This window comes from Cricetulus griseus, chromosome 7, assembly GCF_003668045.3.
Source record: "Cricetulus griseus strain 17A/GY chromosome 7, alternate assembly CriGri-PICRH-1.0, whole genome shotgun sequence".
In the NCBI taxonomy this organism is placed as follows: domain Eukaryota; kingdom Metazoa; phylum Chordata; class Mammalia; order Rodentia; family Cricetidae; genus Cricetulus; species Cricetulus griseus.
The window spans coordinates 29,183,053-29,255,141 of record NC_048600.1 but is presented as its reverse complement, the minus strand read 5'-3'; the positions used below and the strand labels follow the sequence as shown (position 1 = coordinate 29,255,141).

The 72,089-nt window shown below is 43.8% G+C and overlaps 2 protein-coding genes across 2 annotated transcripts; one reads left to right on the top strand and one right to left on the bottom strand.

Annotated features, from left to right (window-relative positions):
- Positions 1-33,437: 33,437 nt before the first annotated feature.
- Positions 33,438-41,710, bottom strand: Cmpk2 (cytidine/uridine monophosphate kinase 2). Its single transcript, XM_027424712.2, has 5 exons — positions 41,002-41,710; positions 39,502-39,616; positions 36,777-36,978; positions 34,865-35,098; positions 33,438-33,651 (listed from the first exon to the last, which is right to left on the bottom strand). Exons 1-5 carry the CDS (start codon positions 41,674-41,676, stop codon positions 33,534-33,536), a joined length of 1,344 nt encoding a protein of 447 aa, XP_027280513.1. The 5' UTR covers positions 41,677-41,710; the 3' UTR covers positions 33,438-33,533.
- Positions 41,711-50,108: 8,398 nt separating this feature from the next.
- Positions 50,109-64,664, top strand: Rsad2 (radical S-adenosyl methionine domain containing 2). Its single transcript, XM_027424711.2, has 6 exons — positions 50,109-50,470; positions 52,845-53,006; positions 56,363-56,592; positions 58,373-58,522; positions 60,100-60,132; positions 61,774-64,664. The coding sequence occupies exons 1-6, from the start codon at positions 50,125-50,127 to the stop codon at positions 61,936-61,938; spliced, it is 1,086 nt and encodes a 361-aa protein (XP_027280512.1). The 5' UTR covers positions 50,109-50,124; the 3' UTR covers positions 61,939-64,664.
- The last annotated feature ends 7,425 nt before the right edge of the window (positions 64,665-72,089 follow it).

Genomic DNA, 72,089 nt, shown 5'->3' with positions numbered 1-72,089 from the left:
CCTTTGAAACCCTCAGGGTCTTAGCATTCGTATACAGAGAAGTTGTCCAGGCTACTTTTCTCATCACCGTGACAAAATACCTGACAGAAACTTAGGGGAGGAAAATTTTACTGTGACTCATTATTCTGGAAGGTATTAGTCTATGACAGTAGGGAAAGCTGCAGTGTTCATGGTGGTAGAAATTCCTGGTGACTGCTCCTCACATGTGGGTCCAGGAGGCAGAGAACCAGATGGGTTCAAACAGCTGGGATATGGCCTTCAAAAGTCATCCCCTAGTGCCCTACTCCCTCCAGGCAGACTCCACTGCCTTAAAGGGCCACAGTCTATTATCCAGATGATGAGCACTCAACAGGTGAGCCTGCAGGGAATACTTAAGATTCAAGCCATAACAAGGACCTGGCCAAGCCAACAGCAAGAGAATATGCAGAAGATGTCAGTTTTTTCTGCCAGGTTTTTTAAAAAATGGGGCTGCTCTGGAAAAGCTCCCAAACAAATGAATTCCATCAAGCTAGGACCCTGCCAGGGTGTGATGGTGCCATTACATTGCATTCTCCAGACAGCTATGAGGACACTATTAAATGCTTCTAACCAATAGACTCTATCTGAACCAATGACAAATAAAAAGCACACTGATGTCTGCAGTGTGGTGGGAAGCAACACACCTCCATTTATTAAGTGATTGGGGGAAGACTTTTATGTAACTTACAAAAGGTCATGTTCTATGACTAGAGATAAAGAAGCAGCATACTCAATCCTTGCAACAATTTGTATGCAGTTACAAAGATTTTTGCATCTGTGGAGCTCCCATCTACAAAAGGACACTGTACTTATCATGAGTCCAAAAATGATCACCATAAGAAAATGGTCATATCTGACTGCATAGCTATATCTTATTAATCTAGAGGTAGAGGTTATTAATTTATAACTCTGCTGTGTGCAAAACTGCATTATTTATACACATCGATGGCATCTGTTGTCAGGAGATCTAAAGAAAGTTTCTACTCTAAAGATCTGGGTCCAAATTCAAAAACATGATTCTTACCAAACTTCAATGACCCGTAATTATTACTGCACAATACCTGGGATCTGAGCAGGCATGGTGGGAGCTAATGCCTGTTATCCCAGCATCTAGGAGGCAAAGGCAGACAGATCAGGAGTTCAAGGTCATCTTCAGCTACGCAGCAAGTTCAAGACCAACTTCAGTTACCTGAGATAGTCTATCTCAAAAAACAAAACAACTAAGCAAAAGTCAAGTCAGGCACCTGAAATTCAAAGGTTAAATGTGAATATAAGATAATGTTCTTAAATGCTAGGAGACAGTGGAGTTTGTTTTTCTTAATTTACCCTCAATGGTGGTAAAAAAATAAAATGACTTGGTTCTTATTGGCGCAGAAAAGAGCAGACACCTCGGTATTGACTTTGAAAGAATAATCTATCAGCTATTTGCTAGTAGCTATCAAAACTACATCTCCCTTACCACCCACCGGCCTCCTTGATGCTGTTTACCAAGGTTAAATCAGAGGGCCAGCCACACCATTGCTCATTCTGTCAGGCTGTCAGTTTCTGCCATATTGATCTCACTGGGCTAATTATCAGAAAAGGTGTGCAGAGGCAGGTGCTCGCTAGGCAAATAGGCTCATCTTATTTACAGCCGGAAATTTGAAGAGGAGAACCTCAGAACACACTTGACAAACAACAGTGAACATTCATGTAAATCAAAAGTCCCCAGAGTCCTTCCTGTCCCATGAGCGGTTTTATTGGCATATTCTGAAATAGCTGGTCTTCTTGGCTTCTACTAGGCAAATTGCAAGGGCTGGAAGTCAGCATTTAAGAGGTCAAATCCAGTGCAAGCCATTCATAACCTGATAGGCTGGCTACATGGCAGAGGGGGTAGGTAGACTACAAGGGGCACAACAGGGGTCTCAAGGTCGCAGCTTGGGATGAAGAGTAAACCTGGCAACGATATAAAAAAGGCTAAAATGGCACAGGTTGTCTTCCAGATGCAGTGTATCCCTGTTGTAATTCTTTGCACTGAAGGCTACTTGGGATGAAGGAGTTGAGTGGTCTCTTCTCTTTCTGTGCTGGTTGACTTTAACTGTCAACTTGACTCAGGCTAGAATCACCTAGGATTGTCATGGGTGTGTCAGGAAAGGGGTGTATCTGGACTATGTTAATCAAGGTGGAATGACTTCTCATTGTGGATAGGGCCATTCCCTGTGTACCATCCCGGACTGGATGAAAGGGAGAGTGCATTAGCTTGCTTTCTTTTGCTGTGAGAAAAAAACATCATTATAAGGAGTAGAGGAAGTCCTGAGTGAATGTGTAAAAGCAAAGTCCTGAGTGATTGAGTATTGTTGACATGGGCATGAGAGGAGCAATCCTCAGAACGACGGGAAATTGGGAAAGCCTCCTGCCACTGTGTAGGTCTCAGAGAGATGGCAAAGCCTTTCTCTGGTCTGAGCACAAATGTTAACAGTATGTGTAAGCATGAGTGTTTATGAACAATTGATCCATGTGTTCAAAAGTAGCAACTGCGGCTTCTTCCTCCCAGATATTTACAGCTGGAGACTGCTAGACTACAGAGACCTCCTACCAAGACTAGCTAACTCCTCCTCCTGTGTTGTACATAAGAAATGCATTGAAGTTCCCTGTTGTTGGCCCCCATCAGGGTGTACACAGCCTGGAGAATACAGGGTACAATGACATGAAGAGTACTTGGGGCAGCCAGTATCCAGGACGTGGCTTTGTAGAGATCAACACTGGAATCTACAAGGACTTTGTACAGCATAGTTCACAGTAGAGAGACTATGGTGTTGGACTGTCCATTTAGCAGACTTCCTACAGTACAGTCTGCAGTGGGGAAGACAGTGGTGTTAGACTGTCCATTTAGTGGACTTCCTACAGTACAGTCTACAGTGGGGAAGACGGTGGTGTTGGACTGTCCATTTGGTGGACTTCCTACAGTGTAGTCCACATTGGAGAGACTGTGGTGTTAGCTATCCATTTGGCATTGTGAGTCTTCCTGTTTCCAAATGCTACCCACTTTCCAAGCATATTCCTTCACTCAGTTGCCTTCTCTGTGATCCATATACCCCTTTATCCACTTCCACCCGCTTTCTGAGGGAACATCTTGGGATTTTCTGGAAAATTGCCGTTTTTGGGCACTCTGCCTACTGCTGCACGAGCAAATGTGTCTCCCCAGGTCTCCTGATTGCTCAGAAAACAAGATTTTCATATTCCAAGAACTCTGGGGAATCACCCCATTTGGGGCTCTAGATCAAAACTCTTCAGAGGCTCCTCAGCTGCTGACGGTGTAGATACTTGCAGCACCACTGAAACTCTCTGTGTATAGTGACACAGGTTGGAGCTTTTACTCAGTAACATGAACAAAAGGGAAAATTTTTCATTGCACTGAAGACCAGGAGGGAGAACAAGGAGGTGCTGGGGGTTGGGGGAGATCTTATTACTACTGTGCTTAGCATTAAATATAGAGGAAGACAGATCTTTGTAAGAAACCGGGTGAGTTGGACCCAAGCAAGCCAAAGAGGAGAACAGCAACTCTGACACCAAGGAAATGCGTTCCTCTCTCTTTTACCTTATCCTAATACTTCTCATGCTAGAACTCCCTCAAAATGATGGGTTTTGAGGGATCCTGAACACTTACTCAGCATCAGGCTTCTTCCAATGGCATTTGATATCAAAGGACAACATGACAATTTCAGGAAGCGCTGTGAAGTGCAGCTGTAGGATGACACAGATGGGTACCCGGGGCAGCTGGTATTAGGGTTAGTGTCTACTGTTAAGTTGAAAAGGCATGTCTGTGAGGGATAATCTAGATTAAGATAACAGATGTGGAGAGACCTCCCTAAATGAAGATGGCCATATCCTATGCACTGGGATTCTGGACTAAATGAAAAGGAGGACCTTGAGCTGAGTACCCATTCATCTCTCTGTGCTCTCTGACTCTAGATGCAATGCAACTGGATGTTTAAAACCCTGTCATCAGGCCGGGCGGTGGTGGCGCATGCCTTTAATCCCAGCACTTGGGAGGCAGAAGCAGGTGTATCTCTATGAGTTTGAGACCAGCCTGGTCTACAAGAGTTCCAGGACAGCCTCCAAAGCCACAGAGAAACCCTGTCTCGAAAAATCAAAAAAAAAAAGTAAATAAATAAAAAACCCTGTCATCCTGCTTCCCCCACCATGATGGCTTGTGTTCCCTTGAACTATGATCCAAAATAAACCCTTTCCTTCCAGAAGTTGCTCTCATCCGGCATTTCATCACAGCAATGATGAGAAAAATAAATAACACATGCTCTCTAGAGTCTAGAGGCAGCTTCTCTGTAGTCAGTGGGCACCACACAGGGCTGGAGATGTAGACACAACCTACAGAATGGCAAATTTCAGTTAGAACTGAGAGGAATTGGGGGAGCAAAGGAGAAGAGGAGGAGGACTGAAGAATGAAGATGTGTTTGGGCATCTGTTTCCACTCATTGATCATAGGTTCAGAAAGCTTAAGGAGCAAGCATTCAGTGTCCTTTTGTCAGAAGGAGACTGAGAATGGTCCATCCAACAATGCAGGCAAAAATGCCATCCAACCATGCATTTCTCTAGTGACAAAGGAGGGACACTGAGGACACCAAGCCGAGGAAGTACCCAATAACATGCCATAAACTAACTAAAATGCCATCCTGCACTTCCATTGACCACTGTGCTTCCCCAGGGAGAGCTTGAGTGTGTGTACATTTGATCAATATCCTTCAGAAAAGCCTAGTGGATTTTCTTTTCCACCTTTGTTAGACATTATTTCCAGACCCTGAAAAATCATGGGGAATTTGCACTTAGACAGCATCTACAGCCACAAAATCCCTGCTGTTGTCAGGCAGCACTGCCAGCTTGTGTATCCCATTCCAAATCCACCAAACCTTGAGGTATTCAATAGGTGAACAAAGTATTTCCTTCTAAGTAACCCAAGATCACCAGTAGGGGGTGCCCTGCGGCAAGATGGTCGGCTACCGAAAAGAAAGGAAATCATTAAACATGAATTCTATTCTGAGTTCTGTTTGAAAGAAGGCTCATGTGAAACTGTGGCGCTATAAGCATCCTGGATTCAAACAAGACACAGAAACACACACACACACACACACACACACACACACACACACACACACACACACACACACACAATTTTTCTCTGCATAAAGACTCTCCCATCTCAGTAGAGGAGACTATGTCTTCTTGCCACCTCACCTCCTGGATAAACACAGATCCACTCCTTCATTGTCTTTCAAGTTGCTGGTTCAAATCTCTGCTGTTCTGTTCACCTTAACTCTCCCCTTCTCTCGGCTCATTTCCTTGACTACACAAAACTCTTCAATTCCCCAATCCTTAATTTAAAACACAAAGGATAGCTAGCTCTAGGATACTTTTAATTCTGTTTGTATTCTTGAATCTGGTCTCTCACCTTTTTTTTTTCTTTAAGCATGGTCTCAGGTTAGCCTGGAACTCAGTTTGTAGGCAGGGATAACCTTGAACTCCTAATTCTTTTGCTTCTGGCTCATCACTGCTGTGATTATAGGCATGCACTGCAACTCTCAATTTTATGCAGTACTGAGGGTGGAACCCAGGGTGCTGTAAGCTTTCAACAAACAGCTGTACATTGAGCCCCTCTCCTACCTTCCTTCCAATTCCAGAAATGTACTCAGAATCTCTGAAGGTAATGAGGACAGAGCTGAGGGTGCTGGCTGGGCAGTGGGAGTTGGCCACTTAGAGCAGGAGGATCCTTGAGGCTTGCCAGGTATCCAAGCTAATAAGTTCCAGGAAAAAGGAAAAGACCCTGTCTCAAAAAAGAAATGGAAAGTAATAAGAACAGATACCTGGTGTTCACCTCTGGCCTCATCATGCACATGCTTTACCACATATACACACATGTGCACACACACACACACACATACATACACACACATGTGCATGCAAACAGACACCCACAAAGAGATGTAAGAGGTCAAGGGTATTCTAAAGAACATAAGCCACATTTGACAGAAGGATGAGAAATTCTGGAATTTTAAAAAAGTTAGAAGAATATTCTACATTTATCAACCAATACATTTAAGAGCACAACATAGGATATTTGGTAGACCATGGCAGTGTGTGAGATTCAAACAGGAGATGGCATTTTTAAGTATAGGAATCAATAGCATGCAAGATCCAACCATGGGCTGTGGCAACAAGCAAGAAGACAATTAATTTCAATATTAAAGCCAATGAGCTAAATAGTATGTGTTTCATACAACCTATCATTGGTTGCCAAATCTAGGAAATCTCACTGTTACCATGAACTGACATAAAATAGCATCAGCTGATAGGGCGAGCGGGGCCAGCAGAATGCCCTATATTTCTTAGCAATACTTCCACTCATTGCAACCCTAATTAATTAATTTGGGATCTATTTCATTGAGTCACTTGTGAGCTAAATTAATAAGATTTTCTTGCAGTGTGTCAGAGTCACAGCTACCTCCTTCTCCTTTGTTTCCTGGTTGCCCAGAGTCAAAAGGGCTTCCATCCAGAAAAATAAAATATAGCCTGTATTTTTGGTAAAATACTTGATCCATACATCCTAGTTGGCACATTAATGATAAAGTGTAGAATCAAGACATATGCTATTTGTTGTTAGAATATCTTTACTAAGCTTGCCTCCATCCCTTCCATGCCAGGTCCTCAGACCATCAGTCATCCCCTGCACCTGACCTCATCCTGTTACTCACCCACATCCCTACCAGACAGTTCCATGGAAGTGCACACAGCCATTCCTCTCAGTGAAGAGGCCCCTTGTAAGGATAACTCTTTCCCCAAGTCACCTGAGTTCCACTGTCACTTTAGGGTCCCCAAATAACACACAGAGTCCTATATTAGTTACAATGCTGCTAGCCAAATGACTAGGATTTCTAATTTGCTAACTCTGTCTTAAGTATCAACTATAACCATTAATCTATATATTTTATAAGGACTTATCTTACCGAGGACGCCAGCCTTATGCATTCTCTCTACCTGGCGATCACATGGTGATTCCCTCTTTTCTACATTTTCCAGAATCCTCCTCGACTCCTAGCCCCACCTCTCTTGCTTCCCTATTTGCCAACAGTGCTTTATTCATCAACCAATAAGACAAACATATACACAGAAGAACTTCTCCCATCAGCCCCTCATCTGGAGCAAGGCCCATACTCATTTGTGAGTTTTCAAAGGTTCTAGAGCCTGCTTCCCTCCTGCCCATTTGTGTGTCCTCTTTTCTCAAGCGTCCCTTTGGGGTGAATACTCCAGAACATTCTATATTGTCTTACTGATCTGCAGACTTCCCTATGCCCTGCTTACTCTGGGCCTCCTCCACTGAGCATCCACACACATGACACAACAGCCTTTGGACGCAGTGGAAAGAATCAACAAACCCCAGAGACTACAAATGGATATGGGAAGGAGGGCATCCCACCACTGGCAATGCTCACCAGGAAATAACACACACAGAAACAGCAGGAAGTGACTGAGGGAACGCAAGCCCTTTGCTGGGGCCAGCACTGACTTCTGACTTCTGTGTGGTTTGGAAGGGCTGAGGATTTGGTGGGAACAGTAGTGAGAAAAGGTAAGGATCTGAGGGTAGAAAACTGCCCTTTGGGAATTGAATATTTACATTCGTTTTCTCCAAGATTATATTCTTGACTTTTCCACAAGTGCAGGAAAATTACAGGCTGACAACACATACCGTGTGCATGATGGATTCTCTCTGCCTGGAGGGAGCCGAATGCAAAGAGAAATCCTGACAGTGATGGTGGCACACACCTACAAAGCAGTCAGGGCACATGTTAACCTTTGCAAATTAGTAGCTCTACTCTATAAACAAACACCTTAGTCATATGAGAAAAGGCAATCCATTTGCTAACAGTACCCAGAACTCGATTAGAGGGAAGAGACTAGAATTCTGAAGTTAGCCAACTTCCCTTATTTTTATTTTGTTTAGACTTTTTTATATATATTATGTGTCTGAGTGTTTTTGTCTGCAAGTATGAATGTAAAGCCTGTGTGTACCCGAAGCTCACAGAGAGTAGAAGATGGCACTAGATTCCCTGGGGCTGGAGTTACAGACAGTTGTGAGATGCCATGTAAGTGCTGGAAACTGGACTCAGGTCCTCTGTAAGAGCAGCAGATGCTCTTAACAGCTGAGCCATCTCTCCAAACCCAAGTACCCTTTTTTAAGATATGAGAGAGAGAGGGCAACCCGTAACTTAGGTCATTTGTTAGTATTGCTCAGCAGCTCAAGAAAGGCAAAACTAGGGATCTTTGCATCCTTTCTTCTGTTTTTTTGTCCCTTGCTCTTTCTCTCCCATGCATGCTTCTATTGTGGAGTCTGGCTTATAGTAGCCCAAATTTCTCTGGCAACAATACTCTTCATGCAAATTGACTACATTGGGGTGGAAACCTTAAGACTACTGGAGTTCTTAAGAAAAAAATCACAGCTAGAAGAACACAATAGAGAGATGAGTTGGAGTCATAGCAGGGGGACTAGAGATCATTGATAGTTTGTGTAATAAAAAGAAAGCCAGGATGCTTCTCATCTGGACGTTTCTATGCATATCTATGCCTCCACAAGCGTCTAATCTGCCCTTAGAGAATGCCCAGGCATTGGTGATGACTTTCTGGCCCAGGTCAGCTGCCCACTCAGGCCAGATGGGTCACATAAGCACCTTCCTATCCCATCAGTCTCTGCCAGCCCGGAAGTCCCACACAGATATACATCATCTTCTACTGTGTCACTTCCTTTCCAAGGATAGGCCAGCTGCCCTGTGAGGCATGCTGACTTGCTCCTGTGTGGTCATGAGGCTCTCTGGATTTCTGACACTGTTCTTGCCCTTCAGTCTCTGTGTCTGGTGAGAAGAGCAAGAGGCCAGGAAGCAACATGGACCTTGCTCTACCATGCCTGTTCATTGGGCAAGTGATCAGGGAGACTTTTTGCCTTCCTACCTGACTGCAGTATATGTATGCATGAGGGCAGCCCTGAAGATGGGCTCAGGAAGCCATATCTCAGAGTGTGAGAGCTAGAGGAACCCAGGGGGTGAGAGTGTTGAACTATTGTTTAAAAGTTCATTCAAGAAGAGCTAAGAGATGAAATGGATAAGACAGGAGCAGGTGGGGCTAAATAGAAACACTGGGGACCTTTACTGTCTCAGGATTGTCTCCTCCAAGATAGCCAGTGGGGGAATCTCCCAGAGCAGAGGGTTAGAAGCTCCAGTGTGGCTGTGGTTCTTCACAATATTCTCAAGAGAGCAGATCTTCAAAGAATACCTATGTACTCAGGAGACCCACTCAACATTGAGCCAGGCTCTCTGTCCCAGGCTCTCCATTAGTCATTTGGCTTTTTTCCATCATCTCCCCCACATCAGAAAGGGACAGGTGAGCAGGCAGTCAGCTCTGAGGCCTATGGCAGAGCAGTCCTACTTTTACCTTTCCTTCTGATTCCACAGCCTCTCAGGGAGCTGTGTTTTAGTGTGTGTGAATTTACATTTAGATGGAGAACATGGCCCATTTGCTAAGGTCCATTTTTGGTAAGTGACAAATTCCAGAATGGCAATGCATTACTTACAACCAATCAGGAAGGAATTATCAGTGTGGTGTGCCCTATCTCATGCCCCGGGACAGAAGCCAACATGTAACGTTTACAAGTCTTACTCCGTCAGCTTCAGTGGGCAATGAAGAGCTTCAGACCCAATTCTACAAAATACTTAATGTAAATCCTGAAACTTTGGGATTATAAATGATGACTAGTGGGTCAGGAAGAGGGGTCACTTTAGATACTCATGTATCATCCAGTCTCTCTCACCCTTGACAGCAAGAATCGACTCAGAAAGTCCTGGAGTGTGAGTGCAATGGGTGTGTAATCTGTGTGTATGTGGGGGTCAGAGGACAAATCTTGTGTTCCGGTCCAGTCCTTGCCTACCTTTTTTTTTTTTCTGTCGCTCTTTTTGAGTTTCTCTATATAGACCAGGCTGGCCTCTGTGTCATAGAGATCTGAGTGCCTCTGCCTCCCAAGTGCTGAAGTTAAACATGTGTGCCACCATGCCAGGCTGTCTCCAGGTTTTCTTAATAGGACATATGTTCACTCAAAACTGACATGTGGGCCTGGCTTGGAGGCAAGATTTCCAGATGACCCAGAAGCTAAGACTGGGTGATAAGTTCAAGGCCAGCCTGGGCTACAGAATTAGTTCAAGATCTGCCTGTGCACTGGGCAGTGGTGGCACACACCTTTATTCCCAGAACTCGGGAGACAGAGGCAGGCAGTTGTAAGTTTGAGACTAACCTGGTCTACAAGAGCTAGTTAGAAGCCTCCAAAGCCACAGAGAAAACCTGTGTCAAACAACCCCACCCCCCCTAAGAGAGAGAGAGAGAGAGAGAGAGAGAGAGAGAGAGAGAGAGGGGGGGGGGCAACTTAACTGAGACCCTGTCTCAAAACTGAGAAGAGAGAATTTGAGATGTAGCTCAGTAGTAGAGGACTTGCCTAGCATTCACAAGGGCCCTGGGTTTGATCCTCCAGACCAAAGTCCCCTGAGTCACGGGGCTCACTGAGAGAGAGGTGAGCACTGCTGGAGGAGACAAGCCTTCACACAAACAGAGCCTGTTTTAGCCAGTCCTGGAGTTTTCCAGTTTCACTAATGGTACTCTACATGCAGATCAATCCCCTAAACTCAGGATAACTCACTCTCTCAATAGGAGTGGGGCATTCTAACCTGATCATTACTAGTTCCAATGCACGGAACTGTCTTGATCACTTGAAGAGCTTTAAAAACATAATGACCGTCAGTCTACAAATTAAATGAATCATTCACTAGAAGCTGAAAAACTTATCGCAAAAGCTCGTTACTCAGCTCTTTGAGCTGAAGCTGGAGCTGTTTGTTCTACACATTCTTTGCCATCAATAACAAGCTCTTAAGTTGAGGAGAATTTTCTAGGTGAGTCAGGTGTCTTAGTTACTTTTCTATTGCTGTGATAAGACACTATGACCAAGGTGACTTACAGAAGAAAGCGTTTTTTCTAGGGCTTAGTTTCAGAGGCTCAAAGTCCTTGACCATCATGGTGGGGAGCATGGCCACCAACAGTCATGGCACTCATATCTGACCCATAGAGAGAGACAGAGACAGAGAGACGCCACAGACCACTCAGAGAGAGAAACACACTGCGGGAGAATCAGGGTCTTAGTACTCAGGTTGGGACGGATTCGGCGTGACAGACAGACACAAACACAAGAGAGGTTTGATGCTGCTGCAAAGATCTTTACTTCATCACCATAACTTATACAAGCAATACAGGGACTTCAGCTTTGGCTTGAGTACAAAAAAAATTGTGTATCATAGATATTATTAACTCTAAGTAAGCATTAAACCGAAAGTACAAAACAGGAAGCAGTTTTAGTCAGAATTATCTCGGTCCCAGACAGTAGTCAAGTTGCTGAGCTGGCTGTGACTCTGATCTTGTTGAATTTTAAGATTCTTTAGGCCATTCTACAAATTTCATAAAACAATCGATAAAATCCTTTTTATCCTCTGTATGTCTCCATACAAAGTCTTCTGATTGATAATGTAAATATCTATACATTTGCCATAAAATATCTCTTTTGCCAGCTAAAGACATAACACATCAAGGTGATCTTGCTCTTTTTAGTCTCTCCCACCAGCTCAGTGGTATAGATAATCTCTTTACACCCCCAATGACAACTCAGCTATTAAAGTCTTTATCATAAGCTCTTATGTATGGCAAAGGTGCAGCTATTTTCTTAATAAAAATATGGGCCTTTGTTCCTCAGGGGCTGCCACCATTTCCCATAAGTTCTGCCTAATTCAACCTTTATAGGAATTCTAAGCTCCCCTAAGCTTTCTGAATCGTCTCCTTCTTGAGCTACTCTTTTATTCTTCCTAGATATCTGGTAAGACAATTCTGCTTGCTGGAATGGATTCATAACTAAAGCCTTTATCTTCTCTCTAAAACATTTCTAGTAGACTTCTAACTAACAGGGGGCTTCTAGTAGAAATATTCATATCCTAAGACATCCTAGCAAGAAACTGCTCTGCTCAGACCACGGGCACAAATGAAACTTCAATGATAGCATTTTATACAAAAATTGCTGCTGGGGTGCTTTCAGTTCCTGGAACCAAAATCTCCGGAGGTACTCAATCTTTCTTCAACCAACACCTGATCCTCTGCTGATGCTGACAAAGCCAGACCAGTCATAAGATAAGAGACAAAAGCAGAAAACAACCCACCACAGACAGTGAGACACAAGAGACCATCTTGTCCTTTTGGAATCCTGCCAGTGACCTCCAGGAGACCAAGCTACGAAAACACACGCCTCAGGTCTGGACATGTTTTTAGCAATACTTGCCTCATGTCACACAGACTCCACTCGAATGGGTGTGGCAGAGAGAGAGAGAGAGAGAGAGAGAGAGAGAGAGAGAGAGAGAGAGAGAGAGAGAGAGAGACTAAATGGGAATGGTGTGATGGTGTGAAGTTTTTGAAGCCTCAAAGCCCACCTGCAGTGACATGCCTCCTCTAACAAGGCCACATCTCCTTCCCAAACAGTTCTACCAACTGGGGACCAAGCATTGATGTAGGATTCTATGAGGGTCATTCTCCTTCAAACCACCATAGCATGGATGTATGAATTTCAAGATTCATGCATTTTAGTACGTAAATGGAGACTGTGTTCCAGAAAATCAATAGCCAAACACTGAACTGAAAAGTTTATGTATGCTTCACGGGACTACAGAGTCCACATTTAAATGTATAAGGAAATGCCTTGACCTTCTAAAAAGACATGGCTCAATAGGATGCAATCAGCATATTTGTGAAGAGACAGAAATAGACCCAGAAAAGACTTGGATATTCCATTTGTATTTAAGAAAATGCAAACAATGCAATAAAATTATTCACGTATGTGACTCACACATTTAAATATGAGAGTATTCTACACTGTTGGCATAATTAAACCAATGCACTTTTTTCTGCCAGTGCTGTTTATCCAATTTGAACAAATTAGAAGTGAATAGAATAAATACAGTCTTGGACTGTGCAGACTTCTTGTTATGAATTTGTTCTGCAGACAAGCTCCTGGAGCTATGCAAATTCACATATGTGCAGAGGGAGAAGCTGAGTGACCAATAACTGTAAGTGTGGTTTGGGGTCCTCAGAGGAGGGAAGTGACCAGAAGCAAGAGAGAGCAAATGAGCTCCAGGATAGCAGCCCCATCCTACCCCAGGCTCCAGTGATCTCTGGGAGCTGGAAACAAAGTTTGGATGGCACACTGGGGTCCTGAATATTGGCTTCCTGTGTGAGCCACGTCTCCTCTGAAGAAACAGATGGGCAGCTTCAGACAGAAGCCCGCCTGAAGACATCAAGATACCAGTGACTGCCACTGACCACAGGTGGAACAAGAGGGTCCCATAACATCCGGAAAGTCCCAGGCATTGGACGGAATGCTAGGAAGGGCCTTGGGAACTTTCAGAGAGGGTCATAAGTGCTGGGTTTAAAACCCCAGCCTTGAGCTGATGAGTAATCCAACTAGTCTTGAGTTCCTATGTGTAAAATGAACAGAATGACATTCCTGCCCCCATCAGATTTTCACAACAAAGGAAGGAGCTATGAACTGATAACTCAAGTGAGAAAATGGTCCCACAGACAAACCTGGGTTAAACTCAGTGGGTCTCAAAAAGACAATGGATATGGGACTTATAGGTGAAGGTGGAGTGAGTGGCAGAGCTGGCAGGTTAGGAGGTGAGAGTAATCAGAACATGTCTTATACATGCATGGAAGTGTTAAGAACAAATTTAAATTATTTTTTAAAAAATAAATCAGCAGGCAAGGTGTCAAAATAGTTTCTCCAAATTTATTTGGATAGCTAATCCCCCTAGTTCTAACACTCAGGAGCAGGAAAACTTGAGAAGCACTGTAGGCCAGTCAGGGCCCCACCCTCTGCCCATCCCCGCTTCAGCCCTGGAAGCTTAACTGGGTGCTTTTTCTCTTCAGGATTCCAGAAGTTGCAATGGCAGTGAGCTAACTCTGCCCATCTGCGGCTGTATCATGATTTGCACCTAGCTCGGGGATTCTGAAACAGCTTTGCAAACAGGAGACCAAATTACCTTTGCATAGTACTGGTGCACAGATAACTTCCAGTATTATTCTGGGCTCTCTGTCCTTGCTGTGCTGTCAGCCGTATTTAGTATTTAGGCTTATTCAAGATGTCACTCTTAACAACAATGTGTTCTATGTTTTCAGTTTATTAGCCGTTTAATGCAGTTCTAAATACGTCTTTAGGAAAATTTCTTATAAATTTCTAGGTCAAAAGGGAAGTCCATTTTAAAAGTCTGTTAAAAGGTATGTTTAAAAGGTATGTTTTCTAATGCAGCTTTCTGTATTTTGGGGATCTATCCATTCTCATAGCCATGGCTGCTACCTTCTTTTTTTTTTTCCATCAAGTTAACATGTTTTCTTTGAATGCTTGTGGATTTTGTATGTATTCGTGTGTGTGTGTGTGTGTGTGTGTGTGTGTGTGTGTGTGTGTGTGTGTGTGTGTGTGTGTGTGTGTATGTGTGTGTGTGTGTGTATGGTGTGTGTGTGTGTGTGTGTGGTGTGTGTGTGTGTGTGTGTGTGTATGCGTGTGTGTATGCGTGTGTGTATGCGTGTGTGTATGCATGTACAAAAGCCAGAGATCAGCCTCAAGTCTCTTTCTCAGTCCTTCTTCATCTTTTTTGTTTGGAACAAGGTGATTCACTGGCCTGGAACTCCCATGAAGCTGGGTGGCCAGTGAGCCCTAAGGATCTTCAGGTCTAGGCCACCCCCACCCCAGTGCTGAGATTACCAGCACCACCCCATGCTGATTTTTTTAAAAATAATGTAGTTTCAGGAGATCAGACTCTGGCCCACATGCTGGAGCAGCAAGAACTTCATCCACTATTGCCTAGCCCTAAATACTAATTAATGTTGATATATGGAAAATGTGTCTCTTTATTTAAAACACACACATACACACACACTCACACACACACACACACACACACACACACACACACACATACACACACACACACATCATTAGAACTATAGGAATTTTCATGATGCCAAATCCATTTAATTTTCAATCTTTGAAGAAAGGGAGGTAGGGAAAGGATGGCTGTCCTTTATGCTTAACTAGTTCATGGGCTTGTTGTGACAATAAAATGAGATCATATATTTTAAATGCTGAAGTGTGCTACGTAAATGTCAAGGAGGAAGAGAAATGGATCCCATCACCCGACTTCCGCTGAGTGCTTATGAAGCCAATTAATTACAGAGGTTCTTGTCACTTCTTGACATTTCATAGCACTATAGATAATTCACATATATAAGCCTGAGAATCTGGGCTTTTCTGGGAAATGTGACCAAAAAAAAATCATATGACTTCCAGGAAGTCTTCCATCCCCTGGAAAAGATCAGTTGGCCCAAGTCTCTGAGAAAAGGGAGGATCAGGAATCCCATTTCTGAGAATGCCAGAGCTGAGAGATAACCTGAGGCTAGATGAGGGCTTACCTTCCAACATGATTGACAGATGCTAACTGCACCCTCACTGCTCTTGCTCCATGAGATTTCAACTCCAACCCAGGATTCCTTGCTTCAGAAAATAAAATCATCCATTTAAAGAAAAAATTTTGAGGCTCTAAGAGGCATGCATGTGCCTGAGTTACGTTTGTTTCTTATTTAATTTTTAAAGTCTACTTTTGGACCCTGAAGCCAACACCTCCTGCATTTATTGATGCCCCTGCCCCACCATTACATATACACACACACATGCCTTACACACAAGAACCTTTACACACACAGAGAGAAGAGCTAACCCCAGATTTTAGTTCTCAAAACAGAAGGGCAAGCCTCCAATGCCTCCTTCTCACACCCTTGTAGCTCTTTGAATACAACTTATATTTCCCCATCACCTTAGGGTCTTTGCTCTCAAAATGGTCCCTGCTGAAGCCTTCATGATCATCTACCTGGCTTCCTTCCTTTCATCCAATATCCAAACACCCTTTACTATTCCTACACCACCAGTGTCACACCCCCATGCTGCTCCTGTCTGGGGTCCCTCACCAGATATACACATCTAGATACTTACACCACCTCTGCATACTTCTCAGTTTCTCTTTTGTCTCTGTAGTAGAGGAGGAAAACCAAATGAGGATAAAGCATCACCCCTATTGTCTAAGCTCTGTACACGGCAAACAGCATTAGAGTGGTCAGTGAGTAGAAGATGCTCTATGCATCTGGGGAGATGGCTCCATTAGTCGATTGTCTGTTGAGCTCATTCCTCAGAGACCATGTGAGAAAGCCATGTGCAATAGTGAGCACTTACCTGTAATCTCAGTGCTAAGGAGGCAAAGATAGAAGGATCCCTGAACTGTCTGGCCAGATAGCCTATCCAAATCAAGTAGCCCCAGGTCTCAAAAAAATAAGGCGGACAAACCTGAGAGATGACTACAAAGGCCTAGGGAATCTCTGGCCTCCATTTGCATATACATGTACACACAAACATGTACCTGAAGACATACAAATGCACACACATACACACAGCTGCACACACATACATATTATTTATGATTTATTAAAGTTTGCCTGAGGATTCAGAAAGCAAAGTCAGCCTCAAGCTATGGAGGTCAGGCAGTGGTGATACACATCTTTAATTCCAGCAGCCATAAGCTAGGAGGTGGTGGTATACACCTTTAATCCTAGGACTCAGGATTAAGAGGTAGATGGGTCTCTGTGAGTACAAACCCACCCAGATCTACACAAGAGTGATCCAGTCCTAAAGAGAAACAGCTCACACAAAGATGATCTCAGCACCTGGGATTACATGCCTTTACTCCCAGCACTGGAGGGGTAGTATAAAAGATAGGAGCAGGGTCTTTAGCTGTCAGTATCTGGCATTCATTCTCCAGCCATATTGAGGATAGGAAGACATTGAAGTCTCAGGATTCTCCAGCCATGCTAAGGAGAGTTAAAATCTGAGGTTTTGTGGAACCAGGATGGCATTTCAGACTGAGGTTAAGTGAAAGCTAGTGACTAGCTTCTTTGCTTTTCTGATCTTAAGCTTGAAGCTTGAACCCCAACATCTGTCTCTGGGTCTTGTATTTAATTGTGTTACACATACATGCTTCTGCATACATATACACAGCTGCCCACAGATACATATATGCATCTGCACACACATATATACATGTACATACAGACACTCATCTGTGTGCACACAAACATGCACACATGAGAAAATCCTCTATTTACACATTAACAGGTCTTTAACCGTGTGGAAAGAGCAAAGATTTGAAATCACTTGGAGTCTAGGCCTTATTACTCAGGATTCCCCAGTAGAGTTGTCAAGCTGCCTCTTCTTTTGAGAATAGAAAGAATGTGCAGAGATATTCCTGAATAAATAGTTGGAGATTATTTAGACCAGATCCACAATGATAATATCATAAACAATAAGGAGCTCACACAGCAATGCTGTGCACCTCTAGGTCTCTGGGCTTCAGTCTGGATTAGTTTTCCTTTGTTCTGAAAGCTTGATGCTGGCTTTTGTCACAGTTTATGATAGTGGTTCTCAACCTGTGAATCATGACCCTTTTGGTGGTGAAATGACCCTTTCACAGGTGTCACATATCAGGTATCCCACATATCAGATAGTTGCATGTGATTCATAACATAATCATGACCTGTAATTCAAAATTACAGGTATGAAGTAGCAGTGAAAATAATTTTATGGTTGGGAGTCAACACAATTCGAGGGACTGTGTTAAAGGGTTGCAGCATTAGGAAGTTTGAGAACCACTGCTTCAACTACAGCCTTCCTTCTCTGTCTATAGAGCCAAACACACACAGGACATCCAAGAGTCATCACTGCCCAACTTCACAACTCTGGGCAGATGGCATAGCTTCAGAGCAGCTATGTGATAGAAGAGTCTCATGGATCCTGGGTACCATTGGCCAGAGCCGAGTCTGAACCACCATATTGACACCCATGATGAGTAGACACCCATCTATTGGAAGTGTTCAGTCTTCAACTGTAGAAAGAGTCTTTGAGATGTGTCTCATTTATGAAGTAGCATTGTTTGTATTGGGTAATGAGGTAAATGCTTCCATTGCTACATAACTGGCTCATTGTCTTTCGGTAAAATTAAGTAGTTAACCACTGCTATTCTGGCCTTTGGGAAGACAAACCTACATGTCATCATTGCACAAACTCTTAGGTGAGTGCTATGCATTGTGACTGTTCCGCCCATAGACAATTTATGTTTAACCTGGGAAGTCTTAATATGCCAGCTTTCAAAGTAATACAGCAACGATATTAGTAGGTGTGTTTTCAGTGGGGTTAAGAAATCTTGCAAATCCTTTTGATTGGCTCATGGAGGTAGGAAGAGGAAGGAGTCAGACCTCAGAGCCTTACCCCCAGGTCTGGGGTCACCCCTTTCTATTACATCATCTCAGTTCACCTTCCAAACAGATCTCTGAGGCAAAGGATAATATGAGTGAACAAGGTCTCTTTGATGGTAAATAATTTTTCTACAATCACCACCTTATATGGTAACCTCAGCTCAGGCCTGACAAACATGAAACTCATCCATTCCATTGACAAGGATTTATTAAGTGCTTCTTGGGTGCTGGCTGCTATGTAGAAGCTGAAATTATAGATATGTGTAACACAAAGTTGCTGGGTGGCCAGTGAAGTGAGGAAGTAGAAATAATCAACACATTATGCAGACAGATAAGAATCACAGAGATATAGATGAAAATATAGAAAGATATGAAGGAAGATAGAGACTTGCTCATGGGTGTAGATGGGACCTAGGAACACACCTGATCATGGGTATTGGTGAAACTCTGAATATGAGCATGGAGTATGGATATAGACATAATAGGTGTGAAAGAGACTCATGAGTTTGGGCCAACTAGGATATTGGGATGTACCAATTTAGATCTAAGAATAAAAAAGGTCCATGTTAACAGTAATGCTAAAAGGAGAATGGAATGAATAGTGAGATAGATGAGTAGGTGAGGGCATTGATCAGAATAAGTATTGAAGGAATCTCATTGCATGCAGTTCAATGATTAGACTGTAGGGGGCTGTACCACACTTTTTCTTTTGGGTCACCAACCAGCTCCCAAATCATGACACAGAAACTTAGTAACTGTTTTGAAAGCCCGATGTGTCCCTCTCCTTCTCCTTCTTCTCTCTCCTTCTATCCTCTCTTTTTCAGCCTAGATTTCTCCTATTTATTCTGTCTGCCAGCCCCTCCTATCCCTCTCCCTGTCTTGCTATTGGCCATATAGCTCTTTATTAGACCAATCAGTTGCCTTAGGCAGGTCAGGTGAAACAAATGAAACATATCTCTACATATAATTAAGCAAAAGCAACATAAACAAAAGTAGCATATCTATACAAAGGCAGCAGAAACAAATGTAACACACCTTTACACACTTAAAGTAATATTCCACAGCATAAACAAATGTAACATATCTTTACCTAGTTAAAATAATATTTCACAACAGGGGGCAGAAGAGTGTCATGCCAACAGGAAAGAGATGATATCCATTGAACCTCCAGGGAGGCCAAGGGTGCAGAACTAAGAGGGAATGAGATGAGTGGCCACCTATTTACTAGTCCTTTTGCTGTCCCTAGGGAACTCAAATGGGAGTCAACACAAAAGACCCACTTATTTAAAGGTTCTGTGGGAAGAGGTGTAATATAGAATATAAAATATGCAAAATCTACACTTTCCCAAGTTGTTAAAAAAAGCACTTATACCTTGTGTTACAATCCTGTTACATATTAGAATGAAATAAGTGAATCCTGCTTTAATTCAGATGAAGCAATGGCCTAGTATAAACAGGGGGCCCATGGGCCTCTGGGAGTGTGGTCCTATTTTGTAAATAGAAAAACTGGAGCCTCGAGACAAGGAATGACTTCTCCAAGGTGACATCCACATGGTTGAGAAATTTACTAGCTCTTCTTGCAGCCTGGAGCCCCTTCATTCATCAACCACTATATATATGCTCAAAAGAAGAAGAAGAAGAAGAAAGAAGAAGAAGAAGAAGAAGAAGAAGAAGAAGAAGAAGAAGAAGAAGAAGAAGAAGAAGAAGAAGAAGAAGAAGGAGAAGAGACAGCCATTATTTTTAATAAAAACAAAAACAAATGGTTCTGTGCATATTTCACATCAAAAACACATCTTCAAATCCACTAACTCTAAGACCTTTACTTCTAGTGCAAACTCTCTGCAAGTAATAATAGCCAAGAAATACTGGTTGCAACATTCAGGGGTGTAGGGGGAACCCTATGTGTTGTTGCTTTCATTTGGTTTTTATTTTCAATTAAAACTCAGAAAATAATCTTCCCCACCTAAGAGATGAACCAAGAATGCATTAGTATTGAAAGAGCCAACACACCAGGTAAGCCAAGAGTGAACTCCAATAGCAGCCTTATATTAGAGCAATGGGACACATCCTCAATTATGTCAAAATAAGCACAGCCATAAAAATCATGAATGTTAATAAAAATGTTGTAAACTCCACAGGAAAAGGTTTACGATGTGTTTTCTAAACCCTGGTATGTTGATGCCTGTTCAGTAGTTCCAAGATCTGAGACCTTGTAGGCACCATTAGCAAAACCCAACTTAAGCAGTACCATTTGCAAGGAGCAGGATGGAATGAGGGGACCAGGCAAGGGACATTTTAAGAACAAATAAACAAGGACACATAAAAGCAGAAAATGTTTCTTCATGCCAGATTCCAAATCATAAACTTTGCAAGGAGGAAAATAGACACACACACACAGTGTAAATTATATATAACTATACTTACACAGAGACACACACAGTGTAAATTAATATAACCATACTTACACACACACAGTGTAAATTATATGCAACCATACTTAAACACACACACACATACACACACACAAAGTATGGTTGTACATAATTTACTGCCATCCCCCCACCAATATGCTGACACAAGCCATCGAGTTATAAAAAGCACTAGAGAAAGAGTTGAAGAATTTATTACTCCAGCATGCATCTGCTGTTACAAATTATATGACCCAGAGCAAGGCAGGTCTCTGTCTGGGCTTCATTTTCCAGAACTATTAAAGAGATTGAACCCTGTGATCACCATGGCCTTTCTTTGAATATTTTTCTGACCTCGGGGCTGTATTTAGAATTCTTGAAGCACGAAATTAGCCACTTTGAAAGACTTGCTACTTTGACCTAAAAATGTTCCTCGGTCTGTCCTTTGTTTTCCCATTAGAGACGGCATTTAAATAAAAATGAAAGGAACTACTGTTGTTTTTCCAGGCTGTGCTGTTTGTGTGTAATGAGGGAAGTGGTTATGGGGCAAAGAGCTCAGCTCCCCTGGAAATGAGGAAAATCGGCGCTTTTCCTCCCTCTAGTGGGAATGGAGTGGACTATTGCTCATTGGTTCAACCACTCCTCAGACCACAAGCAAAAAAGCCAGCAAAGAGAAGTGTCTTGCACATAGCACTTCCTTAGGGAAGCTCCTGATTTAAAAAGAAAACCTGCAAAGGGGAGTCAGGCCGATGCATGATCTTCAAATCTAGGGGCCAGAGGAGATAGTTTGCATCTAGTTTCTCTCCTTCAGTATCTTAAAGTTTGTTCCTGTATGGAGATTGCAGAGAGCACGAGTGAGGCCTACAAGTAATGCCAGTTGGGCAGAGCCCAGCACTCTGGGAAACAGGAGTGTGTTCATCAGAGCGCTGTGAGGGGGAAATGTGAGTTTCAACTCAGTTTTCCATGTATGATGCATGTCCAAGACAAGGTCTTCTGAGTTTACCTCTCTAGAACCTTAGTGGACACCCCAAACCAAATAATTTACCCCTACCTAGGTTTATGTCACAAATCTGTGCCCATTATAGGAGGACCATAGTGAGGAAGGTTGCTACCCAACTGAGCTTGTGTCTGCCTCCCCACTGAGGGAGCTTGTTTGTCTATACATTGCAGTTTGAGGGCATGGAAAAGATGACATCAGAAAGTGGGACGCAATTAGTGACAGTTGTCTGGTAATTGCCATGCTGGAAATTGTGCATTCATTCATTCCTTCATTCATTCATCCATTCATTTTGAGACAAAATCTCATGGATACAGGGCTGGCATAGGACTTCTATGTAATCAGAATTACCTTTGTTGACATAAAAGCCACAGCTCTTGCCTTAAAGGTAATAAGAGATGATTAGTTTACTCTGGAGCCATTATGAGTGACCATGGCCGGGGAACACAGATTTAGGTTAGCCCAAATCTCATGTTCCCATGTGGATGTAGTTTCACTGTGTTTTTATAATGTTACAGAACACAGAAAGTCATAAATCAAGGCAAGTTTAAAATACATTGGTGGTTGCACCAGAGAGGGAAATGAGGGAAGCTTGTTTTATAGGCCCAAGATGCTATCCAATAGCATTCTCAGCTCTTGGATTGGTGAAAGCTAGTGTTCTGCTAAGTTAACAGAGTCAAAGGGGATTTTATTTATTATCACAAGGTATTAGTTCAGATTCAGAGTGAGGCAAGGCATGACTGTTCCAGAGGCTAAAACTTGCCCAAGGTAAAGTAATTATCCTCTGAACCCACAGAATTCCAATCTCTCCACAGTATTGAAATTCTAATCAGTCTCTGCAGACAGAAACTCCTTCCAGAAGTTTTTTTGTTCATAGCCAGACACAGCTTCTTTTCAGGAACTTTTGTTCACACCTTGAACTTCTCATTCTCCTCTCTCCACCTCCAAAGTACTGGGACTTCAGGCATGCACCACAATGCCTTGCTTTAGACAGCACTAGGAAGAGATACCCAGGGATGTTTGCAAGCTAGACAAGCCTTGTTTTAACAACTGAATTGCACCCTCAGCTTGGAGAATTTATTTTTAAAAGTAAAACCACTCTAACAGCCTTGCTCAGCCCAGGAAGGTTTGGAAGGTTTTCTATGAAGATACACTGTAGCAAGATTTTAGAGAATGGACAGGATAAATGGAATCTAGATAGGGGTCATCTTGTTGTCCAATGCAAAGATGTGAAAGATGAAGACTGTAAACAGAAAAAATGAGAAGCTATGGGGAGGCTTTCTTCTTCCCTTTTGCAGTTAGTTTGAATGCAATAATAATAAATGCCAACTCACCAATAATATGTCAGGAAGAAATCAAAGCACTTTTCCTTGGTGTCATTTAGCCATGAACGAACCCATATTTGGATTCCCTCTTACACTCTCCCTATATCTTCCTTCTGCTGTGTATTGTATGAGTCTGAATCCATGCTTCCCTGAAAGCTGTCTGTCTGTGTCAGTTTGAGTGTGTCTGTCCCTAACCAAGGGATTTTCTCTATCTTTATTGAACAGCATAGATCCATCTGTCTGAGTGTGTCTGTCTCTAACAAAGGAATTTGCTCTATCTTTATTGAACAATACAGAAAGCATCACTTGGGAAATAACAAGGGACACTTTGCAGAAATCTTTAACTGAGTTTTAGGAGGGATTAAGTCACTTATTCCAACTGAGCCAGACAATAAACAGTATTACAAACATCATTGTTTATCAAGCAATATCCTTATATTGCATTCAATATGTGTGTTGAATATTCATTTTATAACACTGCTTTCAACTCCTATTTGCTTGCTCCAGCAAATGATTATCACAACATAAATACATTACTCAGTGTCAGGAGCACAAAAGAGTACATAGTTTAAGATTAGAGCTGTACATTAGTTTAGATTGTAAAAGTTGATGAAGTAGGATATCCAAGGCAAGGATTGATTGTTACTTTGTTCTCTTAAAGGCCACTTAAACAAACAGGCTGAGCATACAGCAGAATGACAGCCTTGAGTCTTAAATGACCACAAGATATATTATTAACCCTGGCTGTGAGGTCCAGTGTTCCAATCTCTTAGAATATGAGAAATTTTCATAACATTACATCACCACACCCCTTAATCACAAGCAGTTGACAAATCTTACTGCAATTTGAAACAAGCATCTTGTTTGGAAAGTACAAAGATAATAAACTTTCAAAGAGATTGACATTCTGTAACATTCTGCAATAATTTCCATGACCAAGGCAAACAGGGCAGGTGAAAGACAAACAGAAAATTAAAGTTATTCCAAGCCCACATTAAGGACTCTCCAGGACCAAGATAGTGGTACTGGTCATGTCAGACAAAGGACCATACTGAAAATTAGAGGCAATAGAACCAAGTGTGGCACAGGGCTTCCATAGTACCTTATGACTAGACCTTAAGGCTTCAGGATCCATTCAAGATCTGACAGAAGAGGCTTGCCTCAGCATGGAGGTGGGGGCAGTGAATTCTAGGCAGCTAATTCTAATTGTATCATCTAACATATCTTAAATGCAACACTCTTGTGGATCAACCTCTTATTTATTTATTTATTTATTTATTTATTTATTTTTTACATTCCAATCCCAGTTACCCCTCCCTCCTTTTCTCCCACACCCTCCACTTCCCCCTCCTCCCATCTGCTCCACACAGAGGGTAAGGCCTCCCCTAGTAAGTCTAAGTCTGTCCCATCATCTAGTTGAGGCAGGACCGAGGCATCTCTCCACCCCCACATCACTGTGTCTAGGTTGGGCAAGGTATCTCTCCATATAGAATGGGCTCCACTAAGTCAGTTTGTGCATTAGTGTTAGGTCTTGGAACCACTGCCAGTGGCCTCATATATTGTCCCAGTCACACCATTGTCACCTATATTAAGGAAGTCGTTTGGTCTTTTTTATGTAGATTCCCTGTTTGTCAGATCTGAGTCAGTGATCTCTCACTAGCTCAGGTCAGCTGATTCTGTGGGTTTCCCCATCATGGTCTTGACTCTTTTGTTCATATTTTTGCTCCTCCCTCACTTCAATTGTATTCCAGGAGCTTGGCCCATTGGTTAGCTGTTGATTTCTGCTTCTGCTTCCATCTGTTTCTGGAAGAGGGTTCAAGCTTCTCTGGGTTATGGATTGTAGGCTGAGTATCTTTTGCTTTATGTCTGGTATCCACTAATGAGTGAGTACATACTATAATTGTCTTTCTGGTTTTGGGTTGCCTCACTTAGGATGGTTTTTTTCTAGTTCTGTCCATTTGCCTGTGAATTTAGAATGCCCATTTTTTCTTACTGCTGAGTAGTACTCCATTGTGTAAATATACCACATTTTCTTTATCCATTCTTCAGTTGAGGGGCATCTGGCTATTACAAATAATGTTGCTATAAACATAGGTGAGCACATGTCCTTGTGGTGTGAATGTGCCTCCTTTGGGTATATGCCCAACAATGGTATTTCAGGGTCTTGAGGTAGGTTGATCCCTAATTTTCTGAGAAATCACCATACTGATTTCCACAGCTGCTGTACAAGTTTGCACTCCCATCTTCAATGGAGGAGTGTTCCTCTTTCTCTACTTCCTCTGCAGCATAAGCTGTCATTGGTGTTTTTGATTTTAGCCATTCTTATCGGTTTAAGATGGAATCTCAGAGTGGTTTTGATTTACATTTCCTTGATGATTAAGGATGTTGAGCATTTTCTTAAGGGTCTTTCTGCCATTTGAGATTGTTCTGTTGAGAATTCTCTATTTATGGATCAACCACTTTAATGAACCTAAATTTCAACCCAAAACCGAGCTGAGAAAATTTAATAGAAAAATGTAACATTTGCTACCTAACATGGCAAAATTCAGAATGGATGGCATCCAATCTTAGATTTTATCAAAACAAGCAGGAAAACATGACCTAGAGTAAGGGGCAAAGTCAACCAAAACCAACTCAAAACTCACATGAATGTTGAAACAGTTATCCAAGCTGCTTGCCAAAAATTGCAAAGATGAACAGAGACATGATGATATAGTGTCTTTCTAGAAAGTGACATGCATTGAATTCAGAGGGTGGTATGTTTTCTTGGTGCTAGAAAAATAGTGCTCCAATTTCTTTCATCTGTGTTATACTTGTACCTCTTGGTAGCTGAGAGGAAAAACATTGAAGAGTGATGTTCACTTGGGTCCAGACAATGATCTGTGATAGCCATGGTTTTGGTTTTGGATGATAGAGTTTATTAAGTGTTGGGTAAGTCAAAGTAAAAGGAAAGAGAGAGAGAGGATAGAGAGAGAGAGAGAGAGAGAGAGAGAGAGAGAGAGAGAATGATTTGAGAACTCACTATATAAATAAGAATATGACCGTTCCAAGGTATGATTGAGGGGAAGATTTTTTTATTGTAGATATGAGGGAGAGGACAGCCAGAGACATCTGGAAGAGTCGAGAGCAGGGAGAGAAAGTAGTAGACTAAGTATGGACAGTGGGATGAATGGGGCCATGAGAGGACAGAGGAAGACAAGAGAGAGGATCAAGAGAGAGCATGACCAAAATGGCAGGATTATATAGGAATCAGAAGCTGGGGGAAAGGAAGTCCATGAGCTGGAGAAGTTTTGGGGTAGGGTGCAACGTGAGAAGAGATGAAAAGAGCGAAGATGCCAGTGTGGACTCTGTAACAAGTCCTTGTGGTGCTAGAGACTAGCATGTATTTTGGTATGCTATAGACACCACTGTTAGACATTTTTCCAGAGGTTCCTTTGAGCCTGACGTTCAGACCATCCAGAAGAAATCAGCCAGGGAGGTCTTTTGAAGACAGGGTGTCCCAATTGAGAGTCCTGGGCAGAAGATTGTTCCCTAGATGAGGGCTGTAAGCAAAAAAGTAAAATTCAAGAAAGTGCAGGCATTCTCAGGGTGGGGACTGTACAATCATCCAGTGGATCCCAGCTGAGAAAATTGAGCATTAAGCTGGAGTCGCCAAGGTTTTCTCTTGGAGCTTCTCGTGGCTGAACTTCTGGTTTCTCTTTTCCACTGCAGGTGCTTTTTTACCACAGGGAAAGCAATGGTATCACCTGTTGGAAATGGTTTATATTTACATGTTTGAAATGTCTAGTTGTACTCAAAGACACAATTATTTTACTCATGGACTGTGTGCTGACTAATTTTTTGTCAACTTGACACAAATTCGAGTCATTTGGGACGGGAGACTCTCAGCCGAGAAAATGCCTCCAAATGGATTGGCCTGTGAGCAAGACTGTGATGCATTTTTTGATTAATGATTGATGTGGGAGGGCACAGACCACTTTGGGCAGTGCCACTCTGGGACAGGTGGTTCTGCGAGTGTATAAGAAGGAAGACATAGGGACCAAAACAGTAAGCAGCACTCCTCCTTGTCTGTTTGAATTCTTACTTCCAAATTCCTACCTTGAGCTCCTGCCTTGACTTCCTGTCGTGATGGACAGCGATTGGGACATGACAAGGTGTTCTGATGTTCTCTTTCCTCCCAGTTAGGGGAACAGCCCATCCTCATACAAGAAGATTTGGAGGACACTTAGATGAAAACATGCTTGAGTCAGAAGTGGCAGAGGGGAAGGGTGGACATTCCTACTTCCCTATGAGCTCAAACACCCAGTGACAACTCAGTGACATAAAATACATGAGAACAGATTCACTGCAGAAGCACCACTGAAGACCAGAAAAATCTCAAGACACTGGCGTGGAGGCCAGCCAGTGGGAAATGCTGGGAGAAAAAAAAATACACCTTGAACAATCTAATGCAGTTATGATTGGAGAGAATTCACACAGAGAGAAAGAAATAACAGAAAAACTATTTGATTTTTTTTCAAAAGTAAGTAAAACTATAAATCTACACACCCAGTTTCAAGCACCAAAGTAAATTTGGACAACATAATCAAATTATTTAAACCAGTAATATAGAGGAGAAATGCCAGAAAATGACAAGTTATATAGAGAGCAATGGAGAGAAGACTGACAGTCAATTTCTCATCAGAAACAATAAAGGAGGAAACACTGAATCAAGGATGTTAAAATAACAAAACTAACAAAATGGAGAACCAACACACACAACAAAAAACCTAGGAAGGAGTCCCATAAAACTGGAAGAATAGGCCAACTCCTGAAAGTTGTCCTCTGAGCTGGAAAGCCACACTCTGTTACATGTGAATGTGCACACACACACACACACACACACACACACACACACACACACACACACACACACACACACACAGTTTTTTAAGTAATGCATTATTTTGCAGCTACACAAACTGGAAGTTTAAAATGGAGAAGTCTGATGAGCAAAGGGGTCAAGACTAGGCAGATCAGACCCACAGAAACAGCTGGACAAGGAGGAGTTCATGGACCCCAAACTGATAGCTGGGAAACCAGCATAGGACTGATACAGACCCTCTGAATGTGGGTATCAGTGAGAACGTCTCGGAAATCTATGGGGCATCTGGTAGTGGATCAGTATTTATCCCTAGCATAGGAATGGACTTTGGGAGCCCATTCCACATAGAGGGATACTTTCTCAGCCAAGACACATGGGGGACGGCCTAGGCCCTGCTCCAAAGGATATGACAGACTCTGAAGATCCCCCATGGATGGCCTTACCCTCCCTGGGGAGCAGAAAGGGGATGGGATAGGGAATTAGTGCGGGAGTAGGGAGGAGGAGAGGGAGAGGGAACTGGGATTGACAAGTAAAACAATCTTGTTTCTAATTTAAATTAAAAATAGAAAAAATGGACATGTTAGTAGCATTGTGGTCCCTCTGAGGTCCTGGGTAGCATCCTCTTATGATTCTTTCAGCTTCTGTTGGCTGTAATTTCTTGCTGTTCAGCAGTTGCCTCATTCTAACCTATGCACTGCTCATCATATGGCATTGGATTTGGATGATTTGACTCCAGTACCACATTCTGATAAATGATACTATTTACAAGGATCATATGTCCACATTAGAGAACAGTCTGCATTTCCCACAAGGATGTGGGTGTTAGGGTCCTACACATGTATAACCATGATGTACATAGCCCTGGCATTCTGTGTGTTTATAATGGTGACGTTTGCTGAGATCTTGGAATCTGTACATGTATACTTTATCCTACATTGGAGAAATATCTTTTTCTTATTTTACATGATTTTTTTTTCTTTTCTGTTCTCCTTCTTTCCTTCGAGGACTCAAATTTGTGTATTGCAGGTCTCCCTGGCTTTGTTTATACTTCTGACATTATTCTTATTGAATCATTTTATAAATCAAAGTATCTGCACTCTCCCCTTCACCCACTTGTTCTGCTAATAACTCAATCCATCCATGGCCTATTTTTCTAGACAGTGCTATTTTCACTAAATAATAGCAACTCAGTAGTATCTACCCAACCCCTATTTTGTAAGTCAATCCAATGACTATTCTACACACACACACACACACACACACACACACACACACACACACACTTCTATTAGTTCTCATTTTCTAGAGAATACTGCTTATTACACATTGAAAACCCTGATTTTGTATATTTACTTTAACTAAACTTCAAGATAATGTACAAACCAAACATGGACCCTATACATATTTTCTAGCTAAGGGCAAGATTTACTTTTGCAGAATGTCTATTTGTGTGTGTGTGTGTGTGTGTGTGTGTGTGTGTGTGTGTGTCTGTCTGTCTGTCTGTCTGTCTGTCTGTCTGTCTGTCTGTGTGCACGTGCATATATGTAGAATATATATTGGGTTAACTTACACAATTGGGCCTGGGTTGTTCAAGAATAGCCAGCCGCATATGGAAAAGGCTAAGAGCCTGGAGGCTGCTGAGTCCAAAGACTGGTATCTCAGCAGGCCCAGTTCATTGATTAAGACCTGGGAGATTCCTAGAGAGACACTTGTGTTTTTAATTCACATTAGAAGGCTGAAGAAGCTTCAGTCTGACACTGACTGGCAAGGACAGTGGCAGAGATAGAAGCACTCACTAATGAAGGCATAGAGGCAGTTGGACAATGTGGATTTTTCCTTAGATCTCTGCATATCTGGACCATCTGGAGAAAGGTTCTTCTCTACCTAAGGGCAGTCTATTCCCTACCTGAAACATATCTAGAAATGCCTTTATAGACACACTTGGAGATATACTTTCTAAGTTGTTTCAAATCCCACCCAGTTCACAAGCCCATTTAACAACCACTCAAGTGACTTTAGACTCTCTATTTACAAGATCACTCAATTACTTTCTAGGAGCTCAGTCCATAGTTATAGTTCTATGGGTTTTCTACTGGATTCCATTCAGCAAATGAAGCAGATGTTGGCATGCCATTCCCATTAAAGCTAGGGGCACTTTCTACCTTACGTTTCTTCCAAGTGTATTTTAGAATATTCCTTTTCTGTTTTGTTTTGCTTTGCTTTCAAAACATTTCACCCTTTCCTCCAAAGCATGTGGTTGCCATGCTCAGGAAGTTCACATCTGATGGGAGCCTGCTCAGTCATCCAATATACAGTAAACAAACATATTGGGTATATGTTAGAAAGGAAGACAATTTGCTGCATATTAAAGAGTAAGGACAAAAATAAGAGACCATTTTACACAATGAAATGTGTGTTGGTCTCCCATGGAGCTCAAGGGTAAACAGGTTTGACTGGTAGACATACTCTTTCATCTTACCACCATCTTCCCTCTCTGAAGACAAAGAATTTCTTCCTGTTCTGGTTTTCCTCCAACCAGCAGACTACAAAAAAGTGCAAAGGACCCAAGCATGACTCTGTACAAACAGTCCTGAAGTGGTATTATCAATGCCTATTGGTTACACCCCACCAGTCAGACCAGGTTCTATGGCTCACATATCTGCAAGGGATTTCAAGATATGCCATAATTTCTAGAAGGAGGCTATGCATCCATCTAAGACTGCTCATGGTTACTTTTCCCATTGCCATGACAAAATACCTGACAAGAGCAACTTAGTAAAGAAAAGACTCATCTTGGCTCATAGTTGAACATCTACAGTTCATCTTGGTGGGAAGGCATGGTAGGAGTGAAGTCACATTACATCTGAGTCTGGAAGCAGAAGCCAATGACTGTTGGTACACAGCTCATGTTCCCCCTTCCTTCCAGCCCAGGATCCCATCCCATGGAACAATACCACCATTGTTAAGAGTGTGTCTTCTTGCTTCAAATAATTCCCCCACAGATATACCCAGAGATCTGTATCTAAGTGATTCTAGGTTCTGTCAAGTTGACAGTCAATATTAACCATCCCAGTAGGCAAGTGTTTGCATGTGAATGTGAGGAAGCCAGCTGTGGTGAGTTATGCTTTAGGTATGTGAAACCTATGAACATTAGGTCCCAACTAGTCTGTGTAACCCTAGTCAGCAAAGACCTTCTCACTCAGCACAACTACACCTGTCCTGCTGTTCACCTCTCTGCAGGATTCCTCCTGGTTACTACCTGATCACAGCAGGGACAGAAGGAGAAAGGAAACATACTCACTTGACATTCTTCATGCTCCTTTTGCCAGAGCCAGTCAACCAGATGCATCTAAGTGTCTGGGAAATTCAGAAATGAACACTGTGGTCTTAGCACCAATGTCCTGAGCTGAACTTTCATTAATGAGAACAAAAGAAGGAATCTTGTGATGAGAACACATCCCACCTTGCAGTGAGCAGAGCCAAGTATCTTGACATTGGTAGGGGCCTCTGAGTTTTCTAATGCTAATCATGTACCTATCAGCTGTATAGGGAATGAGACTTCTACAATCCCCTTGATATTTGTAATGTGAATACAATGTTTGTTTGAAACAAACATTCCACCACCAAAGCCCATTGATCACAGATGCCAAACTCACACCCTCTACCTTCTCATGTACTTAGGAACCATAGACTATGAAAAAACAAACTTGTGGTGGGGGACGAGGAGATGTTCAGACAAATATGTCACACAGCCATAATGACAGATTGGGTTAGGAAAATCACAGCAAGTTTATTCCCTGGCAGGTTTCATGAAGAGAGCACTAAGACTTCCTTCCTTCTGGGCCTCTGGCACAATCATCTCAGAAAGGCTTGAATAAAACCCTTTGTAGAAGTAGTTGCCACATTATAGAGAGCCCTAACGTTATTTATCAGCTTTAAAATTATGTTCTACTGAAGCCAACAACATATCATATACATAGACACATTATTTATAAGTTATACATAGTTCCAAAAGTGAAAAAATACATTAATACTAAATCTTATTATAATTTAAGATTAGGGTAAACCTGATAAGGCTTTACATGTAATTACTTGGGGATGGATTCATCCTAAGAAATGGGATGTGGGCTCAAAATGAGAGGAACTGGTGTGTTAAATAGTAATCTGACCCAGCCATCTCCTTATAACTGAAAAATTACTTAATACCTTTTATGTTTACTCATATTCATATGTTTTTAATTTTTATGGTACTGGGAATGGAACCCAGGACCTGAGCCCAGGAATAGACTATTCAGTCCAATGTTCTACAGAGTTTCACTTCCAGTCCTCTTCAAATGTTTTAATCTTGGGACAAGGTCTCACTACATTGCTCAGGCTAGCCCTGAACATATGCTGTAGCCCAGGAAGGCCTTGAACATTCAATTTTCCTTTCTCAACCTCCCAAGTAACTATTACTAGAGGGTTATGCCTCCAGGCCCACTAACTGTCTGTCTATCCCCTCTCAGACCAAACTGTTAACATGATTGCCAAGGCTATGGAGCCACCAGGATTCTCTTCCACAGCTCTTTTCTCTATCAAAAGAACCCTTCAAGCTGACTTCACATGTAATCAGAAGACATTCACAGTGCAAGATAATTTACTCTGAAATCTCTTTCCAGAATCCATGGTGTTTATTAAGATAAATTAAATTTGTGTAATGGAAACACACAGCAAATGCTGCATTTAGCTCCTTGGCCTCAGTTTGGGTTAGTGACTCACAGCTCCTACAGTGAGCAAACACATGACATAAACATCAATATAAACAAATCAGTGTGCTGGGTAAGTAAAAAGCATACTGCTCATTACACCCAGAACTGGATTTCAGAGGAGTGAAATGAAATGCAGACGAGAAAAGGAGAATGACAAGGTTGGCATACTGGCAGCTTAGGGGCACGTGTCTATTCAGATCTGAGGTGCTCATTCACGGAACTGTCCAAGATGTTCTTTTAGCCTCTGAAGCAAGATCGATGGCTTCTTTGCAAGTGCCCCCCCTCCTAAATGGCTCCAAGGGGACATCTTGGGGACAGCCAGGCTCTGCGACAATGCTGACTATAGGATTTGGGGTAAAAGGAGATGAGGCTAGTCCATTACAATTGATCAATGTGGGCCACATCTGACATCCTCAGCTTCCAGGTGCAGGTAGGCTCACCACTGGATCAGAAGATCTTTCTAGGTGCTCACAGTGTTAAAATATATCCCAAGAAGATGGTACATGGCCAGGCAGAAAAGAATCAGCAGCTGCTGGCTGGTTCTGTTGGTCAGGAAAAAAGCACAATGTCCATTCCCCAGTACCCCCCCACCCCCCAGTATGCTTGCGCCACCTGAATCTAAGAAGATGCCTGATGAGTCCTGGGGTTTAGGTGCATCACACAACTTCTCTTTTAGTGTAATGAGGCACATGGCCAAATGAACTACAGTTAATGACCAGTGTTCTGGATCAGCTGCAAAACGTTCTGTAGCACAGTCTCTCTTGAGGGGCTGGCATCAACCATGTGGCAGCTCGGGTTCTCCATACGCTGATAAGTCATTTCCACCCTGGAGACAGAAAGAAGGGGAAAAGTCAGCTTCCCTCCTACCCTGTTCATCCCAGAAAAGCAACTTTCCTACCTTTCACTTCATCTTGGTACCTTGTTACTAACTGCAACTTGTTACCTTGTTACTAACTGTTACTTTGTCACTAACTCACCTTGGTGACAATCACTGCCCCTAAAAAGATTCAGTGAAGTTGTTCAATGAAGGATGAGTCAGCCATAATACATCGTAATGGACAACCTATTATGAGCCAATCGTGTATCCTGTAACTTCCTTCTCAGTTTATACTGAGAGTTTACTGGGAGGGATCATCTTCATTCTCATGGCAGAGAAGGAAACTGAGGCTCACTTTGCTTCCCCAAAGATTGCCCTAGAGTCAGAATCCCACGCCCAGATGCCATGAGTCTCTGAAGAGACTTAGAACTTTTGACTTTTAAACTGTGCTGAGCCTGTGATAGACTATGGGAGTTTTAAAGTTGGATTGAATGTATTTTTTTGCATTGTGATATGGCTACAAGCCTATGGGGGCCAGGGAGTGGAATGTAGAGGCTGCAATAAGAATGTCCCCATAGGCTCATAGATTCAAATGCTTAGTTACGAGGGAGTGGCACTACTTAAAAGGATTAAGAAGGTGTGACCTTATTGGAGGAAGCAAGTCCCTGGGGGTATTCATTGAGCTGTCAGAATCCCAAGCTAGGCCCAATGTCTTTTTCTTCCTGCTACCTATGAATGTAGATATAGAAGTCTTGGCTCCTTCTCCACCACCATCTCTGCCTGTTGCTGCCATGCTTTCCGACATGATGATAACAGACTAAAGCTTTGAAACTGCAAGCCAGACCCAAACAAATGTTTTCCATTATAAAAGTTGCCGTGGTCATGGTGTCTATTCACAGCAATAGAACACTGAATAAGACAGATGCTGAAGGTCAAACCCAGGTTTGTACAGCAAGCATATTATTGACAGAGTGTGTCCCCAATCCTGAAACTTTGGGTTTTAATCAAAGTTCTACCATTTTTGACACAGAAACCCCAATTGGCCATGCTGAAGCCATATGGTAACAAGCATAGTGACAGAGACTGGGTAGCTTAGGGGACATTGCCTCTTGTACTTGAAGCACAGGAACTGTGCCCTTTACTCTGCATTCTAAAGCAGTTCTTGTCCACGCTTAGAGACCTTAGGGACTTCCACCGTTCACATCACTCTAGGAACACGTACTTCTGGCGAAACACATTATTAGCCTCAAGTTCGGCCTCTTCTTTAGTTTTCTCCAGGCCCCGGCCCTGCAGTCTCTTCACTCTCTCTTCAGGATTCACTGTGAGCAGCAGGACAAGGTCCGGCTTCAGCAGGTCTCCTGGCCACTGGTACACAGGGTGGTGGGCAGGGGGCAGGTACTGTAGGCCTCCACTCACCTCAGTGGCTATGCCATAGGTGGCTGTGCTATGCCAGTACCTGGGGAACAAGGCAACAATGAATTCTCATCTTTGGAAGAAGTCAAGACACCATTTGAAAGCAAAATGCTCAACTAGCAAAAATCCCTCCTCTGCCTTCAGTTCTGCTGCCATGATGGCCCCATATGGAATCCATGTTCTGCCTCTGTCTCCTCGTATTCTGGAGGAGACTCTACTGAGGAACTTCTCACTGGGGCCCACACCTATTGTTTCAGGTGTGAAATCCTGTCTCCTCCATGGACAATGAATTCCCTGAGTGGGAATGCTCTTAATTACTTCTGTATTCTCAAACATGAAAACTACAAAACCAGCACATAGTAGGTATGCAATAAGTGAATATCCCTTATATGTATTAATGAATGAGATTTAGTAGCATGCATTAAGTAATGTTCCTTATAGCTACTGGTGAACACATGCTTGCACGTATCAATGAATGATATTTACTAACATAAATGTGCAATATTATTAGAACAGGGGCTCAACTCAGTGTGTCCCAGAAAATCCAAGTCCTGCCACTGACACCAAAACCAATGGTAACCAGAAGGAAAGGGGTTCCTATCACTGCCGTCACATGAGGAAGACAGAAGGTACCTGTCTTCTTAACTTTGTCCTTGGGGCACTGACATGAGCGCCAAGATTAAGTAGGGGAAGGGTAAAAAAACGTTAGGAGACAAGGTACACACATAGCTAGTCAGTCTTGGTCTAGATGTGACCTGGATGATCACAAACTCAGGATCAGTCAGGAGGGAAAAGTTGCTGTTGCCTTGTGGGAAGACTCAACCCTTGTTGAAAGATGTTCACTCATGATACAGACAATGTCCTGGAATCAAAGGTGACCACAGGAGAGAATGACTCAGACTCAGAACAAAGAAGAACAAGGTGCCCTGCATTATCTTTTTCTTTTCTTCCTTCCTTCTTTCCTTCCTTCCTTCTTTCCTTCCTTTTCTTTCTTTCTTTTTTTAAGTTACCCACCAGGCATTAATGGGCATTTGGGGACCTCTGCAATCCCAAATGCAAAGTGTTGTTGGTGAAGGCACCCTCCAAGCCTTTGTTGCAAACAGATTCTTGCCCTGTTCAGGCAACATTCTAATACAAAGTGAACAAATGTAAAGCTTCATATCCAACATCAAAGGAGAATTTCCTACAGCAAGTACTTGTGTAAATCCATGTTTCCAGGAAAAAGAGACCGTTCCTAGGTTTGAAAATTCTCCAAGTCTCACTGACATCTTAGATTGTGTGACCATAGCTATCCCTCAATCCTTTAATTTTCAATCGTTTTTTGGAACTTTTTGTCAGAGGGCAAAGGACACAGTGGGAGTCACATGATAGGTCCACTGCACTAGCCAGGGGGTTTCCATTGATTATGATAATAAGAGGGGCGATGCTTGTTAGTTATGACACAACCTTTCAGAATCCATGATCCTTATTAGTTAATTGCAGAGATCATCTGATGCCAACCTCGCCAAGGCACTATTCCAGATATTAGTATAAAATGTCAGGGTATGATAAAGGTAGTTAGTAATTCAGTATTTCCTTTCTAATCACAATGCTTGTTCACAATTGAGCACCTGCAGAGAGGTGAAAGAGAGAGAGAGAAAGAGAAAGAGAGAGAGAGAGAGAGAGAGAGAGAGAGAGAGAGAGAGAGTCATGTGTCATGGAGAAGGCATCTTGCTACCCACCTGTCTACAATAACAGGGGACCTGGCTGATTCTCTAGCTATTTCAGAAGCCACAAGATAATTGCCCAAAGAGTAAAATGCTCTTCGAATGATAGTAGGTTCCTCATCAAAGATTTTCCTCCACAGGCCGATGCAAGGGGGTGGCGAATGTAAGAGGGCAGCATTGAGAGACTGTGACACTGACTGGGTCACAGTGCTTTTACCTGCAGGATGCAAACAAAACAGAACACTTCTTAGCTGAAACCCCCATGGTCCTCCCAAAGGTTAACACTAACCTATTAACCAAGGTAGAGCAAAGATCTTTAATCTGTAATTCAACGGAAATGATTAAATAATGTCCTGGGTTCTATAGGAAAAAAACGGGCTGACCTAAAGCCTTGAGGAGTAAGCCACCAAGCAGCACCCCTTCATAGCCTCTGCTTCTGCTCCTGATGCCAGGTTCCTACTTGAGCTCCTGCCATGACTTGCTTTGTGATGGACTGAAAGTTGTCAGGTGAAACAATCCTTTTACTCTGTGAGGTGCTTTTGGTCATGGTGTTTAGAAAGCAACAGAAACCTAACTACGAAGTCTTCTCCTTTCCCTAGCCCACTTCGGGGTCACTTCTCATTCTTCTTGTACTTCTGTTCGTTTCTCTTTGAGATCCACTTGCTCCAGCCCCACTCCACTTCTGCCCAGCTTCTCTTCACCTGCTCCAGCTCCTCTCCATTTCTCAGCTTCTCTCCACCGGCTCCAGCCCCATTCTGTTTCTGCCCAACTCCCTTCCAAAGTCCACCTTGCTCTGTTCCTGCCCCCACTCTCACTACTCTGTGCTTGACATTTGGCTTGGTGTTTAGAATGCCTAAGTTTGACTTGTCAGAGTTCAAGTCCCCCCTTTAAGGTATATTTAGGTATATTTTTGGAGTCCTCTTTCTCTGGGTGTCACACTGCCCTGGGCCCATCTCAGATGTCCCAGCCTTTGCCTGGAGCACAGGACTACAGTGATAAGGCATAATCTACTCCAGACAGACGGTCTTTGCTGGCCTCACTGAGCTCCAATGGTTTAGATTCTTAAGGTCTTTTTCCTCTTTCATATTTACTGCTCAAGGTACCAAGACTTCATCACCAACTATTTATTTATTATTCTCTTGGGATGTTCATGCAGATCCCAACAGTGCTGAGCATTTTGGTTTGTGTATTATGAGCACACTGTCAACACACAGCATGCTCTGGATGCCCTAGTCTCCATAAGAGTATCCATTGAGTCACTCACAGTGGGGCTGGACCCAAGGTGCAGCTGTGGCAACTGAAGCTTCCCGCCCCCCTCTCCTCATAGTCACTTTGTGAACTTCACACAAAGGTGCATAGGTGTGTTGAGGTTAAAGGCTTGTATTTTCCCTTTGTCCCACAGAATCTGAATTATTTCTTACTACAAAAATAGATGACCATAAAACACACTGGATCAAAAAAGAAAAAACGGAAAAGAAAAGAGACAGAAAATGAAAAGACCAAAAGCCCCACAGTGGACAGCTGATGTTAAAATTCTAGCCATGGCTAAAAACCAGCCTCAACTAGGTCTTGGCATAGTGATAAGAACTGCTAAATGCCAAGCACAAAGCTTCTCCCACCCGATGACTTGCAGGCAGAGCTAGGACAGGAAGTTACAGCCACCCCACTATGCCACCCAGTTGTGACACAAAAAAGTACCAATGTGGAAAGGACCTTTGGCATCATTGAAGATAAGAGCCTAGGACCAGGGATGTGGGTCTGTGGTGAAGCACTTGTCTAGCATGTGAGAAATCCCTGACTCAATTGCCAGTACTGTGACCCTAGTTTGCTTTCTGCTGCTGTGATAAAGCACTGACCAAAACCATCACCAGGAAGTTTATTTCATCTTACAACTCCCAGGGCACACTCCATTACTGAAGGAAAACAGGTTAGGGACTCAAGGCAAGGAACTAAAGCAGAGACAACGGAGGGAGGCTGCTTACGGGCTCACTCCTCTTGTGTTGCTTAGACTGTTTTCCATACAGCTCAGAACCACCTGCCCTAGGAGGCACCACCAGCAGTGGGCTGGTTCCTCCCGTGTCATCATTAATCAAGAAAAATAAATGTTTCCATCAACTTCCCTGCAGGACAGTCGGGCAGAAGCATTTTCTCACTTGAGGTCTCCTGTTTGTCAAGCTGACAAAAACAAACAAACAAACAAACAGACAAACAATACAACCATCAAAACAAAGAATACAGCAGCAGTCTGTACCCATCCAAGTGACATGGGAGAAGTCTAAAGATAATAACACCCTCCACCATCAGCCTTCTCCTGGAGTTGATTGAGTGTTCTAGTTACAGGTAACACATTTTCATCTCTGACCCCTTAGAGTAGTCCAGGAAGCTTCCATTGTCTCCTTTCCCCGGTTTACTCTACAGGAGCCTCTGAATGTAATGTGGCTCCCAAACAAGTACTGCACCTGTGCCCAGCCATTGCTTCTATCTTCCTTATTTTTGTCACCCAGCCTGCTCCTATTTGTTCTTAGAATACAGCTTGGGTATCACCTTGGGTATACTCTGGAGGTTTCAGTAGAACAGGAACCCTGAGAGCTTCATTAATCCCACCCCCACATTGTATCCCCTGGTAGGCCTGGTACAGACTCATAGAAGGCTCTGTATGGCATTTAATATTGTAAGAACTACCTCCTGCAACAATTGGATCCGTATCATTGACAGTAACTACAAAACAGTACTCACTCACCAGTGGCATCCAGTCCTTCAATGGCAATGACCTGGAACTTCCCTTTCTGGATCTCCCTTGGGCATTGGTCAACCAGGTCAAGCACTTCCCGGGCTTCAGGAATAAAGGATGTGCACTATAGGGGAAAAAAAAAATCTGCATAAGCAGGGAAGCACTGGGGGGAGGGGGCTTCTGGGAACCTGTCGTTTTACTCTGCCAAAGACAGCACGGCCCAGTGTTAAAGAGACTTTTTCTAGATTGAACATGATGCTTGGCACATGGCTTCCTAGAATTTCGAAGCTCAAATGCACTCAAAACAAAGGCTGTACGTGTCTGGGTTACACAACCTCAATTCTTTACTGGCTAGCCTACCCTATAGGAAGGACAAGTAGTAATTCCAACCACAGCCACAAGGAAACTCCAGGCCCAGCTGGGAACAGGAGGTCACTGGTTCGAGAACCACCCTGTAGATGTAACCAGACAAGTGTATCTACCACACATATGCGTTCGTGTGTGTACACACACACACACACACACACACACACACACACACACACCATCCTTACAGCTCAGAAGGCTGACAAAGGTGCTTGAAGCTGCACCAGCTTAAAGCTGAGATTCTGAACTTTCTTAACTGTTCAACACCACATCCCACGTACCTAGGACCTTCGTCTGGGGCCCACTCCCATTCAATGATATGCTTACCATGAGCAAGGCAAGCTCCCAAATGCTCTGTAAGTATTAGATGGGCCAATCGGTGTGAATACTTCTGCTATTATCACTTTATAGATTAAGGAAACTGAGGTGGAGTATCGGAGAACAAGCTGAAAAGTGCGTTATTGATAAATGCCAGGAATCAAATCATCTCACTGGCTGACCACAGGCTTTTCACCACCTTCTAGCCCTGTCCAAAAGCTTGTAAAATAATGTTTACTACATAGACCAGCAGGCCTTGCCTGCATCAGGCACCAACACCACCTTAGGCTTTTCCCTTGAGACTGCCACTAGGAACATTTGCAGATGATGGGGAAGACAAAAACAAAAACGCTTGAGCACTTGAGGGACCGCATAAGGCCCATAAACTAGTTGAATGCTTACATCCTCTAACCCACATAGTGTGTCTTCTGCGCTCCCAAGACCCCAGATTGGTAGCAAACGCTCCCAGCAAATTGTCCCCAATTCCCAGCGGAATCTTTACTCCCCCCCTTGCAGGATTTTGAGAATGTATCCCAGCCAGCATTGCTCAGCCAAGTGTTGCACGCACTCAACACTCGGTTGACCGACACCGGCACAGGAAATATTGAAAGCAGCTCGTGTCTAACACAGAGCCTGTACAACTTTGCATACACCAGCAGACTCAAGAATAATAATAATAATAATTATTATTATTATTATTATTATTATTATTATTATTATTATTATTATTATTATAACAAAATCAGGAGGAAAGCACTTGATTGTCCAGCCAGGGGGCAGACACTCAGTTTCACCCAGCCCTGAAGGGAAAGAAATCTTTCTTACCTCCTCCAGTACCGCCCTTGCAGCATCCCGGTCTTGGAACACCGCAGAGTTGAGCAGACCAGGCAGCAATGGGTGCAGATGAGGCTCCGGAGCCGGAAGGACGCATGCGCAGTCCACCTGCACCTGCCTGTCTCCCTGCAGCTCCCACAAGCGCTGCCACAGCAAACCCTGAGAGTCCGCCTGGAACTCGGCCACCTGCGGTTGCGCCGCCTCCTGGTAGGAGCCCAGAAGCTGCAACAAGGCGCTGCGAGTGTCCGGGTGGTCGCAAGGGTCGCGCAGCAGGAAACCATGCTGGGCTTCACTGTTCTGGTCGCCGGGACCGTAGCCCAACAGCTTGTTCAGCTGGCAGTGCTGCAGAGGGCCCTGGCGCAGCTGCAGCCACAGGCGCTGGTGCATCCGGGCCGCCTGCACCCGGGGCCCGCAGCCTGTGCCCGGGGCCAGTGGGACGCACAGCGCGTAGCTGCGCCCCGGGGGCCCAAGCAGTGATGCCAGGCGAGGGTCCGGCTGGCCCGCCGTGTCCCCTAGGACGAAGTGAGTCAGGGAGTAATCCGGCATTTCCACAGCAAAGCGCCGCGGCCGAACCATGGTCCCCAAGCAGGCCCGGTGCCGCGCGCACAGCCGCCGGGACAGTCGTCCTAGCCACAGTGGGGCTAGAGGGCGAATCACTAAGGCCATTGGTGTCCCGGGCCGCGCCCTCTGCCACGCCTCAGAAACGAAACTGTGGGTGGCCACAGACCCAGGATCCTGAGAAATGAAAGCAAAGGCAGCGGCCGGCGGGACCTCGGGTGTGGCCGCGCTACTTCCCGCCTGGGTTTCTCCGCCTCCCACCACAGCCCAGCATTTAACCGCCGCCGGCGGTTAGGAAATTCTCCCGGACCTGGAACTCTGGTGCGTTGCTATCGCCGCTCTGGTCCCCTGGCAACGCCTGCCCTAGAGAATTCCAGCCTCTCCTGAGACATCGGCTTTGTCTAGCTTGGTTCTGTGAAGGCAGGTGCATCTAGCCCGAATTTCAAACTTCTTCCAGGCTACTTATTCCTGACTTGTGAGAAATAGGGGACCTGGAGACTGAGGTGCAAAGGGATGTCCTCACAGAGAAAACACCACACACACACACACACACACACACACACACACACACACACACAGAGAGAGAGAGAGAGAGAGAGAGAGAGAGAGAGAGAGAGAGAGAGAGAGAGCTTCTTTGTGGCCCACCTATGCACAGGCACCTCACTTCGGAGGCCTCCAGGTGCCTAGAGGTATCCTGACCTCAGTTTTCCACGTAATACCTTAAACTTAACCAGTCCTGCAACCAGTTTGGGCAGCTTTTCAGCTTTGCAAATGAAGGACTCCTCCACCAGTGTGCTCCTTACTCACATGGAATCTACTTGCAAACTGGGATGCATAACCAGGTTGTCACATGGAATAGGTGCCATTTAAAATCTGCATTCTCTCTCTCTCTCTCTCTCTCTCTCTCTCTCTCTCTCTCTCTCGTGTCTCGTGTGTGTGTGTGTGTGTGTGTGTGTGTGTGTGTGTGTGTGTGTGTACTTACGTACTAAGTTTTAGGAGTCTCAAGACCACCTTCACTTGCTGGTTCACAGTAAAGATGCATGTCTCATTGATGCTCCCAACTCAGGATTTATCCAAATACAAGGAGGGGTAAGAAGGCCAGAGTGAAAGAACCATCTGCAGAATTGGTAGAGCGAGAAGATGAAATGTGCGGCAGAGTATGGAGAGGGCTGTTCAAGAGTCACATCACCTCCAACGGTGAACTGTAGGGACCCATGTGAAATCAGACACATGACAGAGTATCAGAGTTGGAGGTTATAATTCCTGGAAGTAAATACTTTTGATGTCACACAAAGAAACAAATGAAAGTAACTATGTGCAAGAAATTTTGTTTTTTGGGGAAAAAGGTGCACCTAGACCTAACCCTGACTAGGAAGCACACCAAGAAGTTACTTGGAGTTGTTTTAATAAGGGTGATAACTGTGGCTTTTTCCCATTGGCTAGTGTCCAACCTTTCCAGATTAGCTACAAAAAAACAAAAACAAAAACAAAAATCAATCAATCAAACAAACAAAAACAGGGCAAAGGAAACAAAGAAAAGGGGGAAGGGGCCAGCCTTTCCAGGTCATCAAGTTGCAGAAATGCAGGGGACAAGGTTTTCATTTGTAAAAGTTGCATAAAGCAAAAAGATGAAACAATTTGAATTCTTTTGCATAAAAGTTTTACAAAATTGAGAGATTTGTAGAATGTTGACCATGGACAAGCTAGCTATCTTTGCTAGAAAGCAAAAAGTCAACAACAAAATTCTCACAAACTAATGCCTGTACCCATAACAAAATGCCAGGATCCTCTCAATAGAATGAGATGGAGATCAACTTTGACCTTTGACCTTTGACCTTTGTGTGTTATCACTGGAACAAGTTGGTAAGGGCTGTACACACACACACACACACACACACACACAGAGAGAGAGAGAGAGAGAGAGAGAGAGAGAGAGAGAGAGAGAGAGAGAGAGAGAGAGAGACCCTTCAGAGGGACTGCTTGCCAAGGCTAGAACAGAAACTGCAGTTCTTGGTTTCTTTGGGCTCTTTTAGTGAATGGATAGGAGTCAAATTTTTGCATGCCAATTTAAGGTTCCAAGGAAAGCGAGCCTGGTGGCACCATCTGGTTTGGATTGAATAGTTGTGCCTGTAGCAATTTGCCCATAGGGGCACAGAGTTGAGAAACTAGAAACTGAGAAAATACTTCAAGAAGTCCCTTTGAATGGATGAGTAGATAGATTAATGAATTAACCAGTAGCAGGCTTGTATTCTAGGGAAGATCTATCGCCTTCAGCACTTAGAGAATTTGCTTTCGGTTTCCCAAGGCTGGAAAAGCAGACCTTTCTGTTTCCATTCACAACACTGGCCTATACTCAGCACTTCCTGGTGTCAGACCAAAGGAGAAAAAGATGAAATTATTCTATGCATTCACATATAAGAGAAAAAAAACAAGAAGGGTAAGTTCAAGGCATTGAAATGTAATAATATATTATAAAATGAAAAAGTGACTCAGGGTTTGAAGCCCTAGGTTAGCTATGCTTTAGCTAGTCAATTAATGTAGGAAATAAAGACGACAACAGAAATCAGAGTTGTGAGAACATATGACTGCCCAGAGCCACAGAATGTAAAGGACTCCTCACAGAAAGAACTCATCACATAATTACATGCTAATAAATTTGGTTGTCACTGTATAAATGGAGTCAGAAAATAAGTCAACAAAACAGACTCATGAAGAGTGATGATAGTAGAATCCAGATGCCAGATTAAGTGCAATAAAAGGGTTAAGAAGCTTAGAGCAGGAATGTAAATACCAAGTATCAGGAGAGGGGAGTGTCTCCTAGGTAACTCCAAGTCGGTGGGGGGGGGGGTTGGCAGCTGACAACAAGATAAAGCATGGAGAAGCTGTGCTTTGATCACTATGACAGTTTGATCATGTGACAATTCAGTGACAGATTTCCTAAAGACTATGATGTTTGCAACTCAGTAAACAGATTCCACAGCACAGCAAAGCAGTACAGCCCCTGCTGGAGTGCTATCCCCTCCAGAGTGCATGGAACATGTTAGGAATCACAGGTACTCAGGGGCAAGATCCCTAGCTAAGGAAAAATGCTGGTGGCCTTTGGCTGGTGTCAAAATGTGTTTGAATTGTTTCCCGTATGAGATGCCCAAGGAGAAAAGAGCAAACAGGGGCCTCTATGATGTCAGCCAAGACCCACAGCCACATTCAGCTGTTTGCAGATCCCCTCACCCACCATGGCTTTTGTAAGCCATGACCAGGAATGGACCTCAGTCCCTGAAGGTTGCTGTTCCCCTCCTGGGAAAGTACAGCAGTCATACAGCAGCTTTTGCTAGAATATAGAGGAGGAAAACAGTGAAAGGAGGGTTTGAGAAGAGTCCTGAAAATATCTAGAATCAAGTTATCACGGTCGGGACCAGCCTTCAAGCCATTGTGAACAGCAAGACTGTCAATTAGGCCAAAGGTCAATTTTACAAGTTTTAGATGTCTCCACATTGAGTTTATTGGTCAGTACAAATGACTGTCTTGTAACAAATGCTACATGAGTTCTAGAGGAAGTCTGGGGCTGTGGAGAGGGCCCTGGGGATAAAGAGCACTTGCCAAAAAAGTATGAAGATGTGAGTTTGGAACCTATGTAAGGCCAAGTAGGGTGGAGTGTGTGTGTGTGTGTGTGTGTGTGTGTGTGTATCTGTGAGTGTGTATGTGTGTATACACATACACATCTGTATTGTGCATCTGTGTGTGTCTCTGTGTGTGTGATCCCATGTGTCTTTGTGTGTCTGTGTGTGTGCACACATATCTGTGTCTTCATGTGATCCCAGTGTTCCTAAAGGAGATGGGAAGCCAAGACCAGAGACCCTCTCAGAAATCTGTGGGCATATTAGCCTGAAGTAAACAGTGAAACAACAGGAGACCCTGTCTCAAACAAGGTAGAAGGCAGGGCTCAGCACCCAATGCTGTCCTCTAAACTACACACAACCACAGGAATTTCCCAAATTATGCAGAAACATAGTCTGCACTTCCTCAATCTCTACTCCTGCAATAACAGGAGTTCAAGCCTGCCCTCAGAAACAGGAAGGACTGACTAGTGGGCCCCTGACACCAGGGATTGTCACTTCTTCACTTGTATTAGTTACTGTTCCCTTTGCTGTGGTCAAATACCTGACCTGCATTAACTCAAGGGGAAAAGAATTCCTGTTGGCTCAGGGTGTGATAAGGGATGGTAGGGAAGTTGTGGAAGCAGGGGCATGATGGGGCTGTTCACATTGTGTCCACAGTCAGGAGGCAGAAAGAGATGCATGCTGGGGCTCCATTCTTCTTTCCACTGTTATTTAGTCTGAGTCTACAATTAGAGGATGGTGATGCTCACACTCAGATAGGCCATCCCATCCTACTATTGAAGTTCCTGGAAACATCTGAATATGCAAATGTTTCTATCATAAATCTAAACCTTGTCAAGATGACAGTGAAGATAGCTATCAGGTTTACATTTCACTCACACTTTTTGATATTTTTATTGACAAAACACAAGGAAATTTCAATCAATATGCATCAAAGAAGGAAGATGAAAAGATGAAAGCATGCGTGAATACCTGAATGAATGGATGAATGAATGAATGGAGTAGAAAAAACTGGCCTGCACAGAGAAGTCCTACCAGCAAAGATAGGTAATACTATCTTGGTAGTCAGTTATGAAGCAGTGTGGCCAGTGTTTAAACACCCATTGAGATCTTACTTCCTGAGCAAAGTAGTTGTCCTAAGTTGTAGCATGAATCACCATGCAAACTATGGCACAGTGCTAGGCTCATAAAGGAAGTAGACATTACTCATACTATCACTGTAATCACTGCCCTTAGTGCTTAACCTGCACCAAGCTCCTTGATATTGTGATGTCATGTGTGAGCTATGTACAACTATCTGTGTTGCCCAGATGTATCAGAAGATCAAGCAGAAAAATGGTCAGGCAGAAGAATGGCTAGGTATGGAGCTGAGGGGTGACCACCTGACAAAACACAACAAACAGATGTTCCCGTCATAATACTAAATCTAGTCAAGCTGACAGTGGACAACTATCACATTTGTATTTCATGCATAGTTGATGAAATTTTTTATATGACAACTTCACAAGGCAATCTCAGTCAGGATGCATTAAAGAAAAGGAAGACGGTGTGATGAAAGCATGCCCTAATACCTGAAAGAATGACACAAACAAAATAGATATCGAAATCTACCCTAAAGTGTGTGATTCCAACCCAGCTAGGATTGGTTTTTTCTATTCCACTGGAATAGTTTTCCCCAGCTGCTGATGTCATATGCATGTGCCCTCGCAGAAGAAATTTCTCAAGTTGTGCCAGAGATTACAGCACTTTTAATTCCTCGAGTTTCAAGGACTTGGATCAGATGACCCTGGCATAATCGGCTTCTTTAAACTACAGGGCTATGTTGCTGAGTTTGCTTTCAGTTTCCCAGTGTAGAAAAAAAAATCAGTTTCTGTTTCCATTCACAACAATGACTCAGTGCGTGCGGTGTGCTGTTCCTTCAGGAAAATTAGTATTTCCCCTTTTTTGCAAAGATCTCAGGAGATGTTTGCTGAGAAGAGAGTGAAGCTATCACCCAGACCCCAAGCACAGTACTTCAGCTATATCACCTAATCCCTGAGCACAGTACTTCAGTAGCATGACTCAGCCTTTGGGCACAGTACCACAGCAGCATCACCCAGACCCTGAGCATAGAACCACACCAAAGATTCAGCCAACAGACTTTTTCACTTTTCAAAGAACATATATAAACAGCATTCTCATAAAAAAAAAAGAGAGAGAGAGAAGTGGGTATCTAGAACAGTCCAATTCAGGAATCTGTTACATTTCCTAAGAAAATGTAAAAATGGAAATTGGAATGTGGCTCAAGTGTAAAGAATTTGTAGTGTAAGCATGAGGATCTGTGTTCATATCTCTAGCATCTATGTAAAACAGGCAGACATTGGAGTGCATACCTATAGTCCCAGCAATAAGGAGGGCAAAGGTAGGCAGGTCCCCCGGAGCTTGCTGTAAAGACAGCCTAGTTAAATCTGTTAGCAATCCTGAGGATCTGGCTGTCTCCACGTCCCCAGTGCTGGGATTCCTGGTGGGTGATTCCCCACACACCATTATTTATATAGGTTCTGGGACTCATACTCAGGCCTGCCCCTTCTGAGGTGTTACAGCATGGTCTTTCCCCCTGAGGGTAGAACATACCCACCTCACTGCCTTTTGGAACCAAAGATTTTCTTGTTCACTAATCAGGAAAACAGTGCAGTGGTATCCAAGTCTGTGGTAACAAAGTAGAGCCATTGACGTGGTGCCTTGGTAAAAAGAAGAGGGGAGTGTCACAAGACTGTCACCTGGTATATCAATGTGACTCCCTCCTGCTCTCACTAACTCAAGGGATCTTGGGAAATACTAGGATACATTAGAAGTTTGAGATTAGTTGAAAGGGGACCTGAATGATGCAGTTTCCATGAGTTCCTCATCCATGATGGGGTAGGACTTTGCCAAGGTGCATTTCTTTGCAAGTAGCCAATCCTCCATGCTCTATAAATCTAATAAACTCACTGGCTTACTAAATTGGACTTGGCTAGTATTGAACCTTGGTCCTTCATTGCTGTCCTATCTGAGATGAAAAAAAATCTGTCATTTTCATCGCCTCAGTAAATGTTAATGCAAGACAAGTCAAACCCTTTACCAACAGAGCGATCTTCCCAGCCCCTATGTTGTTTTCTTATCCATCAGTTTGTACATGGGACCTTGGATGTATCCACATCCTAGCCACAGTTAATGTGGGCTTATAGTCATCTCTCTGACAAACAGACTTCTTTTTTTTTAAGATTTTATTTATTTATTATGTATACAACATTCTGCTTCCATGTATATTTGCACACCAGAAGAGGGCACCAGATCTCATAACGGATGGTTGTGAGCCACCATGCGGTTTCTGGGAATTGAACTCAGGACCTCTAGAAGAGCAGTCAGTGCTCTTAACCTCTGAGCCATCTCTCCAGCCCAACAAACTGACTTCTTACCTGGAATAAATAACCAGTATTGGGCATCTGGACCCTAGGAAATGCTGGCTGCCACAACAAGTAAGCCTGAGTACTTCCTGAGAAGCATCATAGGAAGAAGATGCTGTTTTGTTATGCAAGTTTAACATCTTCAAATTCAAATTTGGAATGGTTAACTTTATATATATGCACAGGTATAAAAATTCATGTGTAGACTCAGTATGAAATGTGTCTGGAATTACTACCAGGGCTATAAATGTGGATGAATTGAATGTTGTTATCAGATTTGGGCCATGCCCCCCCACCATCATATGCTATGCAAAATTTCCCCAAATCTGACAAACAAACCATGAAATAAGAATTACACCCCACCTCCAGATGTTTGATAAGGGACGCTCAACCTACAGTCTCTATTTACAGGAGAAAGAAGATGTATTGGAGGCAAGGGAGGAAGAATTGGAAACAATATCGGGTATTAAGAAGGCAAAATGTCCCATTTGAAGAGGCTTTAAAAAGGGTAAACCTGGAAGAATTTCAAAGCCTAGTCATGGTTCTTAATGTGCCTCCACCAGCAACTGCGAACCGTGCTAACTTGCAGTCTTTAGCCATGGTACTGCCTTTTCCTTCTCAGGAGCAGAAGAGACAGTATGGAAAAGGCTCTCTCTACTTCTCCCAAACACTAGAAGAACTAGAAACAACACAAAGAAAACAACTCGAGGAACATGGAGCTCCCAGGGAAAGATGTCAGAGGGGAGTTAGAGCCATCAGAAGACTCCAGAGAATGAACTTGCCTGGAGAAAGGCACCAGCCACAGGCTGCACAATATGAGTGCTGGGATTTCCAAACTGTACCATGATGGCAAAGCCTTCAAAGAAAGAATTTAAAAAATATTTACAATGCATGTCCTCTGACAATATAAAAATAGAAATAACTAATTCCTAAGGAATTGGACTTTAAAATGGTTAACTTTACTTAGTGGAACTTCTCTGCCTTGAAATTTTTTTTCCCTTCATCTTTGAGAGAGCTGCCAGGTACTGCCAAGGTCAGCATACATGATTTGCTACAAAGTTATAAAACTCTAGGTTTTTGCTGGTTTTTTGTTTTCTTTGTTAGGCATAGGTGGGGTGGGTGGGGAAACAAAGAAGAATATTTAAAAATTATGAAGTATGCATAAATATTCGCTACAAGAGCGAATATAACCTGTGAGGAGGTAGCTATGTGTCTGTAAGAACCTTGTTTAGGAACTAGTGGTCGCTGGAATCTTTGCAGAGTCATCAGGACAGATGGTGTTTACACAGGTCATAGGGGCAGCCGTGAGCCACAGAAAGGCAGCAGTTGGCCTCCATCCTGAGCTCCAGTCTTGGCTCCGGATCAACTTTCGTTTTCCGTAAACAGAAACTCTGCTCAGCTGAGACTTACTCAAGGGAGGTGTTCCCTCTGCCTTGTGACAGAATGCACAGGGGGTGTGGCTGGCCCGCAGCTTATAAACCCTTTCAGGCAGCTGCAGGTATGTGCAGATCATCATGGGGATGCTACTGCCCACTGCTCTCGCTGCTAGGCTGCTGAGCCTGTTCCAGCAGCAGCTGGGCTCCCTCTGGAGTGGCCTGGCCATCCTATTCTGCTGGCTGAGAATAGCACTGGGATGGGTAGGTTCTGGAAGGGGACAGTCTCAGCCACAGGTCCCAGCTGAGTCCAAGGAGACCCAGGAAGAACCAGACAGTTCTCAGCCCATGACACCTGTTAGCGTCAACTACCACTTCACTCGTCAGTGCAACTACAAATGTGGCTTCTGCTTCCACACAGCCAAGACATCCTTCGTGCTGCCCCTGGAAGAGGCCAAGCGAGGACTGTTTCTGCTCAAGCAGGCTGGTAAGTTCCTAGCCCAGGCAGAAACCAGGATGCTAATGACAGAGAACAGGGGCTGTACATAGGATGAGGGTGGGGAGGGCTCCATGAGAACAGACACAGCATCACTGGGCAGGCAACAGGCAGTCTTGCATGAATGGGCAAGGAACCTTGTGGAGACATGAAGAATCTCCAGTCCAGGAGATGGCCTGGTCAGGACCATGTAACAAACACTTGCTCCTGTGAACAGAGGTGTGTGGACAGTGGCCCCTGTTCCTCCTGGTGTCAAGAAAGTTGTGTCACTCAAAAAGTTTGCCCAGCAGAATCTGATTTCCAGAAATACTAAGGAAGGAAAGGGGAAGGGAAGACCAAAGTCCCCAGTGTGAACAGCCTGACAAAAATTTCACCCTGTTCCTTGTTGGAAACTTTTTTCTCCCTTAAAAAAGAATCTTTGTGTACACTGGGGGTTTGTGTGTGTGAGCATATGAGTGTGCATGTGTGCATGTGTGTATGCATATGTGTGTGTATGTGTGTGAATGTGTGTGCATGAGTGTGTGTGTGTGTGTGTGTGTGTGTGTGTGTGTGTGTGTGTGTGTGAATCTGGTCATCTGTTTGGCATAGCAAGCCTGTGAACATCAAAGGGTAATTCAAGTGTCAGTCTACTCTTAGCCTTCAACCTTGTTTGGGACAGGATTTCTCTCTGCTGGTGTGCAGTGTTGGTTAGCCTTCAAGCTTGTTTGGGACAGGGTTTCTCTCTGCTGATGTGCAGTGTTCATTAGCATTTGAGCCTCAAAGATTCTCCTCTCTGTTCCCATCTTGAAGTAGGGAGGCTGGCGTTACAAACTCTCACTGCCGTGTTCAGGTTTACTCAGGTATTGGGGACCCAAACAGAAGTTCTCATATTTGTACAGGTAGCAGATCACACACTGAGTCACCTCTCCAACCACAAATAAACCTTAAAATGGTTTGTTGATGGGCATGTCATGGGATTTTTCTACCAAGGTTAGCTGTCCCACTCCATCAATTATTCTCAGGTCTGAATTCAGCAGTGAAGTTCAAATGCAGCATCTTCTCCTCCAAGCCTGCCCTCCCTCCCTCCCTCCCTCCCTCCCTCCCTCCCTCTCCTCCCTCCCTCCCTCCTCCTTCCCTCCCTCCCTCCCTCTCCCTCCTTCCCTTCCTCCCTACCTACCTCCCTTCTCTCTTTTCTCTCTCCATCTTTCTCTCCCCTCTCCCCCTTTCTTCTCTTTCCAGAACACTGACTCACTTAGAGATTGCCTTCTCTTTCTACTTACTCTTTAACTGAAGCACAGTAGACGTGTCTAGGAGTCAAACATGCTAACTATACTTCCAGATGACTCTACCGAGAAGTCTCCCTGGAGCACAGCTGGGAAACAGAATTATTAGCCAGCACTCACTCCAGGTGCAAACCAGCCTCCAGCTACCACCACACTGACCCCATAGGGGCTCCCAACTGGATCTCTGATGCTCACAATAGACTCACCTAGTTCTGTGCTGTGATAACGAAATCATACGGGACACAGCACTGCACAGTAGGATCTGACTCACTCGGCTCCAATCTGCACTGGCTCATTACCCACAGTAAAGACCATGGTTACCTCACTGGGACCTAGGTTAAGGTTTGGTCTTTCCTCACCAGGAATTTTGTAAGGTAGCCACCATCTCTGTTTTCCTCACTGGTGTCTGCTTAAAATGCAGCTTTTGGAGTCACCTGCCCACTCATCTAAGACAGAACCAGACTCCGAGCCCCAACATCACTGCTGAGATGTGGAGTTGGTTTCCAACAACCTAGTTGGCAGATAGAAAGAGCAGAGTCACAAAATACCACAGTGGTTTTCCTCCTGCTTTAGGACAGTGAGTGGAACCCACAATTACTCATAGTGGCATTAATATTGGGAAACAGGATGGGGTAAAAGGAGAATAACGATTGGTTTCATTTCATTAATTTTACCATAAGGAAATGTTAATTTTTGTCTTTAAAATTTTTGTCTTTCTCTCTCTCTCTCTCTCTCTCTCTCTCTCTCTCTCTCTCTCTCCTCTCTTTCTCTCTCTCTCTCCACACACACACATATGCACACATATACTAAAAAACAAAGTGATAATATTTATTTTATGCATGTGTGTTTTGGTGTCCCTAGAGGCATAGGAACCCCTGGAGTGAATCCAAGGTGGGCACTGAGAACTGGACTCTGGTGAGCACTGGAACTGGACTCCAGTGGACACTGGAACTGGACTCTGGTGGGCACTGGAACTAGACTGACTCTGGTCCTCTGAAAGAGCAGTAGATGGTGGTCACTGCTGAGTTATCTTTCCAGTCTCAAAAAAAAAAAGTAAAGTAGGTATTTGGAAAATGTAAAACTATAGCTTTTGTCCCTTACAGGTATGGAGAAGATCAACTTTTCAGGAGGAGAACCCTTCCTGCAGGACAGGGGTGAATACGTGGGCAAGCTTGTAAAGTTCTGCAAGGAGGACCTGGCCCTGCCCTCCGTGAGCATCGTGAGCAATGGCAGCCTCATCCGTGAGAGGTGGTTCAAGGACTATGGTGAGTTTCCTGGGGTGGTACCTTGGTCACCGTGGCTCATACTGTTGACCCCCACATTTCCTCCCTTTCTGGGCTCCAGGCCACAGCATGTGGGAAACCGGGAGGAAAGAAAATCTAATTTAATCTTGTTTATTCTACTATCTCCTAAGCTGTGTGTGGTGTTGGGTTATTTTGTTTCTGCTGGATGCTAATAAGCAGGTATGGGGAAACAGATAACAGAACAAGTCAACATACAGATCATTGCTACGCCTTCTAATTTATCGCTAAGGTCTAAACTTAGCCATTACTGAGGAAAATCAACACAATCTATAGCTATATAAATGTCTCTGTTAGAGATGGGGCATGGTAGTGAACACCTTTAATGCCAGCACTCGGAAGGCAGAGACTGATCTCTGTGAGTATGAGGCTAGCCTGATCTATAATAGTGAGTCTAGCACAGCCAGGGCTATCTAGTCAGACTTATTTTTATATCTTTGTTAGGACTAAGCTGATTGCAAGTCCAGTTACATTAGAAGCTCATAGCACATGGACTGGCTAAATTTAGGGGCTGTTAAGATTTTCTGAGAACCACAATGATTGAGTTGTTCATGTTTGAGGTGTCTTCGGAGCAATACATGGCATGAGGCAGATTAAAACAAAACAAAACAAAACAACATGCAGTTATGACTACTTTCAATTTAGAAGACAGTTAAAACCTCCCTTTCTCTGCTCTTGCTCTGTGACTCTGTAGAGTTCTGAAGTCATTCAAAGGGAAGGCTGGCACTTTTGGTTGGAGACACTGACCAGATACATCCACCTGCAGGGAGAGTCTGTGCTTGTGGGTGAAGGCTGCCTATGAAGTTTGGGCAGGCAAGGAGGATTCTTAGAATCAGGGGCAGTGAGTCATGGAAGAATGTACTGGGGTCGTACATTAAACCAGACATCTGTGAATGGAGGCACTGGATGGAGACCTCTGGGAGGTACAAAGTGAGAGAGAAAGATGACAGAAGCAGTGTGAACAGAAAGCAGAGGACCATGTCTTGGAGGGTGTACCTGGGCAGCAGTTGTCCTTTACAATAGGCACAACATATCTGTCTCTGTGACAAGGATTGTGGACAGTACAATTACTGCAGTACAGTGTCAGAGATTGGCCACCCAGAAATAGTCATGTGACCCACCAGCATCATCGCCTAGAGAGGGGAACACACAGACTGCAAAGCCAAATACAAGGCTCTCTTCATAGTCAGGTAGCTACCAATTACAAATGTTAATTGGCTTTTATACTAGATGGAAACTTGTCTATCCTCAAATTATCTCGGGTGCATTAAACAATATTCTGTGTTAACTATACCAATTATAAATGTCTACAAATAACTTGAATTTGGACCTATGTGAATGGGCGTTAGGAGAAGCTGGTCAGAGTCCCCAAACCCCTCCAAGTTTGGGAGTTTGCTAGCAGGACTGTCAAGACTCTTTCAGTCTGGGCGTATATAGAGGAAGATAACAGTGGGGCCCAGGTGTGCACGACTGAGTCTAGATAGGACATCTATTTCTGAGCCCATCTCTAACTGAGCCCACATGGATTTTCTTTCTCTCTAGCAGTGAACATCAGGCAATGTTTGGGTTGTCTCCACACAGACGACTCACATCAGTATTGGATCAGAGGGAGTCATAGAATGCTGGTTACTCAGCAGGCGTACATAAGTGACCAGTCATATCCACCAGGATCCCAATAATACATGCAAGCACATCCTATATGTGTCTACACAATCCTGACACATGGCCCCATGCCTGAAGTTTGCACACATCACCCACTATTGTTATACATGCTAGAGTAGCAGCCATGTATGCAGGGGCTGCACAGTACCCTACCAGAGCCTTGCTCTTCTGGGAAAACACAAGCACTGAGCAAACAGACCTGCTCTATCAAATGATTCCTCCAAAGAGCTGTGACCAGGAGGAGGGGACATCACAGAGACATAGCTAAAGGAGGAAGGGACACCAAAGAGACACAGCTTAAAGGTGGAGAGGACATCACAGAGACACACCTGAAGGAGGAATGGACACTGCAGAGACATAGCTAAAGGAGGAGGGGACATCACAGAGACACAGCTGAAGGAGGAAGGGATACCGCAGAGACACAACTAAAGGGGGAGAGGTTTCAGGATGAAGCAATGGACTCATAGGTGCTCAGTGCCCTTGTCAATCAGTCAGCCATGGTGCTCCTGGTTTTTATGTGTTTGGTTTAAGCTTCTGTTTCCCCCTTGGTTTTGTTAGAGACTACGTGTATGGTTACCTCATCCTGGTGTGACATCCTTTTAGGAATTTACTTGAGGTCAAGTTTTGGAACACTTTGAGTTGTTTTAAATAACAGGAAATTCGTGTGTGTGTGTGTGTGTGTGTGTGTGTGTGTGTGTGTGTGTGTGTGTGTGTGTGTGTGTGCCTGTGCATGCATTATACCTAAAATAAGCCTTTCCACAATTATAGAGTAGTATCTGAAAGAAAGATTGGAACTCTTGGCTTCCACAGTGTGAAAAGAATTATAAGGCAAAATGGAGAAGTTTGGAAATTCTCAACAACCAGGAGAGCTCAAGCTTGGTCACCTGCAAGGAACATTTCAGCCCTAAGGATATTCACTCTTCTTAGGCAGGGGAGGGCAGGGAGCAGGCAAGGAAGAGGGTGTCCAAAGAAATACAGAGCAAACTTAAGCTACACCAACACCAAGATAAGTTTCAGTATTTTATAGGTCTTTAAATGACTCAATCTTATCCGAACTCTTAATGCATGGCCTTGCAGGGTGGGGCCTGTTTGTTCCGTGGTTCCTGTACCCAGCTCCCCTTTTATCTGGGTTTTTCTTAGCCCCTACATCACTTGTACCTGACATAGTACAGAGTGTCTGCAAATATTTACACAGTGAACAAAATGTAAAAGGCAGGTCAAGAGGAAGCTCATGAGCCTGGCAAAATTACCAGATATCCATGACACAATTCTGTCTGTGTGCTGGGCAAAGCAAGCCTATAACTGTTCATAGTTAATAGAAATAGACTTCATAATTTATATACTCTCTATGATGGAACCAGGGAAAACCCTTACTAAAATATGCTAATGTTTATTCATGCATATGCATATACACAGAATTTAAATTTGCTCACCTTAAGTAGCTCTGTGATTTCATTATGCACATATATATTTTAATGATAATATACACACCAAGTGTAATTCACATCTCTGACTTTCACCAGTTCAAGACCAGGAATCAGGAAATTCTTTAAAACATAGCTGGGAACATGATGCACTTTACTGTAAAGAGATGTAAATTAATGCGAGGGCTCAAGGAGCATATTATTACCATTATTATTATTATCATTTTCCTGCAGGTGACTATTTGGACATTCTTGCTATCTCCTGTGACAGCTTCAACGAGGAAGTCAATGTTCTCATTGGTCGAGGTCAAGGGAAAAAGAACCATGTGGAAAACCTCCAAAAGCTGAGGAAGTGGTGCAGAGACTACAAGGTGGCTTTCAAGATCAATTCTGTCATTAATCGCTTCAACGTGGATGAAGACATGAATGAACACATCAAGGCTCTGAACCCTGTCCGCTGGAAGGTAAAGCCACACTGGAGCATGTTTAACTTTAATCCCCAAAACACTCTGGGGTAGTTTGGTTCTGTGACACTGAAAACAAACAGGAACACTGGGAACTCTGGAACTTTCTGGCCAAGACCCTGACTCTTACCTCTATTAAGTTTACATCCTCACTGTTCTTTGTTTTGTGTCTGTTTCCAAAATCTTGAAAATGGTCCTTTTCAGGAATTTTCTGAGAGTAAATGTCGAGGTCGTGCTAGGTGCTTGGAGACACTTTGAAGAATAGATTATCAAGAAAACATTTCTTCCCATTCATGGCTTGTGTATGGATGGGGCTAGATACTCTTCATAAATTCCGATGCTCTTGAGTTTACACTGGGGGCAATGTCATCCTTTATTCCTAAATGCATTCCTTAGATCTGGCCAGATAGCAGCCACTAAAAGTCCCAGGCTGACAAGGATACAAGCCAGCCTATCAGAGATAGGACCCACTATACACAGGGGGAAATCCACTACAAATTCAAGTTTTCTACCCCTGGCTGCTCAGAACTCCCCAAAGTGGTTGCTTAGAAAGCAGCTTCTTGGATTTCTTCATATATCCACTGATGTCCCCTAAGGGCAGGCCTGGTTGGGAGGGTTGGTGTGTGCTTGTATTTTTAACAAGCCACATGGCTACCCTTGTGTAGTTCCTTTGAATCTGTGCCTGGAGACAGAGCAGACCCACCTGAGGATAAGATTGGGAATTGAGTTTTGGAAAGAACTAGAACTCAGAGGGTGCATGTTCCGTGACACTTGTGTGTGGAGAACTTGGGAAGGTGGGGCACACCAAGCTTAACCACAAAACATCATGGAACAAGTTGCATTTGGTTGTGTTTTGAAAGCAGGAAAGAATTTCCACATGTGGGGCTGACCTAGGCAAGAAGGTCTAAGCTAGGCCAGAGTCATGCTTACCCAAGAAAAACTGTCATCTCAAGGGCACTGTGAATCTCTTTAGATGCCAAATGAGCCAAGACAGTGGGGGATGAGGACAGGACATTTGTTTTCATTGTTGACTGTAATATGTTTGGGGATAGGTTAGGAGGAAGCTAAAAATATTAAATACTTTAAAGATTTTTTCATACACTAGATGTATTAAAATTGAATGTCAATGACATCTTCAGGCACAGAATAGATGGAAAACATCTCAAGAAAGATGAATGGTAGACAGAGTCATGACAAAGAGAGACAGAGACCTTCTTGAATAGAGGGACCCAGAGACACCCAAGACTTGTCCCTCTAGTCACCTTTCAGGATGCTCATCTTTTCTCTCTCTCTCTCTCTCTCTCTCTCTCTCTCTCTCTCTCTCTCTCTCTCTCTCACCTTGGTGCTACATTGACTCATGCTGCCCCTCACTAGTCTCCCTTCACCCTCTTATTCTTAAAATTCATTTATACATTTTCCCTCCTTGCTCTGGATCCTTCTCTTATGGCCTTTCCTTACATTCCTCTGGCTTCCTGGCAAGTCATTTCAAGATTCTGGCTCTCAGTGGTAAGGGTAAATTCCTGCATCTTCTTTGAAACCTCTGATATCTGTGGGCTCTTGACCGACATACGCAATGCTCCAAGGGGAAGCATCTGTACTTCATTAGCTCCATCACTCATGGCTCAGAACTTCACATTCAAAGACCTCATAGACTTAGCAGTGATTGGCAATTGTATTCCATGATTGCTAGTCCTGAACTGTGTAGGATCTGTTCCTTGCAGGCTTGGAGTGAATGGCAGTGTAAGGCTCTTTGTCTAACAGATGCTTTATCCTCTTCCAGGTCTTCCAGTGCCTCCTAATTGAGGGTGAAAACTCTGGAGAAGATGCCCTGAGGGAAGCAGAAAGATTTCTTATAAGCAATGAAGAATTTGAAGCATTCCTAGAACGTCACAAAGAGGTGTCCTGTTTGGTGCCCGAATCTAACCAGAAGGTTGTATGCAGTAGAAGCTGCCATGTTCACTACCTCATAGCTACACTGATGCAAAGTGGGGGATGGAGTGACTCTCTCCTGAGAGCTTTGCAATTTGCCATCTTGTTATTCTAGACATACTGGAAGGAGAAAGGGGTGGAGTGCTATCAATCTTAGAGTCAAAGAGATGGAGGTCCACTATGGCCACCTGTCATCTGGGGGTGGGGTTCTTCAACAACATTGATATTTTCTTGTACCCAAGAATGGGTTTGACAAGGCCACCACAGAGATGATGTGATTAGATGTATAATTGCATCGATGACTCTAATATAAAACACACACACACACACACACACACACACACACACACACACACACACACGATCTCTGTGTGTTTGGGAAGCTTGTGAGTAGGGCTAACTGAATGTGTCCATGTTTGTGTCAGCTTCATTACAATGATCCCTTAAAACCTCTCTAGTGATTATTTTAAAAGTTGGATAAAACATAAAAGAAATGGTTTTCCAATTCTCAGGGTCTATATCCAAAATTGCCAAGGAGCAGGGTTGCACTCCACTCCTTTATGATTTTATGTGTGCCTTTTGTTGTTGTTGTTTGCTTGTTGTTGTTTGATAGTGATGCTGGAGGTGATTTTCACAGTGTGGTGCAGAGATGGTTTACTGGGGCACAGACTGTGTTCCCTGCATGGCAAGAAATATTAACTGGTCTAGAAATGTGTCTGACTTGGGAGACTGCCTACTGAGCATGTTGGAAGCTCTGGATTCAATCCCCAGCATAGCTAAAAAGTCATTGCAAGTTTATAACCCAACATTCAAGAGGTGCAGCAGGAAGGTTCAAAACTCAAGGACATCCTTGGCCATGTAGTGAGTTTGAGGTCAGCCTAGCCTACCCAATGCCCTATCAAGGAGGATGAGGAGTAGGGAGGAGGGGAGAAGGAAGGAGGGAAGAGGAAAGGAAGGGAAATGAGGAAAGAAGAAAGGAAACATGAGGGGGGAAGAAAATTAGTATTACTTACTGCCTAGCTCTTATTAGGGGGAAGAGTGTCACAACCTCCATGCAGAAAGTAACAGCAGTGCCCAGTGCACCCGAGAGTGCAAACCAGATACAAATTAGGAGCAACACCAGGAGCATCAGAAATGCTATCCTCTGCAGAGAGCCTGGCCTCAACATTGAAAACCTTGGAGATTCCTTGAAGGGTGGCCACTGGGGTGAGGGCTGAGAGATGAAGACAACAGCAGTCCTGGAAGCAGCTGGAGGGGTAGGAGAAGCCAGGCTGCTCAAAGCAGCCTGCGGGGTAAAATTCTTTTGGTCTGAGGCAGGAAAATCCAGAATGACTGGATGGACTGGATCCGGCAGACCCTCCACTGCTGAGGGCCACTCCAATGGCCTACAAATAGATGGGGAATACGGAAGCTGAAAATTCAGCACATACACTCGCGCGCGCGCGCGCGCGCGCGCGCGCGCGCGCACACACACACACACACACACACACACACCATAGGAGTGGCAGCCAGTGGGGCATACAAAGTAAACAATGCATGTTGTATGAAAACTAAATTTTGATTCTGTTTCCTCTGCAGATGAAAGACTCCTACCTTATTCTGGATGAATATGTGAGTATTCCCATGGGCTATAAAATCAATGGAAAGCTAGCAGCTCAGAAATGCCAGAGTGTGCCCAAATGTGCTCATTCTGAACACATCTCAGTGCCCAGTGCCTCTCTGGTGGTTGTATTGTCAGCATGGTAGAGCCCTGGCTTCTTCACATGCCAAGTTCTCTATCAGCTCTATCCAGGACATTATCCTGGACCTGGATTGGTGTTAGCTACCAGGAGATGACATCCCAGGTAGCCATGTCTCTGCAGATGTCATAGGGATGTCACACTTAGTAGACCCCTTCACTGTGTGGTCTGGCAAGGGTTTGAGGATTGCACTGTGGCAGCACCCTGTCTCCTATACTCCACACTATCTTGGATAACCCAGGTGCTGCCAACACCTCCATTGTACATGAACCTTGACAATGGGAGGAAGTCTTATTGTTCCCTCCAGACACCATCAATATCATCTCTGAGGTCATTGCTTCCAAAGGAAAACCCACCCTTATTTTAAAAAGGAAAGAAATCATACTTGTTTTCCTTTTCTTTGTTGTTGTTATTTAGAACTTTGGATTTACAGCTTTGCTGATATTCCCAGTAGAGGACAGATGATTCCATTCCAGGCTGCATTTTTTTTAAAACAAACTATGAAAAGAACCAAGGGCTTGGTATTGAACTTGGCATTTTGAGAAATACTGAGAAGTATTTGTTATAACTTTTGTGTTTTATCATTTTCAAGTTGATCTATGATAAATTGCAGCAATTTTGTTTATTGTCAACATGAGTTTTATGCAACATAAGGGGGAAGGTGGTCATAGAAATACTCAGTGTATGAGTCTAAGGTAAAGAAAGAGGACAGCGGAAGTTATTTTGGACTGTAAATTGTCATGACTGGCTGGGGATTTTGACACTCTTTAGTTTACCTTGTGATCTCCACATAGCTGGAACAAAAGTGGATGGATCAAAATTTGTTGTTTTTTCCAACTGGATAACTTTGTGATTCAGCACACACTACCCAATCCCTACAGGAATGTTCAGTGTAGACGCACGCAAGTTCGATGACCTCATCCCTGCCTGCATGTTGGAAAGGAAAGAGTCACAGGAAGGCAAATGGATAGGATGTGTTGGGGAACTTCTATCCTTGACCTGGCTCTTGCTCGCCTCAGTAGCCTCGGTCTTGCCCTTTCAGGAGAAGCCTCTGTGAGGATTCACACCACACACACACACACAGCAGCTGTTTCCATGAGGTCACTCAGCTGAGCTTCCTCACAACACAGTGCTGTGGCTTTGTGCTCTACCCTGCCATGTGTTCACATTTACCTCAGTACACAGTGTCTAAACAAATTCAGATGTCCTCATTTAGGGGAAGTCTGTTCTTAATGTCCACTGCACTCCAACAGAGGATCCAGTCCTTGGGTACTTAAACTGTACTGTTCATGACTCTCGGCTGCCCTTATATATGGTCAATCCACCCTCTATGTGGGTGTGAGTTGTATGAGTTGGGGATGGAGCCTGAGGATTTAAGAGACTATCTTAGATTCAATACACATTTGACATGGTTGGGTTGTCAGAAGTACTTTCAAAAGGATACCTACCCTCCGTTGGGTTTTACAGGGTAAACCCTACTGAAACATACTTACTTCTACCTTGTGTTTCCCAGATGCGCTTTCTGAACTGTACTGGTGGCCGGAAGGACCCCTCAAGGTCCATCCTGGATGTTGGGGTGGAAGAAGCAATAAAATTCAGTGGATTTGATGAAAAGATGTTCTTGAAGCGTGGGGGGAAGTACGTATGGAGCAAAGCTGACCTGAAATTGGATTGGTGAACTTGAGACTAGGAGACTCTGAGCAGCATCTGGGAGGTCCATGTGCAGCTGTTCTCCACCACCCAAGGTTCCTGGTCTTTCTCCAGTTATGAAAACCTGATTCCCTGTTTCACATCCTCTGGCCGTCTGTGGATTATCTTTGCTGAGAATGAAGACTGTTTGTTTGTTTGTTCCAGTTTGACTTAACTAAGAAAGGGGTAAAAACCACACAATGACAGCTTGTAAAGCAGATAATCTGCCTGCATGCAGAGACAGAGTTTGGTTCACAGAGAAGCAAGGTGCAGAGGTCCTAAAGACCAATGTTTTTCATTTGTATTTGAATTTTTAAGGAATTTTACTGTGAATCCCTCATTTCCTTTTCCCCCCACTTGAGAGCGTGAGTTATTTTCTGCTAAATATGCCAGTTTTGTCGCCAGGAAACATCACAAAACATGTCCTCCAATTACTATTCTAATGCTTCTCTGCTTTGGAACGTTGGACTTTTGACTCGGAAGTATAGGAAGAATCAAGACACATCCAAAGGGCCACAGATGAGACCTCTTAATCATGGGCCAAGAGCTCGTGGAAGGAACTATTCCAGAATCTGATGGTGCTGCATGAAAGATGGCTGTTTCACACTGTGCCAGCTCCTCCAGGATTCCTTACAAAACCGAGATACACTTTGCCTTTTACCACATGGGCATGGGGGTGGCACTTGTGCAGCTGTCCCCTCCTGGTATTGAGGCTGCCCGAGTCTGTCACAATAAAACAAGAGTTTGAGTAGGAGGTCTTTATTTCACTCTGAAAAGCAACAATGGCGTGTGTTGGTGCATTCCATATAAGTCGTGGAAGCATGGGCAGGAAGGACACTGTTGGGAATATGGAGTGTGGCTGGCTTGGTATAAAAATACCTGTGGCCCAAAGAACTCTGAAATGAGGCTCAGTCCAGGTTGATGTAAGAAGAACCTGTTCCTCCTCTACACCAAAAAGGCAGAAGAGACAATGTGACTGAGTCAAAATCCTCTTCTCTTGCAAGTATTTCATGAAGTTTATCAAACCAGGACAGCATCTCACTACCTGTAAAATAATTATTTCCTGTCCCAGAGCAAAAGTCCCTGAAAGTTTTGTTTTGCCCAAGAAATTTAACACTGCTGAAATTCCACTGCTCCCACTAGAGGGCGCTGAGACGTCAGACTTCATTAAGCATCAGAAATTTTGCTTTGGAGTCTATTTTTAGGACTTGGTAAATTTTGGTTCTGTTCCTCCATTGTTTGCTCGTGTGTGTGTGTGTGTGTGTGTGTGTGTGTGTGTGTGTGTGTGTGTGTGTGTGTGTGTGTGTGTCTGTGTGTGTGTGTGTGTTTGGATAAGTGCCAAGAGTTTGGTAAGGAACTGGAATTGTGAGTATTTTTCTCACAAAAGATGTTCATACTTCAGTTAGGTCACTATAATTCAACTGAGATATACTTTTGTTTCATCAAAAATAGGTCAGTGTTCTGTATTTTCTATTTTGTTTGTGTGCTTGTTTACCTTTTTTATTATTTTTGCTTGAAGCTAGATATAGCTATGATGTAGCCCAGGCTAGCCTGGAATTCATGATCCACTCTGCCTAACTTCCCCAGTTCTAGGAATAACATTTGTATGTCACCCAACTCCTATACAAATATTTTAAAGAGAAGTTTGAGCCACATTTTTCCCTTCAGATTTTGATTTTTTTTTAGTTAAGTTCTGTGTAGTCAGCTTACCTGGGAAAGGACATGGGCATATGCCCACTTGGTCATGTGACAGGAAAGCAAACTTGGAGCCGAAGCCCACCTTCTGAGTTGGAGTATATTTTCCTCTAGCCTAGGGCATGTGTATGCCTCTTTCCCCTAAGGAAAAGCAACATGAAGAGTGAAAATTTGGGAAATGAACCATCCTAAATGTACCCCACCCTGCTTCTCCTACTCCTAACCCCTTATGCATAGACAGGATATGTTAGACTTCTATGCTTAAAATACTCAAAAATTCCCCCTTTCTTAAAGGAAAGAATTATGATATTTTATCATCATACTAGAAATCAAATTTGGATTAAATCATGCATTGGTTTACTTTCTCAGTTTCAAATCTGGATATTCATTTTGTGAAACTTATGCTTTTTTTCATTTTTTGAGACAGGTTTCTCTGTGTAGCTTTGGAGAAACATACGTTTTTTACTGGGAAAGTGAAGAGTTATTTAGCAGACATTTGCTAAGTGTTACAGACAGGGAGTTTGTGTCAGATGACCGCTTGACTTAGGATGGTAATGCTACGAAAGGGGGTTTATATAAAACTTTGGAGGATAAGGCATCTCACACTGATTGTAAAGCCCCCTGATGTCTCTTTTATATAGTGTTAAGTAGTAAAATCATGGACTGTTTTCTTGTACATTGGAAGCCGAATGGTGTTATTTGCCTAAATTATTTGAAAGAAAAATGGGCTCAGGTTTGATTTGCATTGGATTTTGGGGTCTAATTGTTGCAATGATAAACAACAAAACAATGGAATCCAGCAGCAATAATTCAGCTCATACCTTACCCTCTTGATGAACTTATATTGTTTTATATGCTCTTTTAAAACACAGAACAATAATTAGAGTATCTTCAGATGAGGTTTACTATTGGGGCATATATGTATATATGTTTCCCTGAAGAATTACATTGTGTTTTGAAGCATTGGTCTAATGTATGGTAACATGTTTGGTGTATTAAAATGTTTTGCACATGACCTAAGATTTCGTATTAATCTCTTTGGTGTGATACAGTCACGTGTACTCACTATGCACTTTTGCATAGTGAGCTCACTAGAAGCCAGTTCACATTAAAACTCAACCAAGTTAAGGATACTCTTGACTCAATACAACCCACTCTGCAGCAGGGCTGCATGGAGCTGAGCCCCTGGAGAAAAATGTCTTCCTAACATGCCAAAAATGTTTGGAAGCCGAGAAATCAAAACTTTGATGATCTTAGAAGGACAGCCATGCAGCTGGCCAGGGAAGGTTGTCCCCAAGCCCTTGCTGTGGCCACCAGTACGAAGGGAGCTACTGCTTGATGTGATTTGGTCAGTAGTACAGGCCCAGAGCTAAATCTACTCTTCTGGGCTGTCTTCGAAAAACAAAAAGCAAGCAAACAAACAAAGCAAGCTGAGCAAGCCGTGGGAAGCAAGCCAGTAAGCAGGTCCCCTCCATGGTCTCTGTATCAGCTCCTGCCTCCAGGATCCTGTCCTGCTTGAGTTCCTGTCCTGACTTCCTTCAGTGATGGACTAGGAGACTATGATGATTTCTTCCCTGAGTTGCTTTATTGGTCATGGTGTTTCATCACAGCAACTGAAACCCTAACTAAGACACCATGTCTGTGAGGGTATTTTCTCCATTATTAATTGTTGTGGGCCTTGCTATGTCTAGGCAGATGGTCCTGGGTTTATAAGAAAGCATGAGACAGTGAAACAGCCAGCCAGCCAGCAGCATTCCTCCTTGGTTTCTGCTTTAAACTCTTGTTTGAGTTCCTATTCTCTCAGTGAGGGACTGTGTGACCTGAAAGTGTAAGCCAAATAAACCCTTTCCCCCCAAGTTTCTCTTGGTCATGGTGTTTGTCATAGTGACAGAAAACAAATTAGAGTGCCTGAGTTTGGAGACTTGAACTCGAGTCTCCGAGCTTGTGCATCCAACATACTTACCCACTGGGCCATTTTGCCACCCCAAGTATCCATATGCTTAGGAAACAAAACAATTCAAGTCTTAGAAATTTTAGAACCACAGCAGAATAAAAGATTAAATACAAAATCAGCACCACTGCCACAAAATGCTTTGAACACACAGCAATCCAAAGTAAGTAAGTATAGGACTTTCTACTCTCATAATCCCCCAGATCTTTCCACTGGCAGGTGGCGTCCAGACCCTGTAGATAGATCCTAGTTCTAGCCTGCCTGCCACTGTGACCAGCAACCATGAGAAAATGTGTCTGAGTCCCCCTTAGCCATCTATCTCGATGGAGCAAGGGGAGCTTGCTTCCCCAACTTAACTCAGCTCAGGACTCTGAGGAGCATTGTGAAACAGAGGTTGTCTGGCAAGAGCTCCTCTGGAAAATGTGAGAGGAGACAGAGGGCCTGGATGCATTGCTGAAGATCTCTGAACCTGTGGAAGCCCTCTGACCTCCTCCAAGGCAAGGAATGCTGGGTAGGTTTGCACTCCACCAGCAGGGCCTATTGGAAGTATCTTTGGGTGAGGCAGTTTCTTTTGGCTCCCCGTAATTCCTAGGAGGGGAGTCTCTAGCATCCAACACTCAGCCAGCAACCAGGGCCTGGGGTGCCTTGATTTTGTCTGTGTAGCATGCACACAAGACACTGCAACAGCCATTGCGTTGTAGACGCCTAAATCAATTCTATATAAGGCAGTGCATCCGTTGCCTTATAAAACCTCACCCAAAACCTGGATGGTGGAATACCATATGATGTCTTTCTCTTTTTTTTTATTTTGAACCTGGAGGGTCACATACCATGGGGCAGTGTTTACTGAGAATGCAATTGGGGAATTGAGTTGTCAGAGACATTGACCTGGGGTCCTTTCCTGCTTTCTCTTCCTGGCTGTATTCTACCTGAACCCCTCCCAAATTCTAATGTTTAAGATTGTAGCTTCATGTTTGGGGTTTAAGTTGGGCTAACACAATTTGCTCAGCACTGTGCTTTCTTTCTTCCTAGAGATACAGCATGTACAAATATGCTAGTTTAGACCAGACTGGGCTGCAGGGATTTCTACAGCTTAACCCACAGACTTCTTGGGAATCATCCTTCCAAGGATTACCCAGAGACACATTGGCTTCTTTGGAGCTCCCCTTGACTCAGCATACAGCTAAAAGGCCAACATGATGCAGTCGGATGAGGCTGATGGTTTCAGATGCTCCTCTTTGTCTCATCCAGAAGTGCAGCTCCTATGTATACCTAAGAAAGGAGCTGCTTGCCCTAAAGGCAAGAGAGATGGAACCCAGAGGGTGAGACATTAAATCTCTGCCACAACCAAGTCCACCTACATTGAATGTAATTTAATTATTCTTTCTGAGTTGAGAAAGCCTTTAAATTTGTCAAGCCACAGGGGCCAAATTCTATTGATTACCATGGAAAAGCAGTGTAACACAGAGTGAAAAGATGGCTGAATCAGCCAAGAGTCTTGGGTAGCAACACACTGATACCGCTGGCTGGCAGAGATCTCAGAACCCGCCTAAACCACTTTGTGCCTTAGACTTTGATATGAGCAATGAAAAGCTTGGGCAGAGATTTCTCTCATTTATATTTTGTCTCTAACTAGATTCTACAGCATTTGGTTTTAGGACGTACACATTTAGGAAGCCAGGATTCATATATTTTTCTAAACAGGGTCTCATGTAGTCCAGGCTGGCCTGTCACTCCCTATTTAACCACAGATGATCTTGAGCTCTTAATCCTTCTGGCTGCACCTCCTATGTGCTGCGATTATAGGCGTGTGCCAATACTCTGGTTTATGTAGTTCTGGGCATTCATGCATGTTAGACAAGCACTCTAGCAACTGAATTACATCCCCAGCCTCCACTTTCTTCCTTCGACAAGTATGTATTGAATGTCTGGAACTTTCCCTGTCAGTGCTGAGAATGGCAATGAATAAGATACACCACGCCTCCATTCTGGAAGAAAACCAGAAGTAGAAAGGCCTTGTTTTCATTAACAGCTCAACCTTTTCACTAAGTGTCATATCTTTTCCTGCCTTTGGGAGACACTTTTATTTTTATTATCAAATTTATTCACTAAATTTTACTTATATGTGGGCATGTTCCAGGTGCTTTCCCTGGCTTGCTGGGTAAATTGGTGTCTAAAAAGTTTTTAAAAAATCATCTTATAGTTTGGAGGTGAGTTTTTTTTTTTTAGCTAGACTGGGTTTTCCACACAAACAGAACCACTAGGGAAATATTCTGTACATTATATACACATATACTATAGAATAAAGTCCATTTGTATCTATATAATTATATAGAAGTCCAAGATCTAGTGTGTGCATTAGAGTTGGTTCTTGTGACTATGGAAAGCAGGGCTCCTAAGAACCTCTTTGGGCAAGCAAGATGCCTTAGAAGCTTCTGGTGACATTCAGTCTGAGCTCATGGGTGGGAGAATCAGAATGGAGCTGTATGGATATTGGGAGACAGGTCAGAGTGATTCCTGGATTCTGAAGTTCAAAAGCCAGGATCTTCTGTATAGGAGGGCAGAAGACGGAAGTCCATGCCAGCAGAGAGCAAACTGCCTGGCACTTGCCTTTTGTTCTCTTTCAGCCTTCAGTGAGTTGGACCATGTTCCTAAGATGGGTGTGCTCTCTTAGTCCACTGGTTCCAGAGCCAGTCTCTCACAGCACTCTCAGAGACACAGCTCTGTGGACATCCAATAGCTCAGGCAAGCGGACACATGGCTTGTTATTATAGGGGCTGGATGTCTGAGCTGCAAGCACCTGCTCCAGGCTATCCCTGTCCTCTGATAGTTTACCCATCTCATCTTTGATATGTCCTGGTTTACAGAAGGACCTCCCGTCCCCAGTGCACAGTGCCAGCCCTGAGAAAGTGGGGTCCGTATTCTGATTTCCCCATTTCCTAAGGACAGCAGTCATAATGGACAGGGGAACCCAGCCTACTCTACTCTAACTGCACCTTAACCAATTCTACTGGCAATCACCCTCTTTGCGAAATGCTCAGACTTTGAGATAGTCATAGCTGAACTTCACACAAATTTCTTCAAGGTTCAGGGAGGACACAGATCGGTCTACAGCTGTGTGACTAAATGACTGCAACAGAGAAATGGCCACTTTACTCATACCTTCATGAATGTCCTCCATTTGGAAGACAGTGCATATGGCACCACAGATAGATTTTCCTGAGATGTCAAAGCTGAGAAAGAGGAAGGCTCTGAGGTAGGTGTGGGTGTGGCTGGGAACCCCACCCAGGATGACCTGAGAGTATCAGGAACTTTCTTCCTTCCTGAGGCTTTGTCCCAGGTATGCTGTTTGCTTCACCTGAAACAGTGCACATTGTGCCCTTGCTTCTGAGTGCCTGTCAGAGTGAGATTAGCAGGCACAGGTGGGACAAGGGTGTGTGGGGGTCACACCCCAGGTCTCCAGGAACACTAAGCCCCTCTGGAAGACAGGAGAGGAAAAGACACTCAACTTTTCACTTCCCTCTAGAAACAGAGAATCAGATTCACATAAAAGTAACAAAGTTAAGCTGAGGCAGGAGGTCATAAGTTTGAGGGAAGCCTGGGCTAGTTTGTGAGTCCCAGAGCAGCCTGGCTCCAGGGTTAGACTGTCTCAAAAGAAAAAGAAAATGAATCAAAAGAATGTGAGTTCTATACTTAGAAGTGCAATCAGAAGTTTAAACAACTTGCTTTGTCTATTTTGTTCTCTTTTTCCTCTTTTAACTGTAAGTCATAACTTTAAACTTCCTTCAATTGTATCTGGGAAAAGCTTCACAATGGGTTTCCATTGCTTCAGCCTCTAGACCATTTACATAGGCACGAGTGTATTCTCCTGGGCATCCATGCCCACTGTGAATGATCATAAGGTACCTACCCTGTAAGAGACAGTGCATGACACATCCCTGGCACAGACCCTAACAGTAAGGTCTTTCAAACAGGTTCAAAGTGACCACCTTGGGAGGAGATGACCAGTCTTTCACTGGCAAGGGGCTGGACTGAGGAGCCATTGTGAGGGTTGTATGGCTTTAAGAGCCAGGCAGCTTCTGGAGGGAATGGCATTAGTTCCTGAGAGCTCAGAGGAGCCAGCTTCCTTCATTAGTGAGCACTTACTACACTTGGACTCTGTGTGGGGTTTCATGGAAAGATTCCGTAGCTGATGATCTGAGCCTTGGAGCACACACCCAACACAGGAAACATGGCAAGTGCCATAATCCACGAATAAACAATATATATATATAAATATTTGGTGATTTGGAGATGTGGAGAGTAATGGCAGATTCAATGAGCTTCATTGATAAGCTGGAAATGCACTGCACAGTCTGCACAAACCCTGATTTCAATGCCTATGTGGAAAAGCCTCAGTCCATCTCCCCAGCGATAGTCTCATTAGCCAACTCATCACGAGAGTTGGGAGTGTAGATGCACAATTACCACATAAGTGCTGGCAGGTATCATTTCTGCAGTTTGATGAGGCTGGGTTTTCCATGTACCACCAGATATTCATAGGCAGTGTGTTTCTAGTCCCTGGTGTCATAGATAGAACAATATCTCAAAACTCCTGCTTCTACTTACTGTGAGCTTCCAGCCTCCCCAGCAAAACCTCTCAATCCTTCATTCATAACTTTGCTCCCCAACCAGGCCTGGGGAGGTGTGAACACATTTCTCTCAAAACTCAGGCCTTCAGGCAAAACTATTTCTTTCTTCCAGTGAGAGGCCGAAGCAACAAAGTACTGTTGTTCAGACTCTTAACTCTTCGAGCTTTCTCAAACAATGGCATTTATACAGAGTCTGAGGCAAGTCAAGGCTCTAGGAGGCTGGCACATGTCCTTGTTTTGTTTAATCGGACTTTTGCTTATTTGACGCAGGATCTCACTGTCTAGTCCAGGCTGGCCTTGAATTTTCGACCCTTCTACCTCAGAGGAGCTGAGAATGCTAGGCTTGCATGTGGGAGACACATCATCCTGCAAGTGCACGTTTTTGAAGATCAGAGACAGTCAACACATTAACTGATGGTGAGGATGTGGGTCTAGGGGCTCGGGAGACATCCCAGTCAGTGCAGTGCTTGCCATGCAGGCCTGAAGACCCAAGTTTAATATCCAGTATGCATGTCAACATAGAGGTGGGGTGCATGCCTGTCATCCTGGAACTGGGTAACGGGGGTCCTGGAGCTTGCTGGCCAACCAGCACAGCTTAGTTACAGGGTGTCAGGTTCAAAATGTATGGGGGAATATAGAGGTGGGCACCCCAGCATTGACATTAGGCATACATGCACGCCCACATACACATGTATAAACACAGTCATGCACACACAGATAAGAATGTACCAGCTGAAGAGAGATTATACAGAGCTTTCAAATCCCATTATGGGGAGGGAGACAGTGGGGGAGGGTAAGATGGAGAGGGGGAAATCACGGGACATGGGGGGGGGATGACAATAATGGCAGACAGGGGACCGGGATGATGGAGACCACGAACGATCAGAGAAGTCAAATTGGTTCTTCTCATTCCCCGGGCCAAATGGTGCAGGCCATGGCTGCTTGGGCCCAAATGCTTCACAGAACACCTTAGCAGAAGCAGTGTGTTTACGATTCTCCCAAGGGCCTTCTGTAGTCACCTCTCACCTCCCTACATTCCCAGAATCTTCCAAAATATCCTCACCAGCTGGGAGAAACAAGTCTTCAAAGCACTTGCCTGTGGGGACATTGCAGCCATCAGCCATACTCACAGGCATCGTTCATGGTTGGACGTTTGACATAGACATAAGACATTAACTTCCAGGAGCTACCAGAGTGAGTGCGGAGACAATAGCTCATGGGGGTTCACAGCCAGAGGTGGATCTCAGGTTCTAAGACAAAGAACTGAAACGTTGTAGCTGCTGCTTTTCCCATATGTGCACCGAGCTTCAGCTTCTGGCCATGCAGGTCGAGGACTCTGCTCCATCCATCGCTGCATCCAGGTGTTAGGGTGAAAAGATGATTCTTGTCCTCTGGCTCCGTCTTCATCTTAAAGTACTCACAGGCAGGATCATCAAGCAAGTTTTGGCAAACCCAAAGGCTCTCATTTACATGGCGAGACTCCATCCCAGGGTCCCAAATGCTCCTGGCTAGCTTCGCGTATTTTTTCTAGCTGCTGGTACTTGTTTTTATAGTACTGAAACAGGGGCCCACCTTCAGGCGGCCTCTTTGCATCCTTGTTTTTCTCCAGGGCACCCTGTCACTGAGCTGACCTGGACCCTCTGCCATCGCTCTAGGGAGCTGCCCGCCTGGTCCTGCTGCATGGACGTTGGGGCGCCTCTGGACGGCAGGGGGCGCAGGCATGCGAAATGGCTCTGCCTCCCGCGCCCGCGCTTAGTGCGCGCTCGCGCCCCGCCGACCCCGCGCGCAGTTCTCGGGGCGCAGGGCGGGGAGGCATAAAGGGCGCTGCGCTGCGGGGCGGGCTGCGCGCGCGGGAGGCTGACG

Excerpts from the sequence above, each read along its gene's own strand:
- Cmpk2 (XM_027424712.2), bottom strand. The coding sequence starts at position 41,676 with ATGGCCTTAGTGATTCGCCCTCTAGCCCCACTGTGGCTAGGACGACTG. Across the intron at positions 36,979-39,501 it reads TGAAGGACTGGATGCCACTG|GTAAAAGCACTGTGACCCAG; the intron begins GTGAGTGAGTAC and ends TGCATCCTGCAG. Across the intron at positions 33,652-34,864 it reads AATAATGTGTTTCGCCAGAA|GGTGGAAATGACTTATCAGC; the intron begins GTACGTGTTCCT and ends TTCTGTCTCCAG.
- Rsad2 (XM_027424711.2), top strand. The coding sequence starts at position 50,125 with ATGGGGATGCTACTGCCCACTGCTCTCGCTGCTAGGCTGCTGAGCCTG. Across the intron at positions 53,007-56,362 it reads GAGGTGGTTCAAGGACTATG|GTGACTATTTGGACATTCTT; the intron begins GTGAGTTTCCTG and ends ATTTTCCTGCAG. Across the intron at positions 56,593-58,372 it reads TGAACCCTGTCCGCTGGAAG|GTCTTCCAGTGCCTCCTAAT; the intron begins GTAAAGCCACAC and ends ATCCTCTTCCAG.